The following is a 72,089-nucleotide window of genomic DNA, read 5'->3' on the forward strand; positions in this document are numbered from 1 at the left end:
TTGGAAATAATAATTATAATTGAAATAAATACTGTTCTTTAAATAATAATTTTGAAATAAAACTTCCTTAAACTTACCAACATATATCTTAATCAATATTATGTTGTTGTTTTTTTAAATCTTAAACCCGTGTTTCTTTCAACTTTCTTAGACAGAATAAATTTTAAATTCATGCCAAAAGCAGGTAAATGATATTTGGGCAAAATGTGCTAAAATTAATTTTTATTTTTAAGACAGCTATCGTTGACGCACTATTTGTATATCGTTTCACTTTAATCACACTAAGAAGTGATCAGTCATATTTTTCTAAATCAATATTGTAGAACCAAAAAATTCTCTTTCATTCATCAATCATCAATTTTGTTTTCAACATTTAGTTGGAAAGTGACATGCATTTTAAAACATAATGACTTTTCCTGATCTTGATTGATTTATTCTTAAGATTTTGTGTAATTCAATATATGTAACTAGTTAAAGTTTTTTCTAAATAAAATCTTATATTATTTATTATTTTTGTTCAAAAATTTGTCTGCCCATAAAAATAGTAATAAATTAATATGCTAGTTTTAGCTTTTTTCATAGTTTATAATTTTAAAGAGAAACTCTAAAAAATTTTCATTAGTGTCAGTTTGCAATTTACGATGTTAACTTTCATTTTGTTTCAGTGCAAAGGAGATTTCAGCAATTGGAGCTTATGAATCAAGATTATACATTTTCAAAACATCGATTCAACATTAAATTCAAACCATTATATGGTGAAAATTTACTGCTACTATGATGAAGGTATAAATTGAATCATAGTCAAGTATATAATCAAGCTTGAAAAGCAGATGATGACGGTACTGTTTAAACATAACTTAATTATGGCCAACTATATATTTTGATGTATCCCTGGACTGCCTTATTGGCTCTTGGCATTTCCGGCAAAAGTAAATTCCTAGTGCACTTTAGCATCCAAATAGAGTCTCGGTGCTGCCATCTAGTGTGGCAGAAACTAGACGTCCAAATTAACATGACCAACGGTATCTCACCCATTGTGGTGGTCCTGAAAGAGTGGATACCATCTCTAGAGAACGCACTAGGTCTGCTCATCGGCAAGACTGATTGTGCATCTCATTGGAAATATAAAAAAATTTAAAAAATAAAATAAATATTTTGATGTTTGTTCAGATAACAGTCATTTAGCAGTTGAAAACCAGATTGCAAAATGATCTATTGTAGAATCAAATATGCTGTTTGTTAATCAGCGATTTCACAGAAAACTCAGATAAATCATAAGCGTTGTCATTTTTATCTCTGTTTTTTAATGCTCTTATCTCATTTGTTTTCTCTCATAAAAACGTAACGAAATAAAATGAATTTTTGGCTGCTTACATTATCATGCTAAAATCAAGTACCCTTATCGCTTAATGTCAGTTTCTGTACTTATTTCTTATTATTTTGAAAGTCCAAAAATGCACTGTGTTACAATTTCTTATAATGTGCGTATATTCACGCTTCCATAAATATAAGAACATGAATTTAATATACAAAAAGTTATAAATATAAATTATAATTTCTTGCTTGAATTTATTTCTATGAGGATTTAAAAGTTCCTATGTAATGAAAACTCATGTTAAACATTTCTAACTATTTTAGGAATTTATTCGAAGTATAGTAAAAAAGGGAAAAATTTTATTTTTATCGTTAACTTGAGCTTTTTAAATCTAGCTTAGCGAATTTAGTTTTTCCTCTGCAGCGAAAGTAAGTACCGAATTTCATTAAAGCTTTTATCCCGGTAAAAACTTTAGTAAAATTTTATTCAATTAATTCCCAACATATGTTTTAATGCAATAAGGCAATACTTTTAATGCGGATAATTCAATTAAAAAAAGTTATACAATCTATCTTTCGTTTAAGTGGTACAAAAACTTGTTCTAAAATTCCAACTAAAATCTAATCCAATTTTATTGTTAATATTCTTTCTTCACCATTTTAAGAGAATATTAATGATTATAAATGAAAATTGGATTTCAAATGTAGATAATATATAAAAATGTATTTACGAAACTTCTACAACATTTTGGTTCAAAGAATTTCGTAAAGATTTAGAAAAGTACATTAATATTTCTTGCTTAAATAATATAAATAATATTGATATTAATATTGATTCTAATGAAATGAATCCAATCAACAGAATGATCCGTCATGACTGCCCTTAATATAGAATTTTTGAATCCTAGTAAAAATTATGACGCCCGGTGGCTGAGCGGTTGCGGTTCGCGCTGTCGTGCTACAGGTCCATTGTTCGATCCTTCGGCCGGGCAAGGTTGACTCAGCCTTTCATCCTTTCTGTGGGTCGATAAAAATGAGTGCTAAGCATGCTTGGGAGCTAAACACTGGGGGTCCTGTGTTGGGCTGACCACTCAACCGGAACATATGCTGTTGCACCTCAGAGCCCAAAGGTCAAGAAAACTGAGATGGGCACAGTAGGCCAGGGCCCTCTATGGGCTGCTGCGCCACTGAGTTTAGTTTAGTAAAAATGATGCCGAAAAAATATTTAGCCAAAGATCTGAAAATTAATGTTAAAGGAGAAATAAAAAAATAGAATCCTTAATTGGAAAGATGGCGTCAGAAAATTAAAAAGTTATAAAACGATTATAGTTAATAAGAGATTGCATAAATGTTGCGTCAAACTTCTAGGGAAGTTAGGGTACATCATCAGGATTAAAATTACATAGAAACTCATGTTAGGAAATGTTATCATATGCAGCTAGTTGAGCTTCCCCTAAAAGGAAACGTTCCTTCATGTGCTTCTGAACAGGTCATAATAGGAAAAGCGCCCCTAGCAGCTTATAACGACATTTCAGGGGAAATAGTTCCGACGGAAATTCAATCCGGATGAAATACCCTGACTTCCCTAGTAGCCTGTTGTAACTTTTACACAACCCCCTGTAATGTATAATTTTTTAAACTTGTTCATTTCTCCAAAAAATGGACTAAAAATGTAATATAAAAAACCATTAACTTTAAAAGCGAAACTAATTTCAGATTAGAAACCACTTACCCGGATTAAGCAATATTAAGTACTTTTATAAATGTAACAAATAACTATTCCCCAGTATAATTGATTGAAAAACAATTAATTAAATAATAAATAGTTATACGAGCAGCAGAGTTTGAAATTTCAGCTGCTTTCAGAGATCATGTTAGTGAATACCAAATATTAAAAAAATTGCTTCACACGTTCCATTCTCAGATTGAATATTTTACCTTTGGCCCTCAGATATGCAGACATTGAAAAAAAGTCAAATAGTTTCATAATTTAATCCAAAAAAATAACTCGTAACATAATATCTTTGCGTTCATAATCCGTTTAGAAATTAAAATGTTGCCAACTTTATTGCAGTACGCTTTGATGTATTTCCCTTTAGAAAAATGTATGAAAATAAATGATGACTTTGAAAAGTGTAGTTCTACTACAATTCAAACCACTTGAAATAGCAGAAGAGAAAATTTTTTCTATACCAATATTTATACGCAAAATTGTATATTCAAAAAAAAAAAAGCTTTTGGTTAAGAATGAAAGGGGTGAATAGAGAAATTCTAAATAAATTCTATATGATCTAAATAGAAAAATAGTTACTGATTCCATATAACAGAAATGTCTTGCACGAAACTGAAATTGTATTGTCAAAAAAGTTGAATGAAAACGGTATAGAATATAAAAATATGACAAAAGTAAGCAAAATATATTCAACCAAAATGACAAATGTAAAAGTTTTCAAGCCCCGCAAAATCATTGTTGTTATAAAACTAAATGAAAGAAGATTTTCTAACCTAATAGAATAGTAACATCTATTTCTATAATAGTTTTTCGTAAAATAAAAAATAAATTCATTTACTACTTTATATTTGGGCAAATATGATTTACATAATATTTGAGTAAATTACTTGCACTCTAAGTTTTGTGATTCTTTCCTTAAATCCATGATTAAAACTAAACAAATTTTAGCATACAATACAAATTTTACTTTTATTAAATACCATTACTTTTTATAATAATTAGATTAATTACTTTCCTGTAAATCATTTTTGTTAAATTTTAAAGAAATATTTTTTTAATGATTGAAACATGAAACGAAAATTAAAAAATGATTTCCTAAAAGTATTCTACTGTTTCAACAATTATTAAATTGTATTATCTGAATGATTTTTTTGAATGATTTTTTTAAAATTTTCATACGTATTTAACATTTTACTAATAGCACTTGATGTGAATTGAATTATTTAATTTGTTCGACTGTCACAAAAATTTCTAAAAAGTGTACTAATAAAAATTTTCTGTTAATGACGGACTTTTATGAAATTTACATTCACAAGTAATCATATAATCTTTTTCACTGGAATGATAATAAAATTGCGTTAGGAACTTCCTGGATACATATTCATTGAATGTGATGAAAGAAAATAATAATCTGGCATTAATCAACACTACGTAATCAACTAATCACAAACTGAAAGACGTTGGAAACTGAATGGCTTTGTTTGAAAGTGAATTTCAATTTTTCTTAAGCTGCGCATTTCATATCAACTTTATTTCTTCTGTGCATATTCTGGTGACATAAATAAAGGAAGATAAAATAAATAAAAGAAGATAAAATAAAATACATTTAAATCATTGCTAATAGATTTCCACATTTATGTTTTTATGAACTTTAAGATTCTAGCTTTGCTACGGTGTGTACCAACAAAATTAAAATTATTTAAAAGGGTGGATTGCACTTTAACCCCACCCTTTGTAATAAGTTGTTTTTTATTTCACTTATTTATTTAAATACACGAGGTTTGTTTTTAAGTAAGGTTAAGTTAAGGAAGTTTGAAAATAAAAACCAAACGAAAGAAAATTTTCAAAAATCATATTTTTAGATTCTGCATACGTTTCTCTTTTTTTCAGCATAGTTGAAAAGTTTGTTTAAACATTTATCATACTTACAGCTACCTTCTTCATACTAACTTGCCGCCTGCTCCTTTAACCAAGAGGTCACCACCGTTTTCACGTCATCGTTGTAGTGATTGCTCCCAAAATAATGTTTGAAATATCGGAAAAGATGAAAATCAATCAGCGCAAGGTCTTACCTGTAGAGAGGAGAGGTTCAAAACTTCCCAAGCAAAAAAGTCTGATAAAGCTGGGATCTGACCTGAGCAGAGAATCATTGTTATAGAGTATCAAAATTCCCTGTCATCTTGACGGGGAATTTCGTAACTTCACAAATCTGTCAGTGAATGTATGCAGCAGACGTGTTTTTTTGCAGAGTAAAAACGTATCACTGATCATGTCACGTGCGTGGCGGGTGATTTGTTAAATTTAAACATTTTAAAGACATCGAACTGACCGTACAGTTTACCTACAGAGCAGCAATTGAGCATAGTTGCTCCCAACGAATGTCAGAACACGACGCAAACACTCGTTGCGATGTGCGCATTACCTATTAGAGTACAGAACAAAACGGACCTCACTTCAAAAACAAGCCTCGTAATTATTTATTATTATTCCCATAATTAACATAATTAGTCACATAATTAAGTTGAGTGGAAATTATCAAAACATAAATCATAAAGACATATTTAAAAAATATTGTACAATAACCAACTTGTGTATACAATTGAATAAACATTTACCAGCAAATTAGTGCCACGTAATTTATTCCAGTAAATGTGTAAATGTATTTAAAAAAATGTTAGTGCAGTTACAAAAATGTATCAGCAACACAATAAAGATCTGTCGACAAATTAGTCTGCAGAAGCTTAAAATAAAATAATATATACCCACTTTTAAATAGCCAACTAATAAATGATCTTTTCAAAATTAAATTTCAATACAATATAGCATTATTTAAAAAAAAAATTACTCTCCTTAAAGAGTTCATTAATGAAAATATATTTAAGAAGCTACATCTACAATCTAAATATCTCTCTTATCCTTAGTTAGGTCATCCCGGATTGCTTCAACAATACTCCTATCTACATAATCTTTCCGTATCTTTAATGTTGACTTTTCAAACTTAGTATCCTTGTTCTTTTTTATATTTCTAATAAATAAATACATTGTTTAGAACACACATTTAAACATAAATCATAAAAGCTATTCCAGTTCAAGACAAACTAGAAAACTTCGCAAAAAGTGATTTTTTTTCCGGTAAACAATATAAAAAATCACTATCACAAAACGATTGACAAATTGAATTGCTTTCTTTAGTCTTTATGAGCATCAATGACGACAAACGATCGTCTTTTCATTCTTTTGCGAAAGGAACAGTCACTTTGAGAAAAAGATTTGTCGTAGATGGTCAAATAAAACTAAGTGATCAAAAATTCTTCTCAACGTACCAATTCTCTTATAGACCCGAGAGAGCGATCCCACATAAAAGCTCAAAAGTCATTTTAATCCAAGGAAGATAAATTAAAACTGATATAAACTTAATTACAATCATTCAAAAACTAGTCTTACATTTTTATAAGAAGACTGACTACTTACAATATACACTAAATATACACTAAATATACACCAAATTAATACTTAATGTAAGCTAAATTAACTGAAAATTTACATAATTTTTTAAACGTACATTTACAGTAAGTAAAAAAAATTTTAGATGAAAATGTAAGTTAAAAACAAATGAAAATTTATAATAATAATAAAAAGAATCTAAAATACTTAATTTATATTTCTTGAAATTATCAATGGAAAAATAATATTTCAATAATTAGTCAAATATATTTGTTTAAACTTATTCTTAACTTAATAATTGATCTAATATTTCAAATATTTAAGTGAGTAAGTTTTCATTAAATTACAATTTTATTGAAATAAAAACTCTTCGCAAACTTTTAACAAAACAGAATTATTTAACGACTCATTTAAAATAATAAAGAAACAACGATGGTTATATAGTTTTTTTTATGGTTTTAACATGTATTTTATTTAAACAAAAATACATACTTTTTTCCTAAATATTTTGAAAATTATTTATTGTTTGTATGAAAAAAAAAACATTATTTCTTCTTTTTAAAAAAACATCAAAGTAATATTAAATGTTAGATTAAATATTAATTAAAATATTTCAGCTTGTATAAATACGTAAAATCGAGTTTTTAATAATTTCAATAAATGGAAAATTCAGTTTAAATTTTTTACTTAAACAGATTATTTTTTCAAAAATTTTCTCTTTTAAAATTATTTTACATAAAGTAAAAGATATAAAATAGCATATATAAATTACAAAGTAAAATATAATATAAATAGAATACAAAGTTAGAAATATATAAATTTATACTTTGAAGGAAACTTTTAAAACTATGTTTAAAAATAAAACGAACTGTTTATAAATGTGAGAATGTTATACTATTTAAATAACTAATAATTTTTGTTTTAAAACTGTTAGAAATTGCAAAATATTTTTAAAAATACATAATGTTTAAATAAATTTCTTCGTTGCACTAAATATTTTTTAAATGTAAATTTCATACTTTTGTTATTTTCAATGCTAAAAGAAATATTTATACTTTCAAATAAATCTTTCATAATTTTATAAGTTTTAATAAAAAACGAAATTACTTATGATTATAATAGCGCAACAAAAAAATCGTAGTTTTTGTGAATCGAAAAAAGAATTATAATCTAAAATAATATGAAACTCAAATATGTTTAATTTATTCAAATATTTTATGAAATGTAACAATAATAATATAATATTTTGCGAAAATAAAATAATTTTTGGTTACTTCTTTTAAAATATTTTTATATTTTTCTAGTGATTTTTTTTAAACTTGTTACCTGAATAAATACAAGTTATCGAGAAATTATTTTTAGTTTTTTCTGCTTACTTCATACACTATTTTATAAAAATATCTTTGATAGGTAGTGGTCAATGACTGCTCTCTAACTATAGAAATGAAATCATGCCCGTAAAGCCATCGTGACTATAAAAATACAGTTTGGTAAGTAATTTTTTTCTCGTAAAATGCAGGACCACTAACTAGTTAAAGTTATCTTCCGTTTGTGACTTGACGCTGTTTGATAATAATTTTTGTAACTTGACGTTGTTTGTACATAATTTTTGTGACTTGACGTTGTTTGAACATAAAACAGTTCTAAACTTAAATTTTTTTTCGTGAAATATGTTACCACTAACTCGTAAAAGTTATCTTCAGTTTGTGACTTGACGTTGCTTGCGTTATTTATTTCTTTATTCATTTTCCTTAATTTTTTTTTTCAAATCAGTGTAACCCATAGACACTGCGAAGTGGTGCAGTACACTCATCTGCTAAGAGTGAGATAGTTGCATGTTTGCTGTCCATGGTCATTAATGAGAGATAGTGAGAAGTTCTCCGTCAGGAGCTGGGATGGAACGCGGGAACTTTCGTACCAAAACCAGATATTGTCACCAGGTTGGAAAGAAGTGTACACTCCCGAATAGTGTGGATGCGGGAAGTTTTATAAAGTGACTGACAAAATCCGAAGTTGAAACCCAGCTAACTGTTTCGATTTGGTAAGATGTTAAGTCTAGTTTAAGTTATTAAATGATTTTCGCTTAGCTTAAACTCGAATAAATTTTATCTTTTAAAGTTCATTATACTGTTCTACCATAATTTAACGTAAAAGTAATTTTTGTTCAGGCGTATAAAAAAATATTAAAATTGCAAGCCAGGAGATAAAAATTGCATAGGAACCCATGCCGGTCGTCATACGCGTCTAGGAGAGCTTTCCAATTATGAACTTTCCATAAATATACGAAGACAGTTACATACAGTTCATAATAAGGTCGTCCCTAATGACGTGTAGTGACCTTTCCGGGCATGGATTCCTAAGCAATCTTAATCCGGATGATGTGCCCTAACTCCTCTAAAACTTTGTTCCTAGATTTGTTGCAAGTTTTATATGACTTTTTTTAAACTTGTAGTTTTCGACCAAAAAATAGACAAAAAATTTCCTTTAAAAAACTGTAGCTTGGAGAGTGATACCAATTGCAGATTTGAAATCTGCGATGCAAAAATATCTAAGATATGTTTAAAAAAAATTTGCTGCAGTAACAAAAACATTTATAATAATAATAATAATAAATGTTCACCAGTGCTATCAGAATATTACATATTGGAGCAAGAATGCTATCTTAAACAGTTTTCAAATGCTTTCAAATTTCCTAGAATGCTGGTAAACTAGTTTCGAAATTCCCAGTTTGTTGCCATTCTGGTTTCAAATTTCCAGTATAGTACTAAACCACGTTTTAAAATTTCCATTATCACTCTGGTTTTTAGAGTATCAATTTTTATTAGTTTTCTGTATCATTTCATCTAATAATATTTCCTACTTATAAATTAGAAATAACTTTAGGCATAAATTAATCATCAATAAGATAAAAGAAATTCATTTCAATTTGCATTAACTCTTTTGTTCGAAATAATAACAGTCTGTTTAGCAAATTATAGAACTCTTTTTAGCTGTTTTATTCGTTATCTTTAATAAAAGCTGTCGGTAAAACTCCCTTTTAAGTACGTTTTTTTTCTATTTTTCTTTTTGTTCATGCACTACAACAATTAAACAAATCTCCACTCCTTTAAATTTAATTATGGAATATTGTTTTTAGTTTATGCGAATAATGTTTCTTAAGCAAACTAAATCTTAATTCAATAAATAATATTCTGATTAGTTTCATAATTATTTAATGAGTTAAAAAATAACTTTTTTGAAGCAGGAAAAAATATTTCACCTGCGGAAATTTTTCCTAAAATTGTAATTAAGAAGAACATAACAAAATAAGATTAAACATGTATATTACAACTTGTTTTATTGCATAGCAAAAATACAATCCGAAGAATAGTTTAATTGAACAAAATTCCGCCTCGGGAATATAGGAAATGAAAAAGATTTTTGAATTGTTTTTCATTTAGTGTATCTTTATATCTGAACCAAATGCATTAGTGGTAAAAATATAAAAGTAAAATATCTAATATATGTTATTTTAAATACTTGATTAACACATTTCTCATTTTAAAACATCTTTAACAAAATCGAGAGATTGTTTTTGCTTGTATATTATTTTTATTACGGTAGCAAGCATATTTATTAAATTATATTTGAAACACAACAGCTTATTAAGAATATTTTATTATTAATAAATAGTTATTAATAGCATCTCTCTTTGATTTCAGTACTAGTTTTACTAATTCTTGAATAAATTTTACCTGACTTTAACCATTTTTAGTAATTTATTCGTCTCTATATCACAGTGGAATTCATCAACGAAAATTACAAAGACATTTTTGTTAGTTTTTGCTAGAGGAGAGCTAAAAGTATTCCCTAATGGAATTTTTTGGGCATTTCCTGCCAATTTGTTTTCAGAAAACTTTTTATTTACTGATTGTTTTTTTATATAAAGCATCGAGCAAAATATCATTTGAAAAATACAATTTTTATGAAATCTTTTGCCTAAATTCCTCATTTCATTCACATCAATTTATTAAGTAAAACTTAGGTAGTTAAAATTTAAAATATAATTCTTTTTTGACAAAAAGCACGCATTAATATTTTACTAAAGTAACCTATTTAAGTATTTTTTTGACATAAGTAATAAAACTTAGTCTAGTTTTGAAGTCCTTTAAAACTTTTCTAGTTATATAAATTTGTGACTGTCCCATATTTATAACACTTCTTAAACCATATTTCTTGCTTGAATAACATTTGTGCAACTATATTCAATAAGTTTAGCATGGATTATTTTTAAAAAAGTTTCCAACCAACCCCACTCAAAACGAATAAACCCTTATATAATGCTGTGAAAATTATACGATGATTGATAATTTTCATTTCTTAGTACAACGCAAAAAAGAATTAAAATTCTCTTCCCTGAAAGTAGTAATAACTGAAATTTTATCTAGCAGATTAATGTACATACTTACGATTGAAAGTCTGTATACAGACGATCATTTTTTATGCTTGAGAAAGAGGCATGAAGTAAATGGAGTCTTTATAATTTAGTATAATTTTTATTTATCCTCTGTAACATTTTTTCCTTATATGGTGGAATGAACAATATTATGATAATTACATAAAAAGTATTTGAAAAAGATAACTTTAAAATTGCATGAGTCGGAAGCTTCCGTTGATAGAAGGTTGAAAAATAATTGCTTGTAACTTAAAGTTAATACTGTACTGGGTTAAAGTTAATACTTTACGACTGGTAAAGTAAATTATTTATAACCTCTAAATTATTGATTCAGTTTGTTCGGATGTCGCTTTGCGTATCGTGTTTCAATCTTCTATTATGGCACATTTTAATATTTCTTTTGATATTTTTTGCTGCTTTCAGAGTCCGTGTGCTGCTGACTGAGTTTTGTTCGATTGAGTTTAATGTGAGGAGACTAGGGTGGTGTTCTACAGAGTTGGTTTGGTATATTTTGAAGCAGTCATGGTTACACAATGTGCGATGTTTTCTTGGGGCATTCTCTTGTAGAACATAAAAACCGTCATTTACTACAAGTTTTTAAGCACTTTGGAATTTTCTGATATGTTTAAGTAATCAGTTTCATTTATTTTTAAGTTCTTTTGAATCCATATTACACACCGCAATTTTTCCCTTGCACCCTAAGATTGTAATACTCCCCTTTTCCTACGCTTGGCAGTCATAGAGAGGATAAACATATCTCTAGAATAAGCAAAGTCAAGAGAATGAGATTTGAAAAACACTTAAGCAGGTATCTGACTTTGGTAAATAGGTAATTTCTTTCTGCAAAATTAAATTTTGTAATTTTAGCACTAAATGATTGAAATGCATCTGAAAAATTCGTCTGCTCAGTTCTCAAATAAGATAATCTCTCAACGACTATCAAACATGGAATATGTGGCATTGGGTTGCGTGGTGTAAGTAGGATTCAAAATTAGAAGATTTTTGACTCAACAAACAACAAAACGGATTACTTGAGCAAACTGAAAAGAATCTCTGGTTAAATAGAGTGGAACTTAGATTGAGACGCATTTCTTTTTCCTACAAGGTGACCTTTTGAACCAACTCAGTTCACCATCACAGTCTGCAGACCTTAAACCAATTTAGTGCTTGAGGAATTCTCTGGAACAAAGAAACAAGGAGAATATTCAAAGAAATAGTTAAGTTTGTTACAATAAGGGAGATCGGAGAAAAATAACTATAGAATAAACATCAGAACTAGATGTATCAATGTTAAATAGGTTTAAAGATGTTATAAAACGAAGTGATTACCTTACAAGTGATTAACTTTAAGTTGCAAACAATCATTGCAAAGCCCACTGGCAGTGGTCTCAAACTTTAGATAAGCACTATTTGTACCAATTTTAAGTTTAGAATTGTTTATATTATGTTAGAACGGTTTTTTCGCTTATACCATAACAAGAAAAGACGTTATAAGGAATTAAAGAAAAACTAAAATTATTCATAAAACCTTCAATTACTTAATGTTTAATTCATAAATATTTAAGATGCTCATCCACGTGCTAAAATTTGGCGGCAAGTGTGAATAGATCAAATGGAAGCTGTTCTGTTTTGTTTTCCTTTAACCACAAATATTAAAATAAGAATATTATCATTTTTTCATAACTGCACCCGTATTGGTTTGTCCTTTTTATTATCAATAAATTATTTTGATCTGTATAATTTCATTCCTTTGTTGTATACCCTGTAAAAATACCATCAAATCTAAAGTATATTTTTTTTAAAAATAGCTAAACTCTTCTATTAAAGGTTCTAAAAAAACGCATCGGGGTTTATTTTAGGTTTTCCTTACAGACTATAAATATTCTGTTCACTCTCATGGATAAAAATAGTTCGGAAACGATTAGGTTTGGCATACGCAGACGATTTTTCTTTTTTTCCCTTCAATATTGTTACCTAAACCTTCTATTAAAGTCTGTAAACGTAAATCCTATTTGTAATTCATGCACGAATTTAGTGGCAACGGTGTTTAGGCATTAAATCGTTTTACTTCTTTTCCTTCAAACCATTTTTATGCTTCGAAACTATTTTCTAAATTTTTAAATTGCAGCAAAGAAGGCTTTTAAGTACATCGTTAAATATTTCTTTGTCAGGAACATTTTAGGTTCACTATGAATTTCAAAGAAGAATTTAATATTCTGTATGACATTTATGAATTGACATGTTACTCCACATTTTCTTTTAAAAGCTACGGTATTATTGTAATTTTATTGTTGCAAGGCCTTGCCTTACAAAAAATAAAAATAAATATCGGCAATGATAATATTGTTACCATTATTAACTACGACAAATACCTAATGATTAATAATGTAACATAATGAAAACGTATGACATATATGTAATGATTAATAGTGTAATGTAATGATAACGTACGATAAATATTTAATGACTAATAATGTAATGAATTGAATAGTGTAAAGAGTATTATAAATTAAAAAATTGAATACAATAATATCATGAATTTAATATTCTGTATGATATCCTGTATGATAAATCTATTCTTTTCTTTTAAATGTTATTTTACTGGTGTGTTTCACGTTATTCCAAGTAAAAACTGAAATCGGTCAATATAACTATTTATCCGCAGTTATCGATAGTATTTATGCATCTAAGAATGATATTTTAGAAAATATTCTGTTTGTGTTTTATGATTACAATGTCTTAAAATAGATATCGAATATAAAAAGTCACTCACAACGATAAAAATGTAAAAATTATCGACAATGATAAACATAGAATGCGATAATATCGCGTGAATTATCGATAATGATAAATATCGAATTCAAAATTAACTTCAGTATCGGTAATTTTCTTTCATGTAATGAAAACATTGAACATAGTAAAAATTGTTTGAATTAGTTAAATAAAGAAAATATTGCAAATATCGAAATTTCTAACATTATTTAGTAATATTCAAGTTTTTATAGAACTCAGCTCTAGTTAAAATTTTCAGTATGGGACAAAAGTTTATTTTGGTTCCAGTAAAATGAATTTAGCTGAAACCTTTAATTAAAATGTATTAATAAAAACATGATTGACTTCAAGGTTTGAAATTTAGAAACCTTAACTGATATTATTGATGTTAAAAAAACTGTTTTTAAAAAAATCAAGAAAGTTGTGATGTAAAACTTTTAGTAGTTTTTTTTTTAATTCCTTGATAGGTGCTTTTAAAAATAATTTCTATACTTATTTTAATTTTCGTTTCACCTGATATTTCTAAACAATCTTTTGACCTCATATTTTTGCTGCAAGATTTATTAGATAATTTTAAAGTTATTAAAGTTACGAAAAAGTTATAGTTTGTATTACTTAGAAGAAATTTTTACTTTTAGCATTTGAAAATAGTTTTTGCCTAGTCTAGTTGATCAAAAGTAGCAAAATGGGAAAGTGTTTTTATTTTTCATTTCATAAGGTCTTATAGATAATGCTCGTAAAGATCTTGAGTATTTTAAAATAAATGTTTAAAACCACTTGGCAAGAATAAGTCTTACGAACATAAATATTTTATTTAATATTTATCAATCACTATATTAACTGTTTTTCTCATTACTTTATTTTAATATCTATGAAATGATTTTGTAATAATTTACTAGAAATTACGCAAGTAAAAAAAAAAATTTTTGTTTTATGTTGCACAGTTTTTTTGAATGGTTCTTGAACATTTTCACGTCGCTGATATAAAATCTGCGATCAATCTCTCTCTCCAAGCTTCATTTTTATGACATTTTTCAGTCTATCTCATTGTCGAAATGTACAAGTTTAAAAACGTTATAAGTAACTAGGGATCTCATAAATGCTGCGACAAACTTTCAGGAGAGTTAATGCAAATCATCAGGATAAAAATTGCACGGAAAACCATGCTTTGAAATATTGTCGTACACCACTTTTGAATTTTTCCTATTATTAATTGTCTCTTCATGTGCTTCTGAATAGGTCATAATGGAAAAGTGCCAACGTTCAAAGTATTTGCAATGGCATTTGCAGGTTATGGATTCCTATGCAATTTTAATTCATATGATGTGTGGATAAAACATATTTTCGATGGAATATATTTTATATTCACCATGGGGATTTTATCTGAAAAACTTTCTCCAAAATTAATAGTTTAGATAAATATGCATCGGTTTTCAAACATAATTTAAAGAAAAAATTAATAGTATCTTAAAATTTCATCGTCGAGAATGCATCTGGGAATTTTCTCTAAAGTCTGTATAACAAAATGAAATAAAACTTTTCAGGTATAGAACTTTTCGTATTTTTTAAAGATTCATTAGGAGTCATTGCAGCTTAAAGAAAGTTTGAAGTTATTTCTCCAAACAAGTAAACTAAATAAAAGAAAAATTATCCCTTAGCTCCACTGTTTCAGCAATAATCGCCTTACTTTTTCTTCAAATAATATTTTTCCTCACTAATATAAAATTATTAAGAGTTTTACTCTTACTAGTCTCTTTTTTTTAAAGTTGGAACAATAAAATTTTTTTTCTGAGTTTTAAGTTAAAATAAAGTTTTTTTTCCTGATAATTGACGTGTATACTTAAGCATTAAATGATACATATAGCAAAAATATTCAAATAAAAATAACCATTCCTGAGGTAATAAAATGTCAATTGTGAGTCATAAAAATTCCTATTACTATTAATTTTGATATCCACAATGTTATACTTTTTATAGGTATGCATATAACTAAGCATGCGCAACTTACTTTGCTAATGTGTTTGATTTTTCGTCAAACATCAACTTTTTTATATGAGTTTTTTTTTTTTAAAGAAAGGTTTTGTGTTGATACTCTTCGACTACGCTTACGCATGAAATGACACCTATTACAAAAATATTCAAATAATAATACCCATTCTTAAGCCAGTAAAATGTCAGTCAAACGTCATACAAAATCATATTAATTTCATTTTGATAGCCACTCGGTAATGCGTAAATGTTGCAACGAACTCGAGTAGGAATTCGTTGCAACATTTACGCACCCCTGTTCCTGTTATATATAACGTTTTTAAACTTTCACAGTTTCAACAGATTTTTTTTTTAAATATGTTCCCTTAGGAACAAAAATAATTCCAGATTTGAAACCCCACACCCAAATTACACAAGATCAAGTATTTGTATAAATAAAACAAAAATTTATTAATTTTTATAGATTGTCGTATTTTAAATTAATAATAGGTTTTCAACTTATTCATCTCTTAACAGCATCAAACTCGGTTATAAATTTGAATTCGTTTCCAGATATACATCGAGATTTCGTAACCATTATTTATCTTACTTATTAATAGCCTTATCTCAAATTATTTCACATGATGTTTGACGGAAAATGAAAAAAATGACATATAAGTCAGCAGTGTAAGTCGTTACTGCTTATTTATTCTATTATGTTGAAGAAATAATTGTGACAATCAAAACTTGATGTAACATGAATTTTTAAGATGCTCATTTGTTATTTTACTATTTTAAACATTAATCAGCATTAGTTAAATAATATTTTTGTAATAGGAGTCATTTCATGCACAAGCGTACGTGTTTAGTATCAATCAAAATCTTTCTTTTAAAAAAAATTTGTGTAAAAAAGTTGATGCTTGACGAAAAATGAGAAATCTGAACATCAGCATATTAGTAGTGTATGCTAATTTATACGAATATGTATAAAAGTATAACATTGCGGTTATAAAAGCGACAAGAAAATTAATTTTTACGACTTTTACTACCTAATGCATGATTATTATTATTTAAATATTTTTGGAATAGGTGTCATTTTATGTGCATGCATACTTGTAGAGAATAAATAAAATCTTTTTTTAAAAATGAGCTTAGAAAAAATCTTATGTTTGCTGAAATAACAAAAACAAAAATATAAAAAAGTGGCTTATGTTTATTTATACGCATAGGTAGGAAAAGTATAACATTGTGGCTATCAAAATGAAATTAATATGATTTTGTATGACGTTTGACTGACATTTTACTGGCTTAAGAATGGGTATTATTATTTAAATATTTTTGTAATAGGTGTCATTTCATGCGTAAGCGTAGTCGAAGAGTATCAACACAAAACCTTTCTTTCAAAAAAAAACTCATATAAAAAAGTTGATGTTTGACGAAAAATCAAAATCAAAAACATTAGCAAGCGCATGCTTAGTTATATGCATACCTATAAAAAGTATAACATTGTGGATATCAAAATTAATAGTAATAGGAATTTTTATGACTCACAATTGACATTTTATTACCTCAGGAATGGTTATTTTTATTTGAATATTTTTGCAATATGCATCATTTAATGCTTAAGTATACACGTCAATTATCAGGAAAAAAAACTTTATTTTAACTTAAAACTCAGAAAAAAAATTTTATTGTTCCAACTTTAAAAAAAAGAGACTAGTAAGAGTAAAACTCTTAATAATTTTATATTAGTGAGGAAAAATATTATTTGAAGAAAAAGTAAGGCGATTATTGCTGAAACAGTGGAGCTAAGGGATAATTTTTCTTTTATTTAGTTTACTTGTTTGGAGAAATAACTTCAAACTTTCTTTAAGCTGCAATGACTCCTAATGAATCTTTAAAAAATACGAAAAGTTCTATACCTGAAAAGTTTTATTTCATTTTGTTATACAGACTTTAGAGAAAATTCCCAGATGCATTCTCGACGATGAAATTTTAAGATACTATTAATTTTTTCTTTAAATTATGTTTGAAAACCGATGCATATTTATCTAAACTATTAATTTTGGAGAAAGTTTTTCAGATAAAATCCCCATGGTGAATATAAAATATATTCCATCGAAAATATGTTTTATCCCAACACGGATAAGAAATATTGAACAGTACACGTAAAAATTTTTAACATTTGACTTGATTAATAAAACATTTTAAGACCAATTTTCGATATTTTATAAATTGAGGCACTCACTTTATAGATAACAGTTTCTAAATTTTCTAGCCTTTACTTATTTTTAATGAATTTCTCTGAACGATTGATTTTAGAATGTGTTTAGGAGAGCAAATTATCAGCTATTGAAATTTCGAAAAGTATTCTGTATATATACGACAAAAATCCTAACATTCAATATAATCAGACTTTTTTTCAGAATGTTCAAGGTTTTGTTTCCTTTTAAAAATTTAAAAAATGAGCAAGGAACGAATCTGTAATTTGTCACAGTATAATTTTATGCTAAATAAAAGCTAAGTAAAATTAAATTATGTGTTTCAAGATACTGTGTTAAATTACACTATTACAACATTATACTAAGATAAATAATGCTATAATAAGGTAAACTAAGTATTCGAATTACGTCTTTTTTACTGAAATTTTGCTATTACCTCCAATATCTTCAATGATAAAAAAATATGGTCCAAACTACCAGAGTATGGGGAAATTTAGCGTATTTTAGGCTCTATGAAAGCACCAAAAAAACTCGGTAATTTTTACCGAACTGCTTAAATTATAATTTTAGTTAAATTTACTTTTTTGATTTTGAATTTTTTTTAAATGTGTGCAAACAAAACAACAATTTTAAAACTCAGAATTCATTATAAGACTTTACCATATGAATGGAAAAATTACCTAATGATTAGTTTGAATACCGTATGCATTTGGCTTTTATTACCAGAATTAAGTTTTTTTTTACCAGAAATGTTATTACCATTCAGTGCAGTAATTTACCAGATTTTTTTCCGTACTTCTTGTTCTTAGATAATATTTTCCTATCACATACCGCATTATCTTTCCTATTTTCAGTGTATTCTTGATAATTTCTTCTGTGGGATATGTGATAGACAAAAGAGTTCGCAATCATTTCTGACGTATGTCAACTTCAAATCTCAACGTTGACTGCTAATTCATTGGTATTTTTGACTTGTGTCGAACTCTGATCTAGTATATTTAATCCCCATTTTAGATGAATTCCGAACATTGAAAGCTTAAATATACTCCGAAGAGCCATTACATTATGACCACCCTGCTAATAACATGTAGGACCACTTTTAGCCCTCAAAACTGCCAGCACCCGCCGAAGCATTGATTCCACTAGGTGCTGATAGGAAGTCTGAGGTATCTGGTACCAAGCACTCACCAACTGGCCCTGCTATTCCCTCACAGTGCGAGGGGGTAGCGTGGCAGCACGAATTTGGTTTTCCAAGTGGGACCCCGAGTGCTCTATTGGATTAAGGTCAGGTGAATTTGAGGGACAAGACATGACTTGCAAGTCACTGGAATGTTCCTCGACTATTCGACCCTTATGACATGGTGCATTATCCTGTAGGTAAAAACCATCCCCCGCAGGAAAAACTGTTGCCATAAATGGGTGAACCTGGTCTGCAACTATGTTCAAGTAGCTTACAGACGTTAGGGATTGTGCTATGAGGATTATGGGTCCTAATGTGCCCCATGAAAACATTGTTCCTGGGCGAGAAACCATGGAATCCTGGGTGAGCACATTGTTATAGATAAAGCGTGGTCTTAATGTAATGACTCTTCGGTGTATATGTCCTAAATTTCAACAATCAATGTAACTTGAGCTGCTATGCCTCAGGGGATAGAGCGTTTGCCTTCCAATGCTGCGAACCGGGTTCGAATCCCAGTCGACACGAATTCCCCATCCGGCTTACACCAACCACAGTGCTGACGTGAAATATCCTCAGTGGTAGACGGATCATGGGTTGAAGTTCCCTTTCTGTCAGGCTAAACATGGGAGGCTCTCGTGGTCTTCCTCTCCATATAACGCAAATGCGGGTTAGCTCCAAAAAGTCCTCCATGAAGGCAAATTTCTCCCGATACTCGATCCAAGAGTTACCTTATCTTTTGAATTGGGATCAAAGTTACTAGGCTCCGGAGTTGAACAATAGTAGTTGTAAACACATGAAACTAGGTCGGATGCTCAATGAATGTTATAAAATTTTAAAAAAATCAATACAATTTTCAGATTGAGTCGTTGCAATAATTATCGTTTAAAATGATTTCATGCTTTTTTCTGAATTTCCCATGAACGTATCTTTCCAAATATCTGAGGAAATTCTAATTCGACATATTCCGAATGATTTTATGAAGAAAAATTCAAATATTAACTGGATAAGATTAATTTGAAAAAATTCTTGAAAATAACTCAACTATCGAGAAATTGTTTTTTAGCCTTGTATAGAGGAAAGATCCTAAGGTTTAGTAAATTTTGAAGATACTTTTTTTAATCAGAAATATTATAAAAATAAGCACTATTGAAAAATCGGTTCAACGTTTAACTTTAAACTTGGTTATATACAAATAATATCAAAAAAATAACTTTGAACTGATGTTTGGTCTTCGTCATACTAGTATTAAAGAAAAATCCTTTTTCGAATTTCAGTGTTAAAACAAAACAGTAGAAATTCCTTAATAGATCTCTTAAATTTATAATGTCCTTATTTATAAAAAGTTCCGGTTAACCTTTTTTTGAAAATGTGACGTATTTTTAATTTTAACTAAGGCGTCTATCGTGAAGTGTATTTTTATGAGGCACTTCCTACTTCCAAGAAACCCATAAACCAACAAATAATACAAAATGTGTTAAAGCATGAAGTGATATAAAAATACAAACAAGAAAAATATTACTTTCAAAGTTATTCGCTTTTTCCTCAGAAGGCTCTTCCGAACAAAAGACTTGGATTGATGAACAAAAAATAGTTCATGCCTTACTTTTTGGAATTCATCCAAAGTTTGAAAACTGAAGGAAGCTAAATAATAGGAAAACTTTTTATCTTCAAATTATTTATATATTTACGAGCAATCTGCTTGGATATATTTTGTAAGTCAATAACTTCACTTTTTTTCTTTAATTTTCTTTTTTTTTCGATAAAGAGGAATAAACGTAATATATAATATGCCTTTAAAAGTTTTCCTTTCTGATCTATATTGAGTCGATTTCACTGAAGACTGCAAAACTGACAATGATCCATTTAGAGCGCTTGAATATAATGAAAGCTGTATCGAAAATAACTGAAAACTTGCTTCGAACTTAAAGTCATCCAAAATATAAAATATTTCTGAAGGCTTTAAATTTATTCCAACATATTAATAAGCTAAAAAATATTAATAGGGAAATAGCATAACAATATCTTAAAATAGCTAAAAAATGAAGAAATGGTACTATATGAAAACCGAAAAAATTGCCATATTGTTGATTCCGCCTATGATGCTTAAGTATTTTTGGTAATAGGTCAGAAATTGAAACTAAAAAAATGGAGAAAAGGTACTTATTTATCTATTTGAGGCATAAAAATTAATTTTTATAATAGATACTACTAGTTTATTGCCTTAGTTCTTTTAGTAGGTACTAAATATGCCAATGTTTGCACCAAATTATCCGCTATAGGTACTGTAAAAATCGGGTTTTTACTATAATCTTTATTTTGCAAGGATGAGCTACAATAATCTAATAATCTTTAATCTAATAGTGTAAAGTCATAGTCAGAAGCGAAATATAATAACAAACAAATAAAATCAGGAATTAATTCTGTTGTATATATCTTTCAGTTTTGTATATGCTTTTGTAGTGTTGTTCAGTATAGATTTCTACGAAATCGTAGATCATTTACTTCTTTACTTTTTGTTATACTTCTTTCTCAACGGTATTCAACTTTAAGAAATACTCCAAAAAATAATACTCCTTCCCAATTGACTACAAAAACCAATGCATCAAAAGTGGTAAACTTACACAGGTTTTACTCTTATAACAAGTTTTACTCTAATGATACTTACACGAGAAATAATTTTTTTGAATCAAAATGAATGTTTATTTTTTTGAAAAGCAATAGTTATTATTCTGCTGTAAGTGATAAATACTAGATTTTTACACTCTCAATAGAGTTTTCTGTTACGAAACAAAATATTAAATATTTAACGAACAAGTGATAATAATTTCTTAAAAATAATTAAAATGTCATACAAAAATGTCGACATAGAGAAAAAATAAGTTTCATAATCATAAAACTTCTCACCCCTTCTTAAATAGAAATGTTATTCTTATTTTCTAGAAAGTTTTATTTTTCAAAAACATGACTAAATTTATTTATAGCATTTCATTCAGTTGTTAAAAATGAATATGTGTGTAAATGTTAAATGATAATATTTATTTCAAAGGCAATTTATCGTTTGGCACCTTTTCTTGAAATTCGGAAACATTTTTCCGATAAATACACTTAATTTGAAAAATTGTCTGAATGAACATAACTAGTTTAAATAAGTGTATTCCAAATATTATTATTTTTAAAAAAAAAATTAGTTTTGAAAATGAGATACAAGAGTGAAATATAAATGCTTGTGAAACAAGCAAATTAAAATTTTGTAGGCTTTATATAATTTATTATTAGACTTTTTGGATTATTTTTTCATTTGAAGATACCAAATGAAATCTGGCTTCAATGAAATAGCTGGGTTTTTTTAATTAACTTTGTTTATTTATTCAGTAAATTACATTAAATATTTAATCGTAATGATGAAATGAACCATTATTACATATGTCAGTTGGAAATGTTTATTGCATATATTAATTGGAAATAATACTGAAATATGTATGTGAAACGTAATAAAATAAACTTACAAGAAGTTATTCTTTTTGAGTTTTGTTATTAAAATAGCTAATTTCAAGTAAAACTAAAAACCAAAAAAGCTATGATATTTACATTTCTACTTTGCGTATTTGCCATAGCTTTAGAAAAGTTCAACACTGTTTCTGTCATTAAATAAATACGAATTCAAATATTTCCGAGATAATAACATCATGAGAATCCCTTAATTTGTTAAAAAGAAATCAGAGCTCTTTAGAATAAGGTATTTACTATTTCAATTAAAAGAGAAGGTGCTTAAAAATTATTTATACATTTAAATACATTTAAACTGGAAAAGAAGTTCTCTAAAATGTCTAGAAAACTACTAACAACAAATTACAAATTAGCAAAATCATGAACATACTTTTAACACTATTGCGAAATCAAAAGTAATTCATTGTTTTAGGGTTTCTTATTAATGCGCCCCTTCAAACTTACATTCCTAGTTTTTTTAGGTTTGATAGCTTCTTTCTCGTATATAGAACAATGCATTTAAAAATCGAAAAGAAAAAGACACAAAATGAAAAGATAATCAATGAAATAAACCAACAGTAAGTGAACCATTTGAGATTGAGGTCAAGAAAAATTGCTCAAAGAAGGTTCTAGTTAAAATGTATAACTTTTTGATGAAAATTATAAAATTTACACGGAGAAAATATTTCTGGTATATTTACCGTATCATTAGAAACTGACATTTCTGGTCAAGAAAGTCATAATCCAAATATACAATAAAACCAAAATATACAATATTTAAACCATTCCTTCAGTAATTTTTCCTTTCATATGGTAAAGGTTTACTAACAATTCTGATTTTCAAAATTCTTTTCATCTTCAGTAAAAAATACGAAACTGAAGACTGAATTTTACCGAATGAAGAGTTTTTACTCAGCTATCATGATATAATTACAAAATTTTACCACATTTACCAAATTTAATCATATATTACCAAACCATATTTTTTTATTATTTTACCAAATTACCTAGGTAAAAATTACCAAGCAATTTGATAAGGTATTTTCATAAAACCAGAAGCGATTTCTCATAAAGCCAGAAACAGGGTAAATGTTGTCATATACAGGATTATCATACTTTTTTCTATATAATCACAAATATTCATATTGATTAATGATGATTATAACGATTGAAATTCGGTCGATATAAGCATTAAAATATAAAACATAATTAAATATTTGAATCAAAACTTCACTTATATCAAAACAGAGGCATAAAAATTAATTATCAAACTCAAAATAGGGTTGCTAAATAATGCGTTCAGAAACAAGTGACCTTATTGGCTTATATAACTTTATGTAAAGGAGATGCTCTTTCTGAAACTACATCCTGGTAACAAAAATTTATGAGACCATTAACACCAGGAAATATTTAAGCAGAGGATTTTTTTGTAGTGTGTTAATAACTTTGTCACCAACCCCTTTAAAAAATTTCTTTAGAGTATTATAGTGAATGTATACGTAAATTGATTGCAGTATTTTGTTATAGTTCGCTAAATCATTGATCCTTTGTAGTTTGTAACAAATTATTTTCCAATTATTCATCACCATTTCTTCCATTATGATGCCGAAAAAAGCTTTTATTCCGGCTGCTCCCATTTTTTATAAGCCCACTTATCTTTTATCTGATCTTTTGTCTTATTTTTCTTCAAAAATTAAATAAATTTAAAAATTTCCTAAATATTTTATTTTAATACGTTAATCAATAATAGCTGTTTAAAACTTTCATAAAACTTATATACATTATTGAAAACTAAAAAAAATTCTTTTTCAAGATTTGCTTTGCTTGTCTTCAGTTCAACTTTTATTTAATGAAAAAAATATTTGGAAAAAACCCATTTTTAACATATTTAGTACCGCAAATAGCATTTTTCTTATTATCAAATACAATATAGTTTTTTAAAAGTTTCGATTTGAAATAAATCAAAGCTTTTAATATCGACATACACTAAAGAGAATTGAATTTAGTACAATATTTTAAATGATAGCAGGCACACATGTTATAAATCTTAACATTTTAAAATTGATAAATTTAAAATTAATCACTTATAAAAAGTTATCTAAAAGATAAATCAAATTTTTCAAAAAAGGGACTAAATTTATAAAAAAATTAGTACATTTTTGATGTTATAGTAGGCACAAATATTACAAAATTCTTAAAGTTAAGCTTGGAAAATTGAGATATTAATCAAAAATAAAAGGTTATTTTCTACTATAAAAGTACTGTAAAAAAGATTTCAAAATAATGCTTTCATGATGAAATTGGAACAAATTTTATGCAGACAAATTTTAAACTGGCAAATTTGAAATTAATCACAAATAAAAGACTATTTTCTAATAAAAGACTCTAAAGAGAAAAGTATTCAATACAACTTTTTTTTATGTGAAAGCAAGCAAAAATATTTTATTATATTTGAGAAAGATGAACCTTTTTGTTCACCTAAGCTCATAAAACATTTATGAAACATCATAAACTTATAGCCTTATACTTCGAAAAATATTTTTTTTTGTTCTTCGTTTCATTCCATTCTTCTTAATCGTTAGTAGAAAAGGAAAACGCATTAAGCTGGCAGCAAGTGCATCAAACTTTACAATGAATAAAAGCTTTTTTTTCCTTATCTTTTTTTATCAATTTTTCGTTCTATTTTCTTTTTTCTTTTTTTACTGGTTCACATCGATCAGATATATATATATACATACGGTACATGTTTCAAAAAGAGGAACTTTTAAAACTGATTATCGATAAAGGGGAAATAAATTCTTAGTGTAATCGTTCTAATAAGAAGTATAAAACCGAAATGAAATTGTGTTAAATGCATCTAAAATGTAATGAAATTTGTTCTTGAATAATGAAGAAAATAAAACTAGAATTTCGTGCTTATTCTAAATTTGTCACCTTATTTACCAAAGGTTTTTTTAAAATAAGTTAAATTACACTCCTTTTAAAGTTTAGAGTACCATTATAATCTCAAAATTACCCTATTTACGAACACATATATGTTTAAATCAGAGAAAAAGACGCAAACAAAAATTTCTATCAAAAATTTTATATAAAAACTTCTATAAAAAATTTTTATGTTTTTTATTAATGTTATTACACTTTGATGACATAGTTCACTAAAAAGTCAATGACACTGGCAAGCTTGATTTGACCATACGATCCAACAATACCATACTAAATCAAATAACCAAAATTATAAAGACGAAAAAATGCTGCGTTTTGTTAGAGCGTGCTTTATTTTATTTTTCACGAAAACTATAATAGCAATTAAAGCACATTCAGTCACTTTTGCTTTCAAGAGTCCAGGGACAACTTTAAGGAAACATTTTTGAATAATTAAGTGATTATACACTTAGGTTTAAAATCACTTAACTATTCCATTTCTATCGCATGCCTAATATTCCATACATGTTTCAGATCTATTATATTATAATAACATTAATAACTCACTGAATTCTCACCACTGAATCCAATTTTTTTTTATTTTCCGTTTTTTGCACCTCATTAAACTATTTGAATTGATAATGATCAGTTTTAAAAGATAATACTAGAAACTAATTAATCATTTGATTAATTATCCTTTAAAAAAAACTAAAACTAATTTTGAAAAAAATTTGCTAGCTACAAAAATTTGCCTCTGGTGGAAATCTCGAGCTTTTTTAGACAGCTAAATAGAATAAAATGAATGAAAACACAAACTATTTTTTTTAACTCTTGACGTCAGTTAATAAAAAAATAAATGATTAATACATAGAATTTCTTCATCAGTCATTGCATGGTGACTACCGCTTTCAATAATTACCTGTATCGAAATATTAATTAACGTTAAGAATAAAGGCAATATCATTAAGCTGGTGAAATATTGCTTCACTAATAATTAATCTTTTGAAGCAGATGATTAAGAAAAAACGGCATGATAAAATACCTTTTTTATCATTTTATTGCTAATAAATGAAAAGTAGGAACTGTCTATCAAACTTTTAATCACTTCTTTTGTCCATATTTCAAAATTCTAAACAAAAATACCATTTACTTCTTCAAAGCTGTTACAAACATACAAAATGTATGTTTTTTTTAACCAATACAAAATTTAAAGCAAAAACTATTACAATTCAAAGAAATTAACCATTTTTTAGGCCAGCTAATTCTAAGTAAATATATGAAGTACTTTTATGAATTACAATTGCACAAAATGAAAAGGATAAGCTTAAGGGACCAATACCCTAAAGGCTCATGTGCATACATTTGATTAGCATCGGTTTGGCAACACAGAGACTAAATATTTTTTCTGCAAAAGGGTCTGAGTAACTAGCAGGTAGAAATACTACAACTAAACCAATGGGCAGATGAGTCTCGCAAGCGAGCAAGCGAGCAAGGATCAGTATGCACAGAGCAGCAGCATGAATCCTCCCCAAATGACCTGATTTGGTGCATATGTTACGGTGAAACACCGAAATCTGTAGAATGTCGACGTTCACCGGTGAATATCAACATTCACGTAGTCGCTTGGTGTATACCCGAAATATTTGCTAAATACCCTTATTTCTGACTCTCACCGGTGAATGTCAACAATCGCATAGTCGCTTTGGTGAATGTCTGAAATATTTGTTATATCCAATTTTATATTAATTTATTCGTTAATATTATTATATTTATTCGATATATTTCTATTTATTCTACATTTTAATACTTACTGACGATAGATTAGAAGAAACATCAGTGTTTGGAGTATCGGGCAAATATATACCGGGCAATGGCACTTGACCATAAGAAAACATCAGTGTAGGGTATACCGGGCAAATATATACCGAGCAGTGGCACTTAACCTTAAAAAAACTTCAGTGCAGGGTATACCGGGCAAATGTATACCGGGCAGTGGCACTTAACCTTAAGAAAACATCAGTGTAGGGTTAAAATATCGAATAAATGTAATTATATCCACGAATAAATTCATATCGAATCGAATGTAATAAATATTTCGGACATTCACCAAAGCATATCTGTGATTATCGACATACACCGGTGAGGGTCCAAATGTACAGGAATGTAATGAAATATTCGATCTTTCCCCGGCGTATTTGGTGTTTGTTGACATTCACCGGTGAAAGTCAACAACCACCGATTTCGGTCTTTCGCCGTGACACATACATAAAATAAAACAGATATAATTTGCGCTAACTTAGTCTACATATTTTCAGGATTTCAGTTATTGATGAGTTCAGTTTAATTATTCAGTTATTGATATATATATCAATACGAATGTGTCAACGTCAGTATTCTATACTAATACGTTTTTATGTTACTTCGTTTTCAATTGGAATTGGAGTTGTATAGTATAGTTGTACAGTTGGATAGTTGGAGTTGTATAGTTGGATAGTATAAAAACAAAAAACACAACGAAACACACGAAATTGTACATAATGTAAATAAGCGCTGAATCGAGGTACTTTTTTCACATTAAAAAGAAAGTAAATAAAGTATAGAATCGAATTGAAAAAAATTTAACTGTAAATTTTTTTGCTCACATAGTATATGATCAAAAACACTTTTTTGAAATTTTTGTTAGTTTTTCTTTTAACGATTGAACCTCAAAACTTACTTACTCAAAACTTTTAATACTTACTCTATAACGAGAAAAATAATCAAAACTCTAAATTTGAAGACTACAAATAAAATAAAGTGATTAATGAAAAATAAATTTTATTTTTATATTCTCTTTATATTCTTATCTTTGAAAATTTTGTAGCACAACTAACTTTTTTGACTTTCTTTTTCCTTTAAGCAAAGTATTGTGATATTCTTCTACGCTTTAATTCCCCTTAAAACAAATATTCTTGATTGTCTATTTCTGGATGCTGAAACAAAGTTATTGCATTTCAAATGTATGATCTTGCATATTTTCTCTTAAGCTTTTCTAAATAACTCATTCTTTTGGGTTTTGAAAGGACATTATAAATCGATATTTTCTCTACCCCTCACTTGTCTTTGGCTCCAGGCTCTAAACTCTAATATCCGTTTTCAAACTTTCTCGGCTCATATTTTAGGGTAAAAATCAATAAAATAGAATTTTTCAGTAGAAAAAACATTTGTAATATGTGTAAAAATTTCAATCATTTAAGAAATTTGTCTAGACATTTTTTAGGAAAGAAGAGCAATAAAAATATTATATAGATTTTATTTGAAAAAAAACGGTTAAAAACCATATTAAATTAAAAATTTAGTTTAAAACACGTTGAAAGAAGTAAAACTTTATTTATTTTAAAAGTAAGTTATAGTGAATATATTTCTCCTTAAATTTGAAATCGAATAATGAAAAGTTATATCACGGACAATTTTTAATGCGTAATTAAAAGAAAATATTTATTCTACGTCTGTGTGCCCTATGTTATGACTTACACTGTTATCACTTACAATTTCATACATTTGTAAAGACGTAATATTTTTTAATTGTTGTAGAAACCAATGACGTATGAAATTCGTGCTCTATTATATAAGCTGCTCAGAATCAATAAAATTCCTATTTGGCTAATATCAATTATTTTCAAAGCAACTAAATGTGTAGAAACATAATATTGCTTGCAACATACTAGGAAATAATTTTTGAAGTTGTACTGCGGATGAAATAATCTGAAATAAAGAAATAAACAACCAAAAAACAGGAGTATTTTATGCAAGTTGTTTTTGAATAAATTACTATAAATCAAACTTATAAAGAGGAAAAATGTACCACTCTAGATAACTTTCGATCTAACAATTGTATCTTCCCGCTCCAGGACTCACTCTTCATAGTTCAACAAGATGACCTCAAACATGCCAATTTTTTAGTATAGACGATATTTTAAGTTACTAATTGAGACACAAAAGTATATTTTCTCTGAATAAATATACCTGTTTTTCAATGAATTTGATTTTCCAACTCTGCAAAGTTCGGATTTAATTTCAATTTTCACTTATTTCTCTATATCCATAGAGCTTCTTAAGTGAACTAAAATTTTTTCACGCAATTATAAAATTCGTTTGTCTAAAGATAATTCTGTGCAAAATGGAACTTTAAATAAATATTTGTGATTTTTTACTATATTTTGTTATCTTATTTAATAATTTTTAATTGTAAAATATAGCAATTTTTTTAATTATTTTGAAGAATGCAATTTTAAACAGCAAATACAAAAGAGCAAAATAAGTCGAATAGTTCCTGAGAAACAAAATTTTAAAAGTACGACTTTTTTTAAAAAATTCGATTACTTGAACCATTAAGATTGTGATCGAGAACATGAAAATCCGATCATTAGATCAAGGTTGATCCATTTATTTATTTGGGCACAGCACATTTAACCTATTTTAATTTATTTTTTATAAAGAAAGCAATAGTTAAAAAAAACTGAGAAATATATGAAAAATATTTTAGGCAATTGTTTATCAATGTAATTTTTTGTGAAGAAATTCTTCCGTACTCTACAAAAAAGTAATTAAGATAAGAAAATTTTGTCCAATAGCTGTAGCTTCAACTATTAGTAGCTACGACTTGGATAACCCTATTAACGCACATTATATTAACGCATATTTTTCAAGCAGACCGATAAGCAAAGATAAATAAAATAAATCAATAACGTAATACTAAATCATATTTTGTTGGAATATTTCAAAAACTTGAACATAAAATAATTTACTTATTGTAAGTAAAAGTTCATACACTTAAAAAAAATTCAGATCAAATTGCGGTAAAAATACCGTCATTCAGGGTACAGGTATTTTTTACCTTAAAATCTATTTTCAATGGAATATGCAGCGGAACAAAAAATATTTGTGTTGAGCAATCAATACTACAGTTTTTAACTAAAACTAATATTTTGAGATAGCAGTAAATTTTTAATTTAATATTTTTAGTTTTATAAAATATAGGAAATAGCTGGAGCGTTGATACACGGAGAAAAAAATACTCTTAAAATTAGCATATTATATAGTTCAGGGATTTTACTTTAATTATTACTGTAAAAGTTACAGTATATCAGACTTTTTGTTCCATGATATGTTCTAGTAAAAATGGATTTCATGGTAAAGAGTAACCAAACCTCTGAGTGCCGGTACTGTATACCATGATTTGAACTGCAATTTTTTACAGTGTAAATTATTGGTTTCTGAGGGAGTCATATCACAAAATAATTTTCTGTAGCTTATAATAAGAATATTAAAAATGATTAAAAAAATAACTCACTTAATGTAAATAAAGAGTATCAAAATTAAAAATGACTACAAAAAAAGTATTCACACACAAATTTTAACTGTTAGGATAAGGTTAAAACTAGTTGCAAGAGTAAGTAGAAATTCTGAAGTACTGTGACTGCAAATTACTGAAACCTCTCGTATAGAACTTTTTCTACTGCTATTGTGTGCTCCGTTTCAGCAAAATATTTCAAGTGTGTTTTTATTTTAAAAAATTATAATATAAATATACGGTTTTGAATAACTATTATAAAACTATTGCTTGTCTATACAATTAGGTAAGCACAAACCATGATGAAGCCTTTAGATGAATATGCATTTCAATCTGAAGCCCAACAAATATAAGTAATATAAATATTTTTCTTATTTTCTTTAATGATTTTACAATTTTAGTATTATTTTTATTGGTTTTTATGAACTTCTTTTTCTATTATGGGTTTTGTTACTTAAATTTTCTAATTATTATTTTTCTTAGTGTGTTTTTCTCATGGATGGCAACACTGCAAATAAATTTGACATTTTTACCAATTATTTTATACAATAAAGCGAAATGCACATGCATTATTTTTAATCTTCTTAGTGAATTTTATTAACTGTTAGTTTAGACAATTTAATTTAAACACATTTTTTATTTTTTTTTATTTTATATCGGTAAATTTGTCTTCTACTCTTTTACAATTACATTATTTTTTTTGTTTTTTTGAGACATAATCACAATACAAAGAGTTATTTTTAACTTAGGATAAACTATTTTTTATTTCAAAATATCGCTCGTAAAGCAATGCATCCTGAGGTGGAACCTAGAATCTTTAGACTTATTCCATCAAGTATATATGTAAACAAAATATAGCAGGGTAAATATAATAATTTTTGCTTGAAAATCGCAAATAAAACTTTTTTAATGATTAGAAAGCATTTACGAGCGTAAAACAACATATATAACGTAATACATGCTGTTCTTCAAATATTTCATAGCTTTGATTGCATTTAAAAGTCCAGACTCCATAATCAAAGTCTTTAGAGGAAGGCAAAGTTGCATTTTAGCATATTTATTTAGAAACAAAATTGCGGACATTAGCTGTAGATTTTTATTCAAATTTTTATTTAAATTATTATTTCTCTTTCAGACATCATGCTTTTCATTGATATTTGAAACAAAGTTCAAATTTTGTGATTGGACTACATGATTTTTATTTCCTACATACTGGAATAAATTTAAAGCTATTTTGAATGCCTAGTTTTTTTTTAATGCAACATTATATTCAAACTTCTATCCTGTTATCATTCATCATTTTAAGGCCTTTCATGTCAAATGCAGAATTTCCCCCGTCTTTTGTGCTGTCTGAACTATAGAATATATTTTAAAGAAAGAAATTATATTTAAATCTCTTATTATCTCGAAATCAACGAAAATAGGAAATTCTTGAAATAACTAACTTTTCATCCTTGTTTGCGCATAACATTCTAAAATAATTTTCATTTTTTTCTTATATGTAGACATGATAAAGAAAACTTTGAAATGAATAAATGTAAGAACTAAAACTCTTAAAAATCTAACAACTAAAATATGCATGCATTCATAAATTATTTACAAAATTCTCTATTTTTATTGGATTTTATATATGTTGGCATATATGGTATTCATTCCCTTAATAAACAGATAAAACACAATTATTGAGCCGTATATTTCTTTCCTCTGTGTTCTATACTATAGAATCTGTTTTAAAGAGAAATTATATTTATAATTCCTTTCGCTTCCAGTTATATGAGAATATATATAAATTCCTAATTTGATTTTTATCTTTTTACCTATTTTCCTGGAAAATAATTTTGTTTCTATATTTTCTTAAAAGTGATTCAATAAAGGAAACTTTAATAAGGCGGCAAAATATTTGAACTAAAGATTTCATAAATCGAAACATCTTTATTAAGCACCGGTAGTTAAAATATGCATCTGTGTTACAAATTTTCTCGAGAAAAAAACGGTTAAATAACAATTTATTTAATTATAATTTTACCATATTCAAACAAAATAGTCAAATAACCGTAAATAAGATGGTAATCAAACTGTGAACTATGAGAAATACCGTTTATTAACTGCTTTCACCGAATGCGATTAAACAACTAGAGTTTTATCTCACCAACTAAGCTACCCGAAGCCATAACTAACCTTTATCTCCAAGACGGATTCGAAAGAAAAATCTATTAGTTTGAATAAAATTAAATAAATAATTACTTAAAATAAAATCTATTAGTAGCTAAATCTATTAGAATCTAAGTTTGGGGAATAAAGTGAGCACTGTTATACTCAAAGAAAGTCGGAATATTGTGTGCTGCCCCATTATTTGCTTTTAGCTGTATGTACTGGAGCATTTCCTTGGAATACTATTTCATCTTTTGCAAATAATAATTTCCATTTTTTTTTTAGTTCAACTTTTTTATTATTAATTATTTTTCGATAGGACAATTTACTATTTTAACAAGCATTTCAGCTTCAATATGAGAAAAAACAGGGATACAGAAAGAAAAGAATTTCCATACAATGCTCTAAATTTCACAATTTGAGAAATGTAGCTTAATTTTTTTAATTTATGGAAAATTTAAATTAATTTTTTTTCTTCGAATTAAATTAAAGAAAATTTATCAATTAATTTAAGGAAAATTTATTAATTAATTTAAAGAAAATGTATTTTTTAATTTATAGAATGGTTTTTTTGTAGAACATCATACGATTAGTTACAGACTTATTAACCATTCCACAGTATTTAAGACAGAATCATAGGCCATACTCCATTTGATCTACTGTGTAAGGAAAAACAATATCAATACAAAAATTAATATTTATTCTGATTCCCTATCTGGATTGCAAGCCCTTACTAATACAGTCCCCTAAGAATAGTTTATAGAAATGATTAAAAATATATACATTGGATTAAGGCTCATGTGGGCTACGAGGGCAATGAGGAGGCTGACAGACAGGCCACACTCGCATGTCAAAAGCCTATAACATACCCAGACGATATACCCTCAAAAAGATTTGTTAGAACTCTATTAATGAAACAGAAACTTCAACTCTGGCAACAAAAATGGGATAACAGCTTAACTAAAGGCCAAAATACCCGTCATTTAATTCCAACTACAGATACTAGAAAAATATACTCCAATTTCTATATAAACCAGTTCTTAACAACCTATGAAACCCAGAGTAGTTATCAGGCTAGGATGTTCAAGAAATTACCGAATTATAAACACTGCTCTAATTACGACGACCTAGAATACATGTTTATAGTCTGCCGGGCTTACCAGGATTTACGTTCAGCCTATTTTCCCAAGCAGATTTATTTTTCAGATCTGCAACGCAACTGGAAGGAAACAAAAATTAGTGAGGGCATAGAGAAAATTATTAAACGACACTTTGAAAGCAGTATAAAAGAGATTGACTAGCACCTATGGTCACTAATAACTCGATCATGACTCTCATCTGTGCAGAACTTATCAGCCACTAGTTTTTAGGACCAATCAATAGCAACCTACTTGGGACTTTCAATATCACGGTATTCATCAGTTACTATATATCATTCTTGTCATTATTCATCTTTTTTCGATCAGGAGCCTATTTCGCCAGACTTCCATTTTTCTGGAGGACAGGCCTGCAGCTTCCTGCATCTCCACGATTTCCAAACGAGTATTCTGACAATTTGGCATTCAAGAAGAAATGATGTTTTAAACAAGTTTTCTGCTCTTTGAACTATCTATATAAAACAGCTCATGTGCTTCGCCAACGCTTCGATTTCAAACCGCCTCTTGGCGGTGAAACTTTATTTCCTTAAACTTAGGAGCTGATGTGAGCGGGCAGGATGAGGCAGAATGAACTCGACCACTTTTGCATTAAGCAATTTCAGTCGAACTGAAACCGTTGAGTGCTCCCCTCCTTAATGGACATAACGAACTAAAACTATGAAGCAGATTCTTAAGTCTTGTTCTCATGAAGGGAGATCACAAAACATGAACTCACAATTTGGACTATATATTCTACATAAATTCTCCATCATCACCCCATTTGAAATATCTCGTATTGAAAGCCTTTTGAACATTTTTTCTTCTGTAAATTATAACAGGATTTTCTTTTTGTTGCATTGAAGGCTTCTTTACTTCTGTACGGGAGAATGAGTGTATAATCGAAAGCATCTCTACTTCTGACTTCTGATTCAAATCTGCTTGTTTTAATTTCATCTCTCCTTGGATTCTACTTTGAGAGGGAGGGCGTTTCGGTCTGTGACAGTTTCTACGACGTTTCTGTTTACCTTTCTCAATGTTTCTGTAATTTGATGTTATTTTACAAGTCAGAGACTAACTGTTTCTGTTTGTCTTTTTCTATCATGTTGCAAATAAATCTCTGCGGCCTTCTAGTCTTGGGGAGGGGCAATGGGGGGCAGATGATGCTCAGAGCGCGCAGTACCTTGACTCCCTTTTTAAATTATAAGCATCTTTTGATACCTTTTTACACCTTTTCTTGCACCTTGTGCATCACAGCTATAGTTACCCCTAGACTAAATCACGGGTCAGTCTGACGACCGACAGTGTTACAATCATTTTACGTTTTTTCAGTCATTTACTTTTTGGTTCTTTTCTCTTACTGAAGCAGCTGCGAGGGGACATTTTGGGCCACCAGTATTCCGTGGATGCCACCTACTGGGTCAGGACAGGGTTAGCCCTAGTTTAATTTATAGAAATCTACACTTTTATTAAATCCATTGCTACTTTTTACTCAATTTGATCGCTGAAAATTAATTTCTGACATTATTATAACAAATTTGTGAAAGTCAAAGTAAAAACTATCCTAAAAATAGAGAATATTATTTTAATTTAAATAAAATAAGGATTAACTTTTTATAAACCTACTTTTGCTTTGCAAAATATTTAGTTCGATATGAATATCAGTCCTTTTTTTTTTAAATTGCAACTAAAAATATAAAACAAAGAGAAAAATATTTCTCTTTTTTTTTATTTCTTTTAAGTCTTCTTCTCATTCCTGCTGAGGTTGCAAACCACAGTAATATTTATGAGAACAACTGAATAAATATAATTTTCGAGAGAATGTATTTGAGCTCTCAAGTGGAACTTCTAGTTTTTATTCTTCTTTTTGAAGAGCAGGGTAACGTTATTTATCAAAACTTGCTTACCTGGGAACCAACGAAGATCGCAAACTTGGGTATCATGAATAATAGATAAGCCTAGAAGAAGTTTTTCGTCATATAAGTTTGAAATTAAATATAAAACCGAAAAAGTAGGTTTTAGGGCAAGAATATAAGTTACTTTTCTTTCTTTAAGAAAAAGTAGCTGAATTTGAAAATCCGAAAATATTATACGTAATTGTTAGCAAAAAAGATTTTTAGATATGCAAGGCTAAATATATATGTATCTAATATATATGTCTAAAAATGAAATAAAAACATAAATAATAGTAATTTTTCTGATTTCTTTATTTTGCGACTATAATTAATAACCTGCATTAATTTTACAATAGATTATTCATAGCTATTAAAAAAAAGTTTATTACTTCTTATTTTAAATGTAAACAATGCTTGATAAAATATTTTTGCCTGGGAAAGTAAATAATATACTCAAGCACATAAAAACAATAAAGTGACATGCTTATTCAGCTCGAATTGAGAGAAAGCAAAAGATTGCATCTATCACTCATAGGTCAATTCAAAAGTAAAGGCCCTTTCAGATTCATTGTCATTTGTAAATAAAATAATATTTATAGATTGAATAATTATAAATATTATTTTATTTACATATTATAATATTCATAATATTATAATATTTATAATTGAAATAAATTTATAGAATCATTACTTTAAATGATTTATATTAATACTACAAGGTTATTAAATAACAAAATTGTTGCCCTTAAACGTTAATTTTCGAATTGAAGCATTTTGTATTAATTATCACCTTGAATATACATCTCTTATCTATCCCTACTATGCTGCATGCAAATTTTCTTTCGTTCGTAACAGAGTTTGGAGTTCCTTCAAACACACATACCGAAATTAAATTCAGTGTACTAAAAACATGTTTATTTCATTTCTTCATGTTCATTTTCATATTCATGTTCATTTTAAAGCTCTTTTGATCTTAGAAACCGATAAAACTAGCATGGTGCTAGTTCTGGTGATTAAGGTGGATGTTCTAACTGTGGTATGAAGTACTTGACTAAAAATGGCTTGTCAGACAATGCAGAATGAACTGAAACGTTGTCTAAATGGAGAACTCATGACTTATTCTTCCATAATTTAATGTAAAGTTTGTCTTACTCATTCTTTGTCAGCTCTTATAGTTTAAAAAACCTCCTGACTAATTAACCATCGGTCAGAATAAATTAGATTACCAGCTCTTTTTTACGTTTTTGGTGTTTCGGAACAAAAATCTGATATACCGTATTTTTGACAGTAATAATTACAGCAAAATTACTGAATCACAATAACATTATTGTTAAAATTGCGGTATGATATTTTATGGTAAAACTAGATTTTTATGGTAAAAATGGATTTACGGATGATACATACAAAGCGCCGGTACTTAATACCGTGATTTGATCTGGAATTTTTTACAGTGCAGTAGCCTTTTTTCCATGTTTCATGTGAAATCCCATGATGATTCGTTGTTCAAATATTACACACATCATTATTTTTTCGGCATAACAAAATAATAGTTTTTATACAAACGAACACCACGGCCAGGGAACATTGTTTACAGACACAAGTGAAGCACATTCGAAAAAAACGGCTTCATACTACGTAACTATCGTTTGTTTAGCTTAGGCATATACATATTTCTTCCGTGGACCCATTATTTAATAGCCACATGTCGGGTAATGCCGTAACTAACTTAGTTTAGTTTAGGCAAGAGAACAGATTTTTGGAGTTTGAACCAAAGCTTGGAAATTTTATGCATGAAGAAATAGATGCTCAGCAATTGAACAGATCATTCATTTTTATTCTCTGAAAAAGAACAAATTGAACAGATTAATAGAATAAAATAGGGTTATGGAACACATCGTTTCAATAATTTATCGAAAATGTAAAACATGCGAACAACTTTTCTCTGTTCTTTTGCAGAACAACTATACTTTAGAAGGATGTTGTACAATTCTCATGGGATAAAAATATGACGCGACGTAATGTGTTTTATAACATCAATTTATGAGTAAACTGAGTATTACAACGTAACCTATTTTATTATTTATAATTAAACCAATTCATAATTTGTATGCATATATGTAAGTTTTGTATAGGTAGTTTTTGTATATAGAGTTTTTGCATGTGTATTTTTGTATACATTGTTTGTGTTTGCGTACGTAATTTAAATTTGTATTTGAACTTGGTCTTTTTATACATAATTTACAGTATGTATAAAAAGACATATGTATTTTTATATAAGTAGTTTAATAGAAATAGTTTAATAGAAGTAGTTTGTTTTTGTAGTTTGTAGTTTTAAATGCAATTTATATTTGTATAAGTAGTTTGTGTTAGTATTTGAAGTTAATAAAAATTAGTTAACTTCGTGCAGTGAACTTTGCATTTCTTACATAAAATTACAATTTTCATTGGCATCTAAGCCTTTTTAATAGAAAACAAGCATAGCTCTATGAATTTAATCTCATTGATTCATGATCAACTTTATAACAAAAATAAATATTGTAACATACATGTAGCTGCGCATGATTATTCTATATTGCAGAATAAGGACTGCAACTTTACTAGTCTCCTAATTTCCTTATTATGTTTATTATAAGGACGCATTTTCTTTCCTATTATAAAAGACTAAAAGATTGCAGATGGTAAGAGATGCTGTAAATAAGTTTTATCAAGTTATATCCATGTGAGTTATGGACTTAAGACACAAACAATTCCACGTTAAACATGTACTAAAATGAGCAAAAACAATGAATAAAATACATGAATAAAAACAATGGTTTTAATGAAATATATAGTTTTGTGAAACATATAAATTTCTAAGAAAGTTACTGAAAATAATCAGCTAATCAATATTACTAATGCTGAAATTAAATGTAGCAGTTTATATTTATTTAAATAAAGCAATTCGCTGATTCGACAGAATCATCACTTATGAAATGCCGTGAATTATTTGCACACAAATAAAACGTCTCTCTTAATGACTTAAGATACATAAATCGCGTGGATTCTTTTCCTCATTTTGACCGTTAGCAAATAAGCAGAGTGAGATGTCTTCTAAATGCATTTAATGATACAGATCAAAGGAGTCGAAAACACATTATGACTTCATTACATGCTACGTTCTCTTGATTAAAAGTCAAAGTCAGAAAAGTCTTTTTTCAAGAGAAATTCGAAGGGGCGGAGAATAAGGGAGAAAATTTAGGTCGTTAATCAAAAGATGGATGGCTCATTAGCCCCAGGTTTGCGACAGTAAGAAGAGATTGATTTCCTCCGACGTTTCTTTCCTTTTAAACCAAATCTTTTGTATTTAAAGCTGATACACAAAAACAATAGTTTTTTTTAAGTAAAAAAACATCGCATAGCATTTGTAGTTGGTAGAAAATTTTGTGATATATTACTGCTATAATAAATAACAGTTGGTTTCTCTTCAGTTTTCAAATAAAAATTTAACTTTTTTAGATTTAAAAAAAAAATAGATTTCGTAAAGCAGTTATTCTTTTTAAATTAAACAACTCAAAAGATAAAGCATAGAACTGACATTGTACAGGCCGGGATAGCCTGGTCGGTAGGGTGCTGGACCCATGTCCAAGAGTTCCTGAGTTCGAACTCCGTCGGCCGTGACTGATGCACGTTAAATCTGTCGTGTCGCAAAGTCCTCCATGTTCCCATAACAAATTAATACCTCTAGGGGTGCTGAATTGGAGATCGATCGTTTTCTGACGATCTGTGGAGGAATGAATGGATGTGTGAATGGGTCCACCCTATGAAACGGGCTAATACGTGTGTGTGGCTGAAGACGAATTCTTGGCCATAGGAGGGCACCACTGAAAGACAAGAAACACACACTCTGCCTTAAATTTGCTCGGTTTCACCAAGCAGGCTTGCCCGGGTGGCAAGTGGCATTAGAAACAACAACTGACATTATGAAGCACTATGGTTGCCTTCCTGATAGTGGCTTGAAGCTCACCAGGCGTCACATTGATAGGTACCAACTAGTCTGGAACAAAAGTGGCCCATAAGCAGTTTTGGTAATGCTACCATTATCATACCACAAGTCAAGAAAAAAACTTCATTTAATTTCCATAAACGAAATAGCTTATAATTTATTGTTGCAAGAATAATTTATTTACTTTTGTGATTCACTTTGAAAAAAACATCTTGACATGACGAAAGGACTGCTAAATGTAGTGAAAGTTCGGTACCTTATTATACTGTAAAAATATTGCAATTGGAAATTACTGAAACATTCAGAGTGCCATCATATTTCACTCTAAAATCAGGATTTATTTAATTTAGTTACTCGCTTTGAAAATTAAACCTTTATTTAATTAATACGCTCACCACTTTAAAACAACGTGTTCTAAAACTTAAGAATTCAAATCGACAAATTCAGAAAGGAGATAAGAGATATCAAGAGAATGATAGTTTATAATAAAACATGGAGTCTCAAACCAAGTTTAGAGGGTAAATGTCTAGAAAAATCTGTACATGCTCTTATTCTAAAGGATACGGAAGGCGTAGATCAGTCAAAAGATCTTAAAGAGCATATATTCATCACTGCAAGCATCAAAAGCCTCTAATACTTAACTGATAAATTCAGAAGGGGAATAAAAGGTATCAAGAGGATGAAAAATCATCATAAGACACGGGGTCGCAAACCACGTTGAGAGGGTTAAATCAAGAAAATAGCCCATGCAGGCTATGAATCTAGAGGATATAGAAGATACAGTGCAGATTCTCATAGATTTGGCAGGCATTAAAATCATACCTCGCATCTTCGAGTGTAAATGGGTATCTTTTTTGCTTCATTGTAAGCTGTGTGATAACGTCAGTTAGTGTCACTTTGAGAAACCTTTTGTAATCATTTATCAAATAAATGTTTTCTGTAGTTATCAAGTTTCTAGTATCTGTTGTACTTGTTTCCAAACATACCTTCAAAACCCACATGGGTTAAACGTGATGGCTGACCCAATTTTTCATGCTAAGTTCTAGTATTCTTGTTGGCTTTCATCACTCCTATGAATTTTGATACACCCTATGTATCTTTCAATTAGACTTAAAAAGCACTCTATTTTGTCATAAATCAGTCAATCACAGAAACTACTGAATGCATTTCGTAATACCAATTAACTATTTTTTTTAAATGGTGGGCACTTGGGGATTGCCCCATTAGACACAGGAATGCCGGAACTGCTCTTCTTTTCTCGTTACCCAGTGAGCACCTGAGGCGAAGCCACGGCCGTGGAGCAGCGCAGCCCACGTCACACAACCACAACCCGTTTATAGGGCGGGTCACATTCCCACATTGACACAAAGGAGATAGGACATAGAACAGAGAGAGAGAGAAAGAAACATCCATGCCCTGAGCAGGATTCGAACCCGTGGCCAATGGCACAGCAGTCAGACACGCTAATACCAATTTATTGTTTTTTTCAATAACACTTTTTAAAGTTTTTTTTTCTTTTTGAAAATACTTTTTTCCTGATACACTTATTTTTCTGAATATTTTGCTTAATTTAATTATGATTTTTTATTTAACAAAAAAATTAATTAACATTAAAGATTTAAACTATACTATTTTACGAACAAAAGCAAAGATATCTCGAACCGGATAATATATTTCTGCCCATCCATTTAATTCCATGAAATATACCCTATTCTAAATCTTTATTTCTCTTCCTATATAAAAATATTAAAGCTTCCTTAAATATACTGACAACTAGTAAGATAAAACAAGGCCCCATTTTATTTTACGTTAAAAGCTTAAGTGAGCAGAATTTTTTTACGAGATAAATTCAATTCAATAAATAAAGAGGGGGAAGTTTGTATCTAGTTAATATCTTCCAGACCCATAAAAACTAATCAGTTTAAGTAAACCTTTTCAGTATTTTATTTAGAGTATTGAATTTCAAGGAAGCTTTTATGCTAATGAAAATTTTGTAGTAAAAGTGCCTTTTAATAAATTCGTGTTGAATTTTACACTCTTGAGGAAAGTTGAAATATTTTATATCACTCTATAACTTTTATTCATAAATATTAATCAAACAGCTTAAATTTTACATATTCAACAAAATCATAAAGTCAATAAACCTCCGGATATGAGGAAGCAAAAACAATTTAAAGATTTGATAAAAGTTAATTTTCATTGACAATTTTTTTCATTCTGTTTAACTTGAAACATTTTATTTCAATATTCCTAAATTTATAGTCGTATTCAGTAGATTTAAGTTAAATACCTAATTTTGAATATATTTCTTAACGTTTTTACCGAAACAAAAACTAATTTTTTAAATTGTTAGATTTTATAACTTGGTAAAGGTAAATGTGCACTCATATATCATTTTGAAAATACATATGATTTCGACAATATACTTGATTTTGCAAAATATATACGATTTTGTCAATATTCGTTATTTTAAACATATAAGTAAGTTTTCAAATACATATGGCTTTAATTAAATAAAGTAAAGATTAAAGATTTTTGGATAAAATTACGGTAAAAATTATTGACATCCTGCTGGTGGCATTCATAAAATCCTTTTTACAGTAAAATATATTTTTACAGAAAAATCCTTTTTAACGTAAAATTTCACAGTAATATTTGTTTCATATCTGTGTTTCAGTAATTTTACAGTAAATACACTGGTTATCATAAATTAAGGAAAATTCACAAAAATCGCGATAACTCAAGAAATTACACATGGAATTTTATGAAACTTACCCACAATATACAACACATAGTAAGGTATTAAACAACATAAAAAGAAATTATCAGACATTAATAGTAGTATAGAAATTAGCACATGTATAAAATAAACAAATTGGAAGTATCGGTTTGCAATAGAAAAAGTACCTTTAATATGGAATATGATTGCCTCTAGAAGCAATACAGCACAAACAGCGATGTGTGATGCTTTCAATTATGCGGTCTATCAGTTCAATAGGAAGTGAGAGCCATTGCTCTTGTAAAGCAGTTGCAAGCGTGGCAAGGGTCTGAGGGGGCGGATTGATGGCAGATACACGCCTCCCTAGAGCATCCCAAACGTGCTCGATAGGATTCAAGTCCGGGGATCGAGCTGGCCACTCCATGCGAGTAATTGTTTCCTGTTGAAGATAATCATCAACAATGCGAGCTCTGTGTGGTCTTGCATTATCGTCCTGTAACAGGAAGCAATCACCAATTGCCCCGGCATATGGGCGCACATAAGCATCAAGGATGTTGTCTCGATAAACCTGAGCATTCACGGTTCCCCTTGGAAAGACATGGAGGTATGTGCGCCCTCCTAAGGATATGCCTCCCCAAACACAGACACTGCCTCTTCCGTATGCATCGCTTTCACGGATGTTTGATGGATGATAACGGGTCCCAGGTTCTCTCCATATCAAATAACGTCTACTGTCACTTTCTAGACTAAACCTGGACTCATCCGTAAAGAGAACAGGCCTCCATTGATCTGACGTCCAGTGGACATGTTGTCGGGCCCACTGCAAACGGTCTCTCCTATGGCGTGATGTGAGCGGCACGCAAATGGCTGGTCGTCTCGCATACAGACCACCTTCGTGGAGCCTTCTGCGCACAGTTGACGTTGACACCAACCTTCCGGTGGCTGCAGCAAGAGAGGATCTAAGATGTGTCGGAGTAGCGGTTCTATTCCTGCGTGCACTTAATGTCAAATATCGGTCATCGGCACTGGTCGTAACAGTTGGCCGTCCTTGACTGAACCTCCTAGATGCCGAATCTGTGGTTTGAAATTGCCTCCAAAGTCTATGAACCACAGATGGACTCACATTTAGCCATCTGGCCACTTCTGATTGACTCTGCCCTGCCTCTAGTCTCCCGATGGCTCTCCATCGTAGTTCTTCAGGCAAATGATGCCTAGAGGTCATTATTACGAATTGGCTATCTCAGATTTTCAATGTCGCAATCACAGTAAAATTTGTGTGCTTTCTCTCAAACTTGGACTTTTATGCTCCAGGCAGATGACGTAAGCCGAGTGCAGCGCCACTAATTTGCATATTGCAATTTTACTCAGCTACTCTTAGTGGACAACATATGCAAATTTTGCACGGTTTGGCTTACTTTTGAAAGAGTTATCGCTATTTTTGTGATTTTTCCTTAATTTATGATAACCAGTGTATTACTGCAAATATTACAACACGTGTAAATTTATTGTGTTACAAATTTCTTGATTCGTAAAATTTTATGGTGTAAATGGATTTTAAGGTAAAAAGTACTGGCATTCAGGATGCCAGTACTATTTGCTGAATTTTTACCGTATAAGAATATCTATCATCAAAATATAGCATGCCATACTTATGCATGCCATACATATAGCATGCCATACTTATAGCATGCCATACTTATAGCATGTCATACTTATACTGCAAACCCTGTTTTTGATAGTTTTGGATAAATTTGGAAAGTGGATAAATTTCCAGAATCTTTTTTGGGTAAATTGATTTAAATTATTTTCAGTAAACTCTTTCCTAAATTAAAGAGTACGTAAATACGGATTTTTTTAGAGCTCAAATTAGAAACATTAATCAATTATTTATTAATTTCTAATCTGAATTTTTCAAAATACTATTTATTTTACTTACCTCTTAAACCAAAATCTAGATTAAATCAAACTTTCAGCAAATTATTATTTGCTTTTATTCACTCAGTTTCTGATATCCAAATCGAATCAATTCCAAAAAATTAATTTCACAAGAAAAAAGTACATTATTGCCCGAAGTAATTGAAACTTTATTGAAAAAGCATGAAATATTTAGAAATTGAGCTGACGAAACCATTCCTTTTATTATTATTATTATTATTATTATTATTAAAATTATTATTATTATTATTAAAATTATTATTATTAAAATTATTATTATTATTAAAATTATTATTATTAAAATTATTATTGTCTTATTAATATTAAAATTATTATTATTAAAATTATTATTATTGTTTTATTATTATAAAAATTATTATTGTTATTATTATTATTAAAATTATTATTACTAAAATTATTATTATTGTTTTATTATTATGAAAAATATTATTGTTATTATTATTATTAAAATTATTATTATTATTATTATATACTAATTGCATACCCTTCATACACCCCTAAGAATTTTAATCGAAAATTTTTTCTCCTTCTATTTATATCAATCTTTAAAAACAAAGTCATTTTACTTTGAGGATTAATAAATACCCTACAAATTTGCTTTTAGAAATGCCAAAAAAAGGTTAATTTTAAGTACACAATATGCCTCTCAAAGATAAGTAAGTTTATTCAGTTTCAAGCTTTCAGTCATGTATGGAATAAAGTTATTAATCATACAAATAACTTTAGTGAATCTATTTTAAATAATTTGATTTTTTTTTTCATTACAATGCGAAAAATTCTTGAAATTCAGATGGTTTTTTTTAATTATATTTAATGAAATTTAAAAACAAATCTTCTATACATCAATGTTCATTGCACTGAATTGGATAAGCAAATTAAAAATTACTTTGCAAAGCACGAAAAAAAATTTTAAATTTAAATATAATCTTCGAAATTCACTTTTTTACTCTGTACAAAAGAAAGGACATTAAATAAAGAAAGATTTAATCACATAACATTTAAAGATCGATACGTTACCTAAAATCGTAAATTCCTCAATTCAAAAACTACGTAAAGTGCACTCTGTTTTAATGCAGTTAAATAAAACCAGGAAAGTTTTTTTCTAATCTAAAAGAAGAAAATACTTGCATAACTTTATAAAAAAAATATAAGAAGAAAAGCAGTCTTTTGAAATTCCTAATTAAGAGCAAATATTTCTTCAAATGATAAATTGTGAGTTCTCCAGTTGAAAATCTCATTTTTTTACTAAATCAGCAAAGAAAATGTCATGTAAATCTACTTTATTAAATTATTTCATTATGCATTATTTTATGAGTAAAAAGCCAAGAAAAAATATTCTGATTATACTTGAAGTTTTTTTACTCCTTGAAAAAAGAAACCTATTATCCTCTTATTGCTTTCTTTAGCTAAGAATGTATTCAAAGAAAAAAATTTAGTTAATAACGAAATTGATATTTTTCTAACCCACGTTTTCTTTTCTTTTTTTTCGGTAACTGTTTTTATAGCTGATGAGTTTCAAATATTCTAGTTAACAAAAAAGTATAAAACACATTTCGTTAGAAATAATTTAATAAATAAATTCGTTAAAAGCGAATATAAAAATTTTTGAAACTCTGAAAGAAAAGTATAGTACTCAATAAGGAGTTATATAAAAAATAATTTATGTTGAAAAAGTATTCTAATGAGGAATGCATGCTGAATCGCTAACTGTAAAAAGAATTATATTTACTGCAAACATGGTGATTTCTTTTTCCTGCTACTTATGCAGACATTTATTTGAATTAGGGCATTATTGCCTTCGAAATAAGAAAAATTATATATAAAGTTTATATATTATTTTATTTGTTGTACCCTAAAGCAATAAAGATAAAATATTTTGCTTACAATTTAAAATCTCAAAAAGTATTTCATTTTTCATAATAAAATAATTTATTTCGTTAAATTTGCTCTTCAGTTTAAGTATTTATTTATAATATCTATGGTAATAAGAACTATGATTTTCAAAACTAGAATTTCCAAAAAAACGTTACCATATGAACAGAAAAATTACCAAATTAATGATTTAAATACCTTAAACTTCGGTTTTATTAATCAGAATTATGTGGGGGGGTTTTATACGAAATGTTATTACCATGCAGTAAGGTAATTTTATTTTATGTTTTTTATTCATGCAATGATTTCTTTTTCGTGCTTGGTTATGAAGATTTTATTTAAATAATGGCATTAATGCTCATGATTTAATTAAAATTATAAGCTTTATTTAGTACTTTATTTCTAATACATTAAATCTAAAATATTAAGCTTGCGATTAAAAGTGTCCAAAATTATTTACTTTTTCATAAAGAATATTACATTCGTAGTCAAAATATTGGAATAACTATAAAATCCGATATACATTTGTTACGTATTACCGAGTCATTTTGTTACGTATTTACTTCAGCTGATACGTGTGCTACAACGCAGCTGCAAATAACTAAATTTCTGCTGTTTAAAAATTGAAAACCTAAATTATACAGGGTGTCTATAAAAGAACTCCGGGGTTTTGAGGCAAAATATTTTAATGAAATAAAAAACATGCATGCATGTTTTATACATGACTAAAAAGCTTACATTTTCAAGTTTTTTTTAACACTTAGTAAAGTTCTATATGAGCCCCGTTAGTGGCACGGCAGACGTCTAAACGGTATTCTACCTCTTCCCATGTCCTGGCGAGCATGTCTGGGGGGACGGTTGCCACACAATTGACTATTCGTTCCCTGAGATGTTGAACATCACGAATTTTCTCTGCATACACAAGATTCTTGATATGCCCCCAGAAGAAAAAATCCAACGGAGTCAGATCAGGGCTCCTTGGAGGCCATGGAATAGGTCCCTCCCTTCCGATCCACCTGTTGCCGAGCCGAGCGTCCAATGCCTCACGCACACGTAAAATGAAGTGTGGCGGGGCCCCATCTTGTTGAAAGTAAACTAAACCCTTCTTCGCCTCAATGTCATCGAACTGAGGAAAAAGATACTCCTCCAACCTGCAGCGCCGCCAACAGTTGATACAAACATTCCCAATTGGTATGAGTAAAATTTTTTGAGTTACTCTTTTCAGAGAAATCGACTAAACTTTGCTATCTTTTATAGTTAGTGAGATATGAATTTTTAAAACCCCGGAGTTCTTTTATAGACACCCTGTATTATAAAAGTAAGCTATTTTAACGTATTTTAAAAATAAAATAAACTATTAGAATAAAATTTAACTCAGCGCAAAGCAATAAAATACATCCTTTTTGTTTCTTGGCAGCGAGGATTTATTAAGTTAATGAAGGATAAGATTAAATAAGAAGTTTAATTATTGAAAACAACTATCTTTTATTGTGAAAAAAAATATTAATATTAAATTAACATAAGCATAAACTGCCTACAAATTTGCCCCCTACTCAATTTTTTATAATTGCTGAATTGTTCAATTTAACAAACAATTATGCAATAAAGTGTATCTGCATATTTCAAAAGTAATTTAAATTTTTTTTAGCATTTTCACGCAATTCTGAATTGGACGAAGGTGGTACATATGTGGTGATATGTGGTACAATCTTAAATTTATATTAATGGTTTATTAAAATTAATTAATTAATTAATTAATTCAAAAGCATATTTAGTAAATATTTTGACCGGAATGATTGAAAAAATTATTTTAATAAATTAATTTGCATGCTTAAGGTATTAATCCAAATCATCAAACAAAATAATAAATCGTCTCAAAGAATCAGTTCATTTGATATATTCATCAACTTTGAACTCTACTAAAGTGCAAATTTAGTGCATCCTTAAAAATATGCGAAACTCAACGAAGTTTCAATTTAAATTAAACCATAATATAGTGTAATCAAGTTCTAGAATGATTAATTTGCACTATAATAGGATTTAGTTTTTCAACGTATTATGATTACAGAAAATTTGATTATCTATTGGTTCGATACTTTTGAATTAGCGTCATTATATACGAATTAAGTAAAAAATGCGAATTAATATTTATGTATTTGCATTACACGTTTTAAGCATTTTCAAATATGCTAAAGAAATACAATAAGTTTTCGACTGTTATTATTTTGATAAAAATACAATAAAAATTTACTTGTTCTATACATAGTCTTTTTGGCCTTTTTAAAAAATCTGTTTTAACTTTGAACCTTAATATTTTTTAAATTTTGTAGAATCTTAATGAGGTTCTAAATTTAGCCAGATTAGGTTGAACTATATTATTATCTGAACAAGTTCTATAACAATTGATTTCCTTGATGATATAATTCACCTGAACTCAACTAATAATGAAAAACATTTAAACTCCTTTATGTCCTAACATCAGCATTTCCATCAAAATACACAAATCGAGTAAAAAATGAAAAATAAAATTTTTTTAACTGTACAAGCAAATATTGTGTACATTTTTGAAATATATTAAGTATTAGGATTTTTATGAAACTATTCGAGATTTGTATTCTTCAAAGAAGAAACATTTCCGAAATTAGTGTTAATCTAATTTTTCTTAAGTTTTATATTTACTTAAAGAACTAGATAAATCTTAGAGAATGTATCTAGAGTTTGCGTTTCCTGGACAAACAAAATAGATAAAATTACATAGTAGACTAACTTAAAAAAACCTATTTACGTAATGTCAAGTTATCTTTTTTTCTACAGAAATGAAATCACTTGAAAAATACCTATTTTCATTTTTGTTGGCTCATGACTGCATGCCACTTGAGTCTAAGAGCCTTCAACGCTTTCCGAAAGAAATATACTTGGAGATAAGTACCAAACAAACTAAGTACCGTTATTACATTTCTTAAAAATACTGGGAAGATAATTATATATTATTGTATCTTTCGGACACAACTAATAAAGTTGTCAGCAAGAAAAGTTTCTTTGGTGAAGGCAAATGTTTCAGAAGAAATTTCGATAGGACTAACAAGTTATCGATGTTTGACTACTTAAGAGAGAGCGAAGCAATATTTTATTCGAAGTAGAATTGGTGCAAAATAACTTACAGAAAGTAAAAAGGTATTTATTCTTTATTTATAATAGTATCAATAGACTTATTTTTTATATATATATATATATATATAATTTCATCCTTTCTTCTTTTTTTTAATCAGTTGTTTGTTATTTTTCTCATTAATTATTATTTCCCCCCCCCCCTTTGCATTTGTCAATCATTTTCCTTTGCTTTATCTTCTTTTTGAACTTATCTAATGAGTTCTGCTTACTTGCAGCTTATGCGCAACAAATGAAACTTAATGCTTTTCTTAACTTTCTTCGTGTTTTCTTGTATTTATTTATTTTGTTGTAAATATATATATATATATATATATATATATATATATATATATATATATATATATATATATATATATATATATATATATGTAATAACAGGGCTACAACCCTGTTATCAGTGTTGTATTTAGCTTGAAATAATTGCAGTCTTAAGCCATCATACGTTCTAAACAGGTTTATTTAAAGGTAGGCTGGTATTGATATCAGTTCACGTCCCCACTCCTGCAAAGGAAGAGGCGTGGACAAGACTCCAGACAATTCCGGAACAGCTTATCAGGATCACATCATGATGAAAAGGACACGCAAAACTATGCGTTCTTACGTTTTATACCAACACAGATTTGAGGTAAAAAGGCACACTTCTTTCTTGTAACCTTACGCATTAAGTAAAATCATTTACTGCTTCCTTATATGGAAATGAAAGAGGGAACGATTCCAAAAATAACTCTTCCTTTGAAATATAAATCTATTTCTATTTCAATGGTATGTTTTCAGCCTTTAATTCCCAAAATAGAATCTCTCTACGCTTATTCTTTAACAAAGACATTTTATGAAAACGAAAGAGTTTTAATTCTTTTATTAATACAAAAGTATTTAATTTTTGTATTACACACACACACACACACACACACATTTATATATATATATATATATATATATATATATATATATATATATATATATATATATATATATATATATATATATATATATATATATATATATATATATATATATATATATATATATATATATATATATATATATATATATATATATATATATATATACACTGCTCAAAAAAATTAGGGGAGCAAGCAAAGAAAGTAAGAAAGTCGTGCGAGACATCCACAGAGCTGCATGAAATGGATAGTGCATACGTATCAATGCACGATACAGAAAAAAAGACGTAAAAACATATGGAATTAATCTTTAATTCATGGAAACTATGGAAAAAAAACAAAAAGCTGATTTAAGGCAACAATTGGTTTACATGTAAACGATAAAAAAGTAATGTTTGGAAGTGATGCAGTACTGTTAATAAGGCATATGTTCTCCTCGAACAGCTAAGACTGTTGCACACCTGTTTCCCATGGATGCGATGATGGTATAGATGAGAGTTCGAGGAATACAGTTCCACTCCTAAAGAAGGGCAATCTCCAAGTCACGGAGAGTTAATGGAGGGCTTGGTCTTGCAGCAATGCGTCGCCCGAGCACGTCCCAAACATGCTCGATTGGATTCAGGTCAGGAGAGGGTGTAGGGTATTCCATACGTTATATTGTTTCAGCTTCCAGCATGCTCTTCACAAGACGAGCTGTATGTGGTCTCGCATTATCATCTTGTAAAACAAAGGAATCACCAATGGCTGCTGCGTAGCGTATGACATGAGGTCTCAATATCTCGTCTGCATATCTGTGGGCCGTCAAAGTACCGTTCCGAATGATATGCAGGTCCGTACGTCCACCTATGCTTATTCCACCCCACACCATCCAACCAGCTCGTCTGTAGTGTGACCTTTCACGAATGAAAGTGGGGTTATTTCGAGTTCCCCTTTCCCTCCACACCAAAACACGTCGGGTGTCACTCTCCAGACTGAATCGAGACTCGTCTGTAAACAATACATGGCTCCAATCGCGTTGCTCCTAATCTTGATGTTCAGCAGCCCATCTTCTGCTAGCCGCACGGTGGCTCGAGGTCAATGGAATGCAGACCATGGGCTTACGAGCATAGAGACCTCCCTGATGGAGCCTATTCCGTATTGTTTAAGTGGAAACTCTTCGTCCTGTTGCCACGAGAAACTGTCTTTGCAGCTGAGTAGCATTGTCTGTTCTGTTACGACGAGCTGTTAACTGTATATACCGGTCATCAGCTGCAGTTGTTGCACGTGGCCGACCTTGCCCTGGCCGACAACTCACATTTCCAGTCTCCTGGAATCGATTCCATAGCCTTGCAACGACACTTCTGCCGATTCCAACAGCGTCCGCCACGCTGCGTTGTGTTTGCCCGGATTCCAGTCTGCCGATGATGCGCCATGCAATGGATTCAGGTAAATCACGTTGTTGAGACATTTTCAAGTCACCCTTTCTCAAAAACAATAACTGAGAAATTAACTTTCTGAATTACGGCAGTGAAACAGACGTCTCTGCTACATCCCAATTTCTGCTCTTATCTTCTTTTCTGGTTTGTGACGTCATGAACTTTTATTTGCATATGAAGTTTTCTTCTTCTTTTTCCTGCTCGGTCTTACATTATAAATGATTACTTTTTTGTTACTTATCGGTGTAAATATTTGCGTAATTTCACTAAAACCATGTGCTCCCCTAATTTTTTTGAGCAGTGTATATATATATATATATATATATATATTACAGAATTTGAAAATAAAAATAAGATAATTTTTTTATTGAGAAAACATAAAGGCTCTCTTCAAGACGTATTCCTTTACGATGGAAAATAGTCATAAGTTCAAAAGGTAGAGAACACACGGAAAAAATTACAGAGTAATGAAAAGAGAAGAAGAAATTATTAAAATAAAATAAATAAAAAATTGAGGATATAATCGTGTGAGCAGATGAAAAGATTATATCTTTATTTTTTCCCCGATTTTTTTTTTTTTTTAATTTTATTTTAATAACTTTCTTCTTCTCTTTTCATTATTCTGCAATTTGTTCCGTATTTTCTCTGCATTCTGAACCTGCTTCTGACAAATGTGTTAAACCTTAAGTATTGATACAAAAATGCTAGCTTTAGAGTTTCAAAAAAAGTTAAAATTTCTGGTCAAAAGCTTGAACCCAAGTGTCAAGACCGAAGTTTCAACAAAATTGGTTTATATCTTCAAAATGTTAAAAGATTTTACATCATTAGAGATTTGATTTTATATTAAAATTTGTTATAATAGCACGATTTTTGTTAATTTTTCGAGACATCAGGCAAATAATTATCTCTCAGTTTACTAAGAAAATTGGAAATTCCTCCAACTAAAGTTTAACTACTTTCTTAAGAAAACAAGTAAACGTAGATATTTTAAGCATATTTTATTTTAATAAGTTAAAATAACACAATAGCGTGTCTTTCTTTGTTGTTTTAGTCGCATATTTCTGAATTTTAACTTTTATTCCACCATTCTTAGCGATAATAATTATTAAATTTTTCAATCATTCACTCACAATCACATTTACTACAAAAAAAAAGTTATATATTAAATGTTATTTTAAGCATTAAACCGGTACATTCTGTTTACGGACTTCAAATGTATTATTAAACTGAGAAATAATTAAAGAAAATAAAACTACTCCTGAATAACTCTTGAATAGTGATTCTTGCATATACCGTCATGTGGGGCTACTTTGTGCAGGAATTCGCAGTTTTTGAACTTTGACATGTGAAAAAACAATTTCAAACTTTAGTAAAATTTATCGATATTATATTCATAACTGGACTCAGAAGAGTGAATTTGATCAATATTGGCATTATTTGTATGTAATATCTACAAATAATAAGTCAAAACATACCTTGCACAAAGTAGGCCCCAAGTGGGGCTACTTTGTGCAGCGATAGGAATTCAGTTTAATAATCATGTTTTTAATAAAATATTGATATAAAATTGTTAAAAAAGTTAATTGTTGACATTTTTAATAACAAAAACATCAAGATATTAGCTTGAAAATAATTTTCAGTGTTAAAAAAACATTTTTTATAAAGAATTTTTTCTTAAAAAGAATGTTTGAATTTAAGCAAAAGGAAACCATATTCATTTTTGAACATTGAAATGGATGAAATTTTAAAGAAAAATGATTATTACATATTCATTAATATTTATAATATTGATAAATTTGAACATAACATGCTTGAATGAACATGACAGAACTTGCTCTTCAGTTTCTGTCAAAATCACCTGATGTCCTATAAAATATATTTTTATGTATTAAATCTTTTGATTAATTCATTAGAAAAATCTTTGTTGAAGAGAAATAATAGTTTACTAACAAGTTTCACGTGTTTCTTGTGAATTTTATTTTAGATAGTATTTCTGTGGATTTTGTACTTCCAAGAAGCTTCTGCAATCGACGTACCACCAGCAAATGTTTACTAACATTGCTGCAGCTTTTCTAAAGTGTAATCACGATAGTTTCTCGTTCCAGGTATATTTTTATTACGTCTGACAATTTTTCTGTCGAAAAGAAACGAATGAAATTTTGCACAAACTAGCTCCACAGTGCATTTTTTTCACGTTTCCGTTTATTTGTGATTAATTTTCAAATTTTTTTAACGCTAACATGATATAATTGTTTATTAATATATAAATAAAATATTTTGCACTTGCGACAATTGTTTTATCAACGTCTTTGCATTTCACAGCTAAAGTTTCTACGCACACTTTTCGACGTCCGACGATCTCGGAAATGTGTTGACATTAGATAAACAAAACACACTCTGAGATTGTTTTAAAATTCGAAAATTTTCTTGTGATAATAGAGGAGACTTCTATCTTCAAATTCCACACATTTTTAACGTGAAAAAAACATAATACTGAATAGCAGCAGTTGAAAAGTGCTAAACTCGAATTTGCACAAAGTAGCCCTTGTATCTTGTATTTTTCAGTTAAATAAGTACTATTTCACAATTTTAAAGCTCATCGATATTGCTTGCAAAACGTGTTTTCAGCATGTGTCCATCCAAAACGCGCTTATCCATTTGTGAAAAGCATGACTTAAATAAATAATCCCAAGAAGCAGAAGCGGTAAGATATTACCAGATTAAAAACTTCATTCATTTCAAAAATATATAAATAAAAAATAACAGTCGACATGTTTCGACACGTTTTTTTAAAAAAACATAGATATGTAATAATAGATATGTATTTTACCATGAATACGACAAATCATCAAAAACTGCAGATTGTTGAAATCTCGAGCATAAATTCAATTTGGCAATGCCAAATTACTTCCACCCCAGTCACATCAGCTCATCGTGATGCCCTGAAAACTTGCTTTAATCATATGAATGCTGAATCCCGTGTTTACGACTTTAGTTTCTCACCAAATCTGTTAAAGCGTATTGAAATGCAGTTTATCCAGATTTTCCCCTCTTGTCCACTACTGTGTTTTTATCCTTTTCATCTTATTTTTCTCTCGGCTACTGTGGTTTCTCCAGTTTTTCTTTCTCGACATTTTTCCATTTTTCTTTGATAACTTTACGTTTTATATTTCAAATCACTTTTACTTTCTTAATTCACGTCTGGAAAGTCTTAAAAATGGGCGGCAGCTTTCGAATGCTAGAAACATGTCATTTCCTATTAATATATTTTTGAACCATAACTTAATTGTCACGGATCTTTTTTTTTCAAAAAAAAGAAGAATACAGTAACACCATAAGTGTAGTTATTAGCCATTTTATTCACGCAAGATAATTACATCTATTACTATTTATGAGTAATACATATATTCATGCTCGGATCTGAAATCTTTGAATTGCGTCTTCTCAAGTGGTTTGTTAGAGAAAGAAATATTCACTTTATTTAAACATGATGTACCACATCATTTTTATAAGAGCGCACTCCTTACATCATTATAGTATAAAAATCTAGACCATTAACACGTTAATTGACTTTTTTTTTTGTTCTTTTATAATATGAAATTCTTATGCAGTGAAACCTCTTGGGAGCGACACCTCTCTGTTCCACAGTAAAATGGCCATTAATAGAGGTTAATCGTTCTTAAGGGTTACCTCCATCGACTTCAAAATGTTATTGACTGTACATGAGTTTTCAAAAGGATTTTAATTTTAGTCAGTGACGTTTTCTTTTTCCGGTAAGGCCACTTGCAACGTCATGAAAACGGGATCGATGAAAAAAATTTAGTCCGAATAAAAATGACCCCTACTCATATAATTATGAGAAAAACAAATTTGCCAATTATGAATGATGGAGCCGTGATTGCTCCTCGCCGTCAAGCTAACCGTCAGAGGTTCTCGTGGTCTTCCCCTCCATGTAACTTAAATACGGGTTAGTTCCATCAAAAAAGTCCTCCACCAAGACAAATTTCTCCCTATACTTGATCCAAGGGTTCCCTTGTCTTCTATATTGGGTTCAAAATTACAAGAAAACGGGCCTGAACATTAGTATTCGTTAACCCAAAAATTGCGTAGGTTGTTCAATGACAGTTACGAAATTAAAAATTATGATTGATAGATCCGCGATGAATCAGGGGACAGGTGTTCGCCATCCATTGAGGTTGAACCACATTCGAATTCCAGCGATAGCTGGTCGATGCTAATTCGGTATCTGGCTTGCACCGACTACAGTGTTGGCATAAAATATCTTCAGTGGTAGACTGGTCATCTGTTAGAGTCCACTTGCCATAAGGTTAACCGTGGGAGGTTTTCATAGTTCTTCTCCTCCATGTGACGCAAATGCTGGTTTGTTTCATCATAAACTCCTCCATGAAGGCAAATTTCTCCTAATACTTGATCCGGAGTTCGCTTGTCTTCCGGATTGGTTTCAAAATTACAAGGTTACGTAGTTGAACATTAGTAGTCGTAAACCCAGAACAATTGGTTCGGTTATTCAACGATGGTAAGAAAATTAAAATTATGAATGATAAAACTATTTTAAATTAATGAACAATTATGTTTTTTGTTAAAGCTTGCATTTAATTTTATATCATGAAATTTAATTAGCTTTAAGAAATGAGAAAAGGCTTGTTTGTTTGGTATATATATATATATATATATATATATATATATATATATATATATATATATATATATATATATATATATATATATATATATATATATATGTATATATATATTTGAAGGTACCTAAAAACAAAAATTTAAAAGAAAAATATAATTTTTTTTCATTGCATTATAAAGCAAATTACCATTTTAAGAGGACCCATTCAAAGCAACTTTATAAAATAATAAATTTTATAAAGCAAAATAGAATAAATTTAGCCAAAGTTTACTTTCAAACAGATACTATTTGCTTTTCTATAATAGAATTTCAAATACAGCTGGGTTGAATTTGCAGGTGAATTTTAATGTATACATTTATGAGTATATTATTTCCTGATTTAAGATTCTTGCCTCATTCCAAATACAACTTTTCCTGTCAAACAATTCTTTATTTTCTTTCACAATCAATATTAAGAAAATGAACTGTAAGCATTTTCCAATATTTCTTTCGTAAATAACTCTCACTTGCACTGCTTGAAACCTAACACGATTCTAAATTATTTAGTTGTTATTGATTTTACAATTAAAATGCGCGGTAAAACCTCTTAACTTGATTTTTATTGCTCCCTAAAGTTTTTTCCTTAAATTACAGCTTTTGAAACTGGATCGGAGTTATCAAAATTATAGTTTTCCTGAAATATTTTCTCATTAGCAGTTAGTTTCTTTTCCTAATTTTAGACATCTAAACTTAGATGGATTTATTTTTAGTTGTGAAGATATAAACTATTACAATGAGTCAGAAGATTCTGAAAAAGATTTTGGTATCTCTATCGATTTAAATATTTTGATTACATTTCTAGATTTTTATTTTGCTACGGAGATTATAGAAACTGATGGAAAATTGATATGATTGACCTTCCCTTGAAATTCTTATCAGTTAGATAAAACTTAATGAGGAGTAAAAAATATTTTGCAACAATTTTTTTGACGTGTTCCAAATGAATTAGAACATAATCTCTAGGATTTAATGACAATTTGTTTACCTGAAATAAAATATAGTAGGTTTTGTAATTGAAGCATGTGATTTATTCATTATATTCTAATGCGAGTTATTTTGTCTCATGCACTATTTTAATGAATTTTATTAAATGTGTGAATATAATCTAAGACTTTTGATGTACTAAAATGGTGTAAAACGTAACACAACAAATATATTACATTTGTGAATTAAATTTAAAAGATATCATTCACGAAAGGTTAATGAAGTAAATATATATTTGCTCCCAAATTTCAAAATTATGTCTATAAAAGCGTTAGTTTCAAAATCTAAAAGTGGTTATAAGGATATAGTATTATTTCAATCTACTATTAATATAAATATACCGCCAATTGTTATTTTTAAATTTCTGGTAGCACTGTTATTTGAATGAAATTATTATATTATTTTCTAAAGCTAAAATAAAGCAATTTTATGCAAATGGTTTCAGTAATACTTTCGCAATTATTCAATACTTTTTTAAAATTAATTACAAAAAAAATCATTAAACAACATCGACCTAGTTGATGCAGATGGGTCACCCCATCCCCACCGATGTCCCTTTTATTTATTTTTTTCAGATGCTTTTATTAATGGGGAATAAAAATGTATTTAGTAATTTTTAATTATAAAAAACTGTTTAATAATTAATAAACAGATTGTTAGATTATCGGAATGATATTTGTGCCATAATATAATATCTAAAAAGAAAGTAAATAATTTTTTTTCATTAATATTTTAAAATTTTTTTAATAATTGATTTCTTTAGCTGAAGAAATTTCAATTATGAATAAATGTTTATCATAGATCTAAAAAGACTGCAAATGAGTGCAAATTTGAAAAATTATTGTTTGAAAGTGAGCCATGTTGAGATATTTATCTTTAACGTAGAAAAAGACACTGTTAGTTTATGCTGTATTTCATACCCATAAATTGTTAAAATGCTATAATGATTAAAATGCTAAAATATTTTTCACTTATTTTAACCTAAGTGAAAACAAAAAATGCATGTGGTTTCAGATAACTTCAGAAAGGTGTAAGCTGGAAAACACCACTGGTATTGTCCTTTAAATATAAGAAAAAAATGGAATAACCTACATTATCTAATATCGAATAATCATAAATTATAGCAATGACCAACGTTAAACTAACAAGACAAATGTATTTTTTAAAAGTCTTTTTTAAACGATCCAGTCATATATTAGGATAAGAGGCTAAAATAGCACTTTACAGTGGCTGACTTAATTTCAGAATGATGGCTCAAGTAGTTCTGGGCTTATAAGAGACACACTCACCCACAAACTCACACACACTCACCCACAACACACTCACACACATTTTATTGAGTATGTATGGAAATTTAAAGAAACATATCCTATGCTAGCTTTCTCTAAATCTCGAGACTTTCCTATTTCAAAACGTAACTGATTTTAGAGTAGATAAAATCTCACGCGTTGTCAAAAAAATTTTGGATAAAAATATTTTTAAAATCTTTTTCCTGTAAGCTTCGAATACTTTTACATGGAAAGAGTTTTCAAAGATTTTTCGAATTCTTGTCAAATTTTCATCCTTTTCAAAGCAACTGCAAACCCAACTGGGGAAATCGATCAAATTCAAAGTAACTCTGACTCCTTAAAGCAGATCACGTAACACAGCAAATGTGTTTGGTACCACAATATATATTTTGTACTAGAATATATATAGATCTTTCCTGCAGTTGAAAGCAGGATAATGCTTAAAACGACCGTAGATGGAATAACAACGTTTAGAACATGCCACCACATGATGTTTAAAGAAACTTAAAGCGCAAATATTGCTATGGAGAATTCTGGAGCTAAATTTTCCCTTGATGCATTGGACGCTTTTCACAACACAACATAACATTTTATTTCGACAAAAACATTTCTAATCGCTCTGAATTCTGGTGAAAAATATGTGTTTTCTTCAATATTATTTTGGAAATAACATTTTGGTGAAACAATTTTTTCAGGGTTGAAAACATTTTAAAAGAAATTCAGGAAAAAATCTAAACTATTTGAAAGCAAACTATTTCCGACTAAAATTGTTCAAAAATAAGTCTCATTTTCAAAAACAGAAAAAGAAACAACGAAAGAAGAACGCTTGACTTATGTTATCTACTTAAAACTCTAAAAGAACATTTATATCGACAACTGCAAACTGCATAAATAAAATATGCAGTTTTTATATACGATTTTTATAAGCATGAAGAACACTATTTTCACTTTCGGTACAAAAGTATTTTATACATAGATATATACAAAAAAATTTAATTTTGACTAAAATATTAATTATTTGCATGCATCATGTACCAAACAAAAGGATAGATTCTAAATTTAGTTGCTACGAAGACAGGACACAAATATTTATATAGTTGCATCTTCTTCCGAAAACATAAACTATTAAACTAAAATATTGTATTTTATATTTAAAAAAATAATTATTATCCATTCATCCAAATTTTTTATTTTACTATTTTTATAACTGTACGCAGAGGGTAAAGTATGGTCAAAATTACCAGAGTATGGTAAAATTTATCATATTCTTTCTGACTCCATGGGGACACCAAAAAATGCAATAATTTTTAACACAGCTCTTTGCTAATGATTTAGGTAAAGTTTTTGATAAAATTAATAATAAAGTATGATTTTATTTAAGTAAATCTGGTAAAAATTGGTAATTTTATCATGATACCTTAGAACATGACACAAAAACCATTTATTCAGTTGAATTACTTTTAAGTTTTGCATTTTTTACTAAATGCATGGAAAATTTCTTTAAACACTCACCATATTAACCAAAAAAATAGAAAATGAATGGTTCAAATATACTATATTTAGATTTTAAAATTCTAAATTATGGTCTGTTTTACCAGAAATATCATTACCGTACAGTATGCTAATCTTACCAGAATTCTTTTCCCGGGTATTTTTCATAACTTATTCAGACTGTAGATTTAAGTTTGTATAATTCAGAAATATTTGACTTTAACTTAGATTTTAAACTTGATTATAGGTCATACCGGTAAAACCTTTTCACAGATTTAAAATAGCAGTTTGGTAATATTTGAAACAGTTTCAAGATGCCTGTTGTGAAATATTTCAATTTAGTTCCAAATGTGTTTTTTTTTCAGATTAAGTCAAATGACGACGTCATATTTCATAATTGAAAAACTCGCTTTTCCACTTCACTATCTCAAGCAATTCAAAAAGCTACGACATCTATCAGAGACTGTAGTTTGAGTCCTAGTAGATGCTCGTTTAGCCCATATGGTATTAAATGTATTAATTAATAATTTATAAGCCCTTTAAACCTTTTTTTTTCTTTTTTTTTCCAATGAGCTGCACAATCGGTCTTGCCGATGAGCAGACCTAGTGCGCTCTCCAGAGGTGGTATCCACTCTTTCAGGACCACCACAATGGGTGAGATACCGTTGATCATGTTAATTTGGACGTCTAGTTTCTGCCACACTAGATGGCAGCACCGAGATTCTATTTGGATGCTAAAGTGCACTAGGAATTTAATTTTGCCGGAAAAGCCAAGAGCCAATGAGGCACTACAGGGATCTTTTACATGCCGCATAATCATACGACATGGCCGCTGAGGATTTTCTGCATCCCGAAAATCCGGTGTCTGGGCCGGGGATCGAACCCGCAGACTTGGGCTCAGAAGGCCGACGACAAACCTACTGCGCCACCCAGCCACGCTTTAAATGTATTAATTAATAATTTATAATCCCTTTAAACCTGTTGTTTGCAATCACTCACTGTCCCGTTAGATCTTTCGGATCGCTTTGCGAACAAAACTTCCTAACTCACTCACTAGATACTACAATGTAGTATTCTTGTATTTGGGTTTAAGCAATATGCTCATACATAAGCAATTTTTTTTTTAATTTCGATAGTATTTGGGGAGCAAACCTATATATCCTTGATTTATTAAAAAAATTAACGTGTGCAACAATTAAAACCTTAGAATAAATATCAATTCCTTGATATAAAAATGTACAAAACCAAATTGTCTCAGTAGTTAAAGGCACTTGTATTCTAAAGGCTTGTATTTTAATTTTTTTTTAATTTCATTTTCTTATTTTATAACAGGCTTTGAATAGCCGTCCCGATTCTGAGTTTACGATTATCGTTGTTAAACTCCGTAGCCTTGTAACTTTGAAGCTGACCGTTAAAACAAGGGAACTCCTAAATCAAGCATTGGAACAACCAATCCCTCGTGGAGCACTTTATAATGAAACAAACCCCCATTTTCGTTGCATGGTTAGGGAATCCACGAAAACCTCCCATGGCTAGACCGATGGCAAAGGGATTCTAAACCATGATCAATCTACCACAAAGAATATTTATTTTACATCAGCACTTAGGTCAGTGCGAGACGGAAGAAAAATTCACCAACTTTGGGATTTGAAACTGGGTGACCTCATTAGAAGGCGAACGCTCTATCCTCTGAGCCACCACCCGGTTAATGCACTGTTATTTTATTTTTATTTTATAACCTTCATTGAAGAGTAGACTGAGTTTTCAGTTTACGACTACCAATGTTCAACTCAGTATCCTTGTAATTTTGAACCTAATCCAGAAGACAAGGGAACTACAAAATCAAGTATTAGGAGAAATTTGCCTTCGTGGAGGTTATTTTTATGGAACTAACCCGCATTTACTTTACATAGAGAAAAAAACCGTGAAAACCTCCCACGGTTAGCCTGAAAGCAAGGTGACTCTAACCCATGATCCATCAACCACAGAAAATATTTTACGACAGCACTGTGGTCAATGCGAGCCCGGTACGGAATTTGCCTCAACCAGCTATTGCCGGGATTCGAACCCGGTTCAACTCACGGAGAGGAAAGTGCTTTATCCTCTGAGCCACCACGGCTCCCAGTTCTGTTATTTATAACTTACTTATAATTCATAGTCTTCATTGAAAAGCAAAACAAATTTTTGGGTTAACGACTACTAATGTTCAGCTCTGTTGCCTTGTTAATTTGAAACCAATCCAGAAGACAAGGGAACTCCTGGATTAAGTATCGGGAGAAATTAGCCTTCGGGGTGGAATTTTTGGAGGAACTAAACTGCATTTGCGTTGCATGAAGAGGAGGATCTCGAGAACCTCTAACGGCTAGCCTGACGGAAAGGGGACTCCAACCCATGATCCGTCCACCACAGAGGATATTTCACGTCAGTACTGTGGTCGATGCAATCTGGATGCGGAATTCGTATCGACCAGCAAACACTGGGATTCGAGCCACCTCATTGGAAGCCGATGGCTCTATTCCCTGTGCCATCACGGCTCCTGCGATGCTATTTGAAAGTACATGGGTTTGTTCCTCAGAAGTGACTTTATGATTGATGGTTACTAGCTTATCTGTAAATTAAGGCGGCGTTGCATGCAATGCTAATTGCATGGCTGCAATTATGCCATTGGTCACGAAATTGTGGTATCTTTACCCCTGTGATCATCTCAGCCCACAGTGCTTTGTTAAGAGAATGCTTTGTTTGTACAGAACCTCTACTTTTAAAAATCATGAGTCTTTGCGATTAAGTGAGTAAAAAACGCGAAGTGTAACTCAAAGCAATTGCTTAATGGCATAATAAAAAAGGACTGTTAACAATGAAATGTTAAGGGAACATTATATGGCATGCTTCCAAGAACAAGTGTGACATTTATATGTGGCTCTTTTTAAGACTGCATCTGTTTGGAGTCTGGAACAAATTTTCTTTTCTTATTTTCTAAAAAAGAGGAAATTGGTTCGGTTGAAGCCTAACCAATAATTACTAGATCACTACTTGTCTACTACACTGTCTCCTCACTTTTTCCTTACTCGGAATTGGGAAACTGAATCTTATCAAAAGGGTATTAAATTTCATTAAATTTACTAAAATAGTTTCACTTCCTTCTGATTGATTCAAGTATAGACTGATTGAAGTTTTCTGCCTCAAAAATATCAGTTTAATTACAAATTGATTCAGAATAGTCAGAATAGTTAAATACCTCAAAACATTATTCTCAAGCGTCACTCATGAGATGAGAAATTTGTTAATGGGTGAAAGTTAATTCAAAAATATAGTCTAGACAATAAAGGATTTTACTAAGAAACTTTAAAGAAGCTTTTACTTTAAAGAAACTAACTGGAAACTTTAAGGAAACTAACTTGTTTTTCAGTAATTATCATGTTTTTTTTTTGTTTGTTTTTTTGTAACAGTCGATATATATGTTGTAATAAAAATGTCATTTTTATTTAATGATTTTATGTAAACACATTTTGTTGATATGTTAATCGTAACGAAATAAACAACTACCTGTATTTGAAAAATAGCTGTAATTGAAAAAGTATTCAAACTTGTTCAGAATATATAACGATAATCTTATATCATATAAGAGTTCAAATTGGGAACAGATTTTTTTCCTCTTGAGGCTTTTTACTTGTTCACAATATATAACGATAACCTAATATCATATAGCATTTCAAATTGGAAACATATTTCTTTTACTCTTGGGGCTTTTACATTTTTCTTAAGATTTCAATACAGACACTAAGGTTCATATCTGGTAACATCTCATATTACACTATCTTATTCTTTTGTTATAATTATTTTCTTTTTTTTACTTCATACATCAAGTCAAGTGCTTGTTAATAAAATGGAGATTGCAAAATAGACAAATTTTTGCAAACATAGATAAGTAATTTTTATTTTAAACAAAAAAATATCAAAACAAATCAGAGGATGGATCATACGCCTCCCTATAAGGGGAACTGGGTTCGAATTCCGGAAATGGCTGGTCTATACGAATTCCGCACACGGCTTGCACTGACCACAGTGCTGACGTAAAATATCCTTAGTGGTCGACAAATAATGTGTTAGAGTCCTCTTGACGTTTGTCTAACCATAGGTGCTTTTCGCGGTTTTCCTTTGATGAAAATGCAGGTTAGTTCCATCTAAAAGTCCTTTTCGAAGGCAAATGTCTCCCAATACTTGATTAGAAGTCTTAAACATTAATAACTTGGTCAGCTGTTCAACGACAGTTATAAAAAAAAAGTTCACGCGAAAAAATTCGAAAACAACAAATTTTGAAAAAAATAAACAACTCGTGACAAGTTCGTAAATAAGAAAAGGAACTTTCAGTATATTGAATTTGCTAAATTGGTTAATTAAATTTGTTAATTCCTCAGTACTGCTGTGAACTCCGTATGTTTTTTTTTGTTATAATTTAAGCAGTTATTAGTTTTCGTACAATTCTAATTTATGAATTTTATTTTTTTTTATTTAATCGTGCCCCCAGCACATCTTCATAATTTCAAATTTTTCAATCTTAGCCTCTTTGTGTAGCATAGCAAAATATAACATTAAGTTGAACCCCCAAAACCGAAAAGGCTGTTCTTATGAGTTTTTTATACAGAGACAAAGAAAAACATTCTTCAGTTTAAAATATGCTAATGTATTACAAAGATTACGAAAATTACGTATTTATTATTTTTCTAGATCTATGTGATATAATGATATCACAAGTCCAAAATTATCCCCGAAACTGTTCTAAAACTGTTACTATTCGTATAAGTGTTTTAAAGCTACAAACTACATAATTGTAAACCAAAGTCATCTCAAACAATTTTGTACATTCCAGATTCGAGCCTAGACAACTATCACATTATAGCTTGAAACTCAAACAAAATATTATTCTTATCAGTTTATATGACTAAAGCTTCGTCAGCCATACAACCAAACTTTAGCAAACTAGCTTTAGAAAGCGGTGCTCTATTTACTAGGAATCAAGTAAATCCTATTGAATTGAGTCTATATATAGATCAGTAACAATTTCGTTATAAGTTTTAGAGTCACAAATAGGTTAAGCAAATATCATTTGAAATGCATCTCAAAAATAGTTCGATTTTACAGAATTTAGACTTATTGACGCCTTATAAATATTCTTGAACTAAATAAGTGATTTTAGTACAAAATTGCAGTTATTTATCTTCAAAATAATATAAATAACTTTTCAGAGTATTTTACTTGGGTGATGAAAAGCGTATTAAACTATATTTTTAAGTCGTTAAAACAACTAAATGTCGATGTAACACTAAGCTAAATTTGCATATTGCTCAGAAGAAGAATTTTTGTAAAAAGCTCATAGATTTTTCATGTAGTCTAAAACATATTTCTTTGTATTCAGCTATAAAATACTGGAAATTACAGTAGTTTGTGAAGAACTTATCTGAAAAAAATACGAAAGAAGAGTTTAATGTGAAAATGTCACGGTTAAAATAAAGGAACTTATTACAATATTGACCACATTTGATCAATATATCAAGTAGAAGTATTAAAAAAGGCATAAAAATAGTACGTTGTGCATTTGATCGGGTACAGTTTACAATTTTTCATATATGGGCTTTATAGCGATCGCCACTTTTCTGTGAGTCATAATTTCCACGCAAAGTTTAAATCTCTAAAATCTATTATTGAACGCTATTTTTATGTTTTAGCCGAATTGATAATACGATATTTCTGTGTGAAGCTTGAATCACTAGAAACATAAAATTCTTTTCTATAATCAATATTAAGGAACAATTTGATATAAAGAGTGTCACTTTTTAAAAATTGGTTAATCGGTATAAAATTTAAACCATTTAATTGGTTTCTTCCGTTATAATTTTTTTTAAAAAATTTCTAAATCATATGAGGAATACTCTTCTGCACTTTAGTGATTCTCATGCTATTAACTTTCATAGCTCCTGCCCTTTGATTGGTTATAAATATGCATCAACTTAACAAAGATTTAATTAAATATAAACCCTAATGAAAATATGCTCTGTAGACTATTATAAATTTTATATATCTCCAATCTGTATTTTAAAACTAATTTCATCAATAAAATAACTACAATTTAAATGTATTGTAGTATTTGAATTTTATTTTGAAAAATGTGATTGTTTATATTCATTAAAAAATTCAAATCTGCCACACTAATAAATGGGAACAAAACTGAAACTGTAGGATATTATTTGATTAAAAACTTTATTGACTGATTACTGACTTCATTGACTTCAAAAATATATAAATTGGAAAAATATGTACCAAATTAACAATTTGCAAATAGGAACAGTCGACATGTTTCAATCACGTGTTAAAAACAGGAGCAGGTTTTCAAAACTTGCCAGACATTTAAAAAAAAGGGAAGTGATTTGAAATATAATACGAAAAATTGCCAACGAAAAATGAAAAAAAAACTAAAAAAAAAACAAAACTAAAAAAACCGCAATAGCTGGAAGAGAAAAAAAATAGAAGAAGAAGAAGAACCACAGTGGCCGAGAAGGGCAAATTAGGGTAAAATGCATTTTCACGAGCTATTGAGAGGTGGTGAGAAATGAATGTCGTTAACAAGAGAATCTGCATTCATATGAATAAAACAAGATTCCATGCCTCCAGATGAGCTCATGTGAAGGGGATGGAAATAATTTTTACTCTGTCGAAATTGAATTTATGCCCAAGATTCCAACAATGTACGGCAATAGATGATTTATCGTATTTTTGATAACGGATACATCTATCTTGTCCTTTACTAAAAGTAAAGTATCAAAAGTGCTGTATCAAATTAAATACGAGATGCTAATCACTAAATATAAAAAAAGAAAGAGAAAAAGAATGTGTTAAAAAAGAGCAACAAAACGGAAAAACGTGGTAGAAAATTAGATAAATCTTAATTTTTATTATTCAAAAACTAAATATATGTAACTCAGCAAATAAATTATTAGTACTTTAACTTTACATTCAGCAAAACTTGTAACTTTTTGCACTTAAAATCAAATAAAAGCATAAAATTACGTATGGTTAATAGAGAAAAAGGAAAAACATTTCAAACACCATCGAAATACGCTATTTAAGTAACTGAAAAATTAACATGCTGGTTGCTTCATGGATAAAAAAACTATTTTAAAAGATTAGTCAATTAAGAGGCAATGTTGATGTATCTAAAGAAAATCCCAGTGCCCATTTTTTATTAAAATTGTGTGAAAAATCATGTTCGTTAAATAATATTAACTCAAGTATTTCATTATAAAATAAATATCTCTAAGCGTCAATTCTTAAGATTATATCTCTAAAATGTTGACACGTGGGATTTTCTCATTCGCTATTTTATTTATAAAATATTCTGAAAAATGCTTAATTTTGCTGCTTATATAGATTATTTTTAAATTCGTTACTTTTCTTTTTTAATCTAGGCTTATTAAGAATAGGTTATAAAATAAATTTTAGTATTCTGCTAATATATGTCATTAAAAAAAGGCTGAAAGTTAAGATAAATTTAATAAATTAACTTGAGAAAAAATAATGGAAAAGGCTCTTTTGTATGACTTTTTGTAAATTTTTAAATAATAAATTTGCTTTCAAACAATAAACTAAAGCTTTGTTAAAGCTATATTCTGATAAATTCTAAAGTGAACTAGTATTTGTTGCTATTGTTAGTCTTAAGATAAGAGTCTTACGTAGGCATGCATATATTTTTTTAAAGTAACTTTCAACATGCAACAATGGCGATGGCACAGAATATAAATCTTACTATTTCTTTCTTATAATAAAAATTACTAATTTTTGTATTATATAAATTATTAAAACTGCTAAAAATTGTTTGGATTCCTATTTCAATATTAATTTAAATTATTAAATATATGACAGCATAACAAATAACATTAGAGATTTAAACATTTAACTTTCATGCAATTAACTTTTAAAATTTATTAATATTTATTACATACGGATCTAAACAATATTAAACATATGATTTGTTACTTATTAACTTTTAAATATTTTACTTTTAAACTGTCCAAATGAAGAGCTGGATATTGGATAGAGAAATATGACAAACAAATATAAAAATAATTAACTTGTGAATATAAACTTGTGAATTGATTTAACGCATTTAGGAAAAAGTTAAAAAGTAAAATTGCAAAGAATGTATCAGTAATATAAAATTACGTAGAATATGAGCGCTATAGTCTGGTCTGTTTATTCCAATTAACAACTTGTGAGACTTACAGATGCACTAAGAAAAAAAATATGATCAAATCTACCAGAATATGGTAAAGCGTGCTTCTAACTCTATGGCAACACCAAAATTTTCGATAAATTTTACCGAAGTGCTTTGGTGATAACTTGATAAAATCAACTATAAAATATGGTTTTATAATATGTGATAGAATATGTTAAATGTGGTAAAATTTGGTAATTTTATTATGATACCTTTAGCATAGTATAAAAAACATTTAGTAGATAAAATTTGGTTATAAGTTTTTTTTTATCCTTTACTAAATGTATAGTAAAAAAAACTATAGTCTTGAAAACCAGAAATTATGATCAACCATTAGCATATGATTGGAAAAATTACCTAATGAATGGTTTAAGTGCCTTATACCTTCGTTTTATTAAACGGAATTATGAATTTTTTCCATAAATGTCTTTTCCATGCACTACGATAATCTTAGTAGAACTTTTTTCTCTTTGTATTCATGATACATTCATTCTTGATACATATTTTTAAACTTCTGGTCAAAATAAACTGAAATAATGTAAGGTGTAGGAAAAACGTATTAATATATTATAATTATGCATTCGAGAGAGATTTCAGACGCTCAAGATACATCCCAAGAAATAAATGGCTACATTGAGTTTAAGAAAATTTAAAATATATTAGTGCATAGAAAAATTGCTTAAAACAACTTCATGTAAATTTAAATAACTCGCTGATATATTTAGTAAAATGGCATAAATTAGTCATTTTCGGAAAAATTCTTTGAAATTAAAAAATGAAATGTTTCTTGTTTCATTTTTCTGTCATAAGAACTAGAAACTTCACATTTATGCACTCTCATGTTGTATATATGCATATCAGATGATCTATCGCCATCTGTGGAGCAAAGATTAAACTATTTTGTCATTAATCCTTATTTCAAATAATTGCAGACGGTTAAAAAATGTATTAAATGGGAAACATGAGCAATATGTAAACAAGTTTGGCGCCATATGCTTTTTAATCCGTGGAACAGTGCTCAAATTTTTCAAACTACAGTTAAATATTTTTATTTAAACGTCTGCAATGTAACAAAAACATAAAACACTCTGAAAAGGAAACAAAATTATTTGAAAAATTTATTAGATTTAGAAAAAAATACCTAAGGAATAAATAATTAACTTTATTTAATTGCTTCGTGCCTCATTCGGAATCCGAACCCGGGTGTCCACGACTAAGCAGTCTCATACAGTGAAATTTTCAGTATTTTTTAACAAAACTTAATTTTCCGATAATTTTATTTACTCCTAAAAGACCAAAAAATATTAATTTTGAGCACAATGCGGAATATTACATAGAAAACATCCCATACATATTTTACATTTGATTTTTTAAAAAATTCAAAATATTCTAATGAAAATAATAGTAATATTTAAAGAGCAAATTAAGAAATTAATGTTTTTAATTCGTATGAAGTTCTCTACATTCGGTATGAAACATTTATAAATGTGGCCATAGAAATTTCAATATAACTATAGTCATGTGCAAAGAACATAACTTGTTTGAACTTATATTTATTTACTTGAATTTATATGTTGTTGAAATTATTGAACTTACAATGGCATTTGCAATGGAAACCATATATATGAAACTCAATATATCTTTATATATTTTTGAGAAATAAAGGACTTTGAGAAATAAAGGAATTGAAGCGAAGACTAAAGGATTTAGAATTAGAAATAGAATCTATGTTGAAGATTTAGTGGTTCCGTGAGTAAGAAGTTTGTAAGGCCAACAATCCTTTAAAGAAAGAGAAAAATCAGTTCTAGAACTAAGAGATTAAATAGTTTTCAATTTGTTATTTGATTGTTATAAAACCTTTGAAGTGTTTGAAAAAAGATATAGTTTAACTTATTGAACACGAGTACTTAAAATACCTTTTTAAACCAATATTATGGATCAAAACCGAAAGCGAAAAACTTAAACTACGTATTCTACATCTACTTGAATACTTTTTATATGTAAGAATTATATACATATAATTCTTGCATGTGAATTCCTATAATTTCTTGCTTACATATTTCTTAAAGTCATTTCATATGTTAGCTTTATATTGAATTTTATGAAAAAGTCTATGCACTTCAATTTCGAGAGACCAACATTTCAGCAAAATTGACTAAAAAAATTTTGATATTCTTATAATTTTTTAGTTTTTCGTTTCATTTTAATGTTCAAAAAGAACATGCTTTCATATAGTTAAGAAACAAGATTTAAAATCTAAGGATGTAATCCATACAAGAAATAAATTTCATTGAATATTTACTATTTTAATTATTTTATTTAATTATAGTCTAAAAGATTTTGAACTGTGAAGTCGTCATTATCTACATAATTTTAAAGCATGTAAATTTACTTGGCAAAGTGCAAAATTTGAGCAAAATCGGTAGAATAGTTTTTGAGAAATCAAATTTCAAATATACGACTTCTTTAAAATTCGATTTATAAATATCAGTTCTAACAATTTCACTCAAATTTTGTATTTTGCAATGTAAATTTTCAACTGTACAATTCATACTGTTTTCAACAAATTTTCATACTGTTTCATAAATGCTCATTATCATTAAAATGGTTTAAAAAATTGCATACCTTATAATTAAAAAATTTTTTGACCATTATTTAATAAAATAATAAGAAATAAATATTGACTAAAATTCAGTTTTGAATGAAATTATCCTTGGATAAACGAATTTTATAATTGCGTGCAAAAAAAATTTTAATTCGAATATAAAGATCTTGAAATGTGTCGAAATACGCAAAAAGTAAAATTAACCTTGAGGGGTTCAAGCATTGGAGAGCTCTACTGAACAAACCATATTTTCCATATTATTGGGACCATATATTCTATATTCTATATCATTCTATATTGAGACCATATTTCCCATATTACGGCTACCTTCTATATTTTGAGGATCAAAAATACGAATCGATCGAATAAAGGGCGTGTTTATTCGGAGAAAGTACATTTTTGTGTCTGATTTCGTACCTTAAAATATCGTCTGCACTAAATAATTAGCATATTTGAAGTTACCCATTGTATGCGATTGCGTCCCAGAATGTGAATATCGCATCATTTGATTATTCAGGGTAGACCATTTTTTGCGCACTGCACATAATTTAATTACAAGTTCAAAAAATTTAGTATTTTCTTTAGTACTAAGCATTAATAAATTTAAAATTTATTTCTTACTCTCTGAGAATTCTAAAAGAACTCCATTTAATAAAACAATCAATTGATTAGTAAAGCTTTCATTTAGTAATAAATAAAATGAGGAATGAAAGAAGAGTTTTAATTTTATTTTTGTTTCTCATTTTTGAAAT

General features: G+C 28.9%; 1 protein-coding gene and 1 long non-coding RNA gene across 2 annotated transcripts; one reads left to right on the forward strand and one right to left on the reverse strand.

Moving 5' to 3' along the window:
* The first annotated feature begins 8,274 nt into the window (after window positions 1-8,274).
* LOC139425215 (uncharacterized) lies at window positions 8,275-38,189 on the forward strand. The gene is made up of 3 exons (XR_011636492.2): window positions 8,275-8,531; window positions 31,094-31,160; window positions 36,964-38,189. It is a non-coding gene; the product is annotated as an uncharacterized LOC139425215 (long non-coding RNA).
* A 13,051-nt stretch (window positions 38,190-51,240) lies between these two features.
* On the reverse strand, window positions 51,241-52,035 carry LOC147808103 (uncharacterized). Its single transcript, XM_087166874.1, has 2 exons — window positions 51,804-52,035; window positions 51,241-51,575 (listed from the first exon to the last, which is right to left on the reverse strand). Exons 1-2 carry the CDS (start codon window positions 52,033-52,035, stop codon window positions 51,241-51,243), a joined length of 567 nt encoding a protein of 188 aa, XP_087023000.1.
* Between the last annotated feature and the right edge of the window lie 20,054 nt (window positions 52,036-72,089).

Source organism: Parasteatoda tepidariorum, chromosome 6 (assembly GCF_982258835.1).
Source record: "Parasteatoda tepidariorum strain Cologne lab strain chromosome 6, Ptep-v5.0, whole genome shotgun sequence".
Lineage (NCBI taxonomy): Eukaryota > Metazoa > Arthropoda > Arachnida > Araneae > Theridiidae > Parasteatoda > Parasteatoda tepidariorum.

Excerpts from the sequence above, each read along its gene's own strand:
- LOC147808103 (XM_087166874.1), bottom strand. The coding sequence starts at position 52,035 with ATGTCTCAACAACGTGATTTACCTGAATCCATTGCATGGCGCATCATC. Across the intron at positions 51,576-51,803 it reads TATACAGTTAACAGCTCGTC|ACGAGTCTCGATTCAGTCTG; the intron begins GTAACAGAACAG and ends TATTGTTTACAG.